At 37.5% G+C, this 60,948-nt stretch overlaps 1 protein-coding gene across 1 annotated transcript; it reads left to right on the top strand.

Annotated features, from left to right (window-relative positions):
- The first annotated feature begins 3,806 nt into the window (after positions 1 to 3,806).
- LOC114350426 (laminin subunit beta-1-like) lies at positions 3,807 to 26,993 on the top strand. The gene is made up of 9 exons (XM_028301237.1): positions 3,807 to 4,298; positions 4,388 to 5,582; positions 6,123 to 7,245; positions 21,761 to 21,927; positions 22,283 to 22,415; positions 24,207 to 24,331; positions 25,403 to 25,494; positions 26,263 to 26,539; positions 26,719 to 26,993. Exons 1-9 carry the CDS (start codon positions 3,849 to 3,851, stop codon positions 26,991 to 26,993), a joined length of 3,837 nt encoding a protein of 1,278 aa, XP_028157038.1. The 5' UTR covers positions 3,807 to 3,848.
- Positions 26,994 to 60,948: the final 33,955 nt, after the last annotated feature.

Genomic DNA, 60,948 nt, shown 5'->3' with positions numbered 1-60,948 from the left:
TGTTCGCGAGGCTATTGTACAGAAATGACGGGGGAAACTGACACGCGGATTGCTCTTTCCGCAAGACAACGCGCCCGTTCACGCCGCACGTGTTGCGAGGCCAAGCCCTGAAAGACACCGGGTTCTCAGAGATTGACCACCCACCATATAGCCAAGACCTATTACCTAGCGATATTTTCCTGTTTTTCGATTTGAAAAAGGACTTACGGGGCCGGAGATATGCAGATGACAACGAAATTAAAGCTGCGGTTGGTCGTCATTTTGAAAAAAAATTTTTTGGGTGGGTAAAAGGCATTGTATGCGAGATTTAAGAAATGTATTTTTTTGAGGGAGATTATATTACAAAATAAAAAATAGAAACCATTTATTTTATTTCATTAAGTACCTTAGGCCGCGAAATTATCAGCCGGCCCTCGTAGGTCTCATAGTCCTCCTCATATCCGTTATGGGAACATTCATGTTGAGTCGGTGTCAACTTGACTCTGATAAGGGGTTATCGGTGAACTGTCGAAATTGTTACATGTTATCTATCGTAGTTAGTTAAAGAGGCCGCTTGTTTTATTTTAACTGGTCAGTTAATGACGTCAGATACGTTAGACAAATGACTACGTGTACTTGAACATGTTGAGTAAAGTTTTAATAAAGTAATAATCAATAAAGAAGTACCTGAGTGATTAACACTTTTATTTATGAAACAATCCGTGGGCTTAAGGTATTGTAGGTATACAATCTACGGATATACTCGTAATAGCTGATCTAGAACAAAACAAACCTTTTTATGTTTGTCTGACATTTCTCACCCTACCATTTAAATATTCCAGAAGCTAACAACCGAAAATGTTACCAAATGGCAACCTGATTTCTTTCTGCAAAATATTTCAACGTAAAAATAAATGATGATCCTATATTTGCTTAGCGACAATAAGTAATAAGTTAATAAGTTAGCTATGTAATCCTACTAATATTATAAATGCGAAAGTTCGGATGTCTGGATGGATGTTTGTTACTCTTTCACGCAAAAACTACTGAACGGATTTTGATGAAACTTTACAGTATTATTGTTTATAACCCAGAATAACATATAGGTTATAATCTATGACGATATGTGACAAACTAAATTTCACGCGGGTGAAGCCGCGGGCAAAAGCTATGAACTATATTTACAACCTCTATCAGTAAAATTGATTTTGAATGAAACCAGAAAGTCCCAATAAAATCTAATAGGTAAACTTCATTACCATACACCCACTACCGATTTGTTTGTGGCTTATGGCAATAAGTAAGCCTTCAGCTTGGAAGCCAGTGAAGTGAATCGGCTGTCGGCTCACCCTAACAAAACCTATTTCACTTCATTAAACAACAGCTCAAAACCTCTTTGTGCCTTTGTTCGAAACAGACTAAACTGTTCTGTAAAATAAAGCCCTCAACCTTTTGTGAGTTTGATTATTGTTAAGCACTGCTATAATAACGCCAACATATTTCAAACCATTCAGATCATGTTTTGGTTTTCATTTTGAGATAGGTAGACTTATAAATGGAACTCTTCGTTCTGGTAATTTATTTTTAGCCTACTGATTGTAGTTTGACAATGATAATAATGCTAATTTTGGTGGTTTTAATTCGTCGTTGTTTTCCTAATGAATCAAAGATAATTCAATTATTAAATATTTATTATTTCTCTACAAATCTTGTTTGACTTTTAAAAATTGTCCTTTGTTCGTGATCCGTTAGATCATAGAAAAAACTTTGTATTTACTCTGGTTAGATCCGCATAGATAGTGTCCCAGAGATGATTGAGGCCCGTATTTTGAATGAAAAGTTGGTTCAAAATTAATAATTTTTGCGACTCTACGATCGATTGAGTTTAGATTCATACTTGAGATACGAAGTTTAGTTTATGCTAATTCGTTGTTGACAACTGGGTGGTCGTGATGAGTGACGAACTGGCTCAATGGCGGAGATCGCGAATGCTTTATCGCCGACGGATGTGCAGGGCGGAAAGCGCGGTATCGCCCGCCGCATGACCGTATCTAACGTTTATACTTAGACCCGTGACGCTTTAATTCCATTTTTTAAATATTTTTATCACATAATTAAACTACAATACCATTTACTTATACATATTACATTTGTACACTTCAAACATAATCCGTAAATTGAATTTAATTAGTAGCGAATTCTAATATACTTATACGAGATCTAATATACGACAGTGAATAGGCACTTACAGGGCAGATATGTACCATCTATGTACTATCCATAGCGGGAAGGCGCTGGATGCAGGCAGCTACCAACCGTGCGATGTGGAAGTCATTGGGGGAGGCCTATATTCAGCAGTGGACGTCCTGTGGCTGAAATGATGATGATGATGATGTACCATCCTAGACTGCATCCCACTTAAACAACAGGTGCGATTGTGGTCAAATACTTACCTGCCTTGTTATGCATAAAAAAACATATAGGTACATACCTACCACACCTACCTTAAAAAACTTGATGTGTTGTGTATAAAAATATTGAGCCAGTTAAGGTTAATTAATTACTACCTTAAGATTGATTAAGCGAAATCATATCGCTCTTATTGTAGGTACCTACGCGAGAAGGTAGTCCTACTTTCTGGAGTAATAAACTTTGTCAACTTTCTTGACCTCATTTTTGTGCTTAGTTTAATGCAAATTCATGTATTGTATTATCCAAATTGTAATATTGTAAACTCCTCTATGTTACCAAAACCATCCATATAAAAACTTTCTCTTTCTCCTGACTGACCCAATAAAGTTTAAATTAATAAGATAACATAATAATAACTTATGAGTTAGGCGTAACTTTCTTACTACGTTAATGCTATACAATAAAACCTTCATTGCGAAAACGTAGACACGACTTGCGCATATTGTTTACATCGTCTCGAAATATGTCAAAGAAACCCACCATATGCGCTCGCCGCGTCGGTCCCAAAAGCTAAGCCGAGACTAGGAAGGGTCCTGTTGCCATATTAATGGCCAAAACAAAAAGCGCATCCCGAAATGCGTTGTTATTTTTGTTGGTAAGCGCCCGTTTCGGAGAACGGTCAGAGGCATGCGGGCGGGAGCGGTCGTCGCCTCGCACAGGGCCGCACTAGCCGCGTAATCGTAAGTCAAATCAAAAATCGTAGTTTTACCTTTGTTATCCCGTTGCCTTAATAGCCCCCAAGAAAGAATCAGTTTGTTTTGTTAATGAAATATTTTGAATAAAATAATAATGTGTATGTGTAGTTTTTTTCCTTACAAATAGATATTATGAGAATATTAAATCACCACTTAAAAATAATTCCAAAGTAAAATATAATTGAAAAGAATACCTTAAATTTATGTATACTGTTATAATATGTGTAACGTTTTATTTCTAAAATTTGCCTTTTTAAATACACCTGGAATTAAAGCACACGACCCTAGAATAATATAATTATGAGAGAATACTTAATCATATACCTAAGTACCTACTTAATATCGGAATAGACTATCTACATTCAAAATGTTGTTCAAAGCTCAATTAAGGAATAATACAACTACAGTACTTAAGTACTATTTAAATTTACTTCGGGTGAGTTTATTTATAAAACAATAAAATCTTATTTGTATTAAAAACAATGTTGAAAGTTGTTTCTCATCAACTTACATGACATCATGTGAATATTATAAGTAGTGGTTGGGCGCTGAGTAATTTAAATCGAGTCTGAGTTCGGACCTGCCTATGTAGGGCACGGGGGCCAGGGACGAGGGGCGGGAGCCAGCGCGAGAGTGCGCGATTGAGACGGCTTCGTGCCCAGTGCAGTGAGAGGCGCGCGAAGAGCCCGTACGTAGCGCGCCATGGCTCTGCGCGCTTTGTTTATCGTGTCGACGCTTATCGCCGCTGGCGACGCCGTGTACAACCGCGAGCGCGACCGCCTCCGCGCCGACCCGCGCTTGCTGGACCGCGCCTGCGAGCTCAGCTCCTGCTACCCCGCCACCGGCAACCTGCTCATAGGCCGCGAGGCCCGCCTCTCCGCCTCGTCCACGTGCGGTGTGCACGGCCGTGAACGCTACTGCATCGTATCCCACTTGGAGGACCGGAAAAAATGCTTTTGGTGCGACTCTACCAACAGCACCATACACAAACCCCACTTGAATCATCGAATTCAAAACATAATTTACAAGTTTCTACCCGGAACGAGAAACAAATCGTGGTGGCAATCGGAAAATGGAAAAGAAAATGTTACCATTCAACTTGATATGGAAGCGGAATTTCATCTTACGCATCTTATAATACAGTTTAAAACCGTGACTCTGGATCCTTGTAAAGACACATTTTTGGGGTAAAAACCTTTCCTTTAATGAAATGAAGTTTAGAACTAGGCTTTCAAATGGTACCAATGTTGGTGGGAAGTGGACGTTTGATAAGTGCTTGTCGCGGAAGGTGCGATTTATTTGATGCCGAGTGTATATTAGTAAAACGACCGTTACCAATAGACTATGATTCACCTTGTGCAAATGTGGGTCCCGAAGATGTTACAGTATCAACAAGTTTGCCTGCTAATCAACGTAGTGTTTTGGTTACGCCGCCAGTGTGCTTAGAAAAGGATAAAGATACAGAAATAAGGATATATTTAGGTAGACAAGATGGCCGAACATCAAATGCAAGAGCATCATCGCTAATTGACTCCATTGTTCTTATTCCGTCTTTTGATGACATACCCTTCTTCGCAAATAGAAGTGATTTGAAAGAGGAGTTTGACCTATCGGTCAAACTATTGATTGTGGAAATTCATATTAGGTACTACAGCCTTAATAGAGACACAGTGCCAGAAATTTGCAAAAAATATCATGCTAGTATTGGATTTTACATCCGCAATGGCACTGAATCATGCCAGTGTGATCCTTCAGGATCAAAAAGTCATCAGTGTAACTCCTACACAGGATACTGTCAATGTGTGAAAAATATCGTCGGACCCAGATGCGACCGCTGTGCGCCAGGCACATATGGTTTTAGTAAATTCGGCTGCAAGCGCTGCGACTGCAACAGCATAGGTTCACTTGATAATTTTTGCGATGCTACAAGTGGTCAATGCAAATGTAGAGCCAATACATACGGATGCGCATGTGACCTATGTCAGCCTGGTTATTATAACTTCCCGAATTGTCAACAATGCGACTGTAATGGTCATGCAATGGAATGTGACGATAGAACTGGTGCATGTAAAGAATGTAGAGACTTCACCGAAGGCCACAGATGTGAGCGATGCATAGATGGATATTACGGTGATCCTCGACTTGGTGTAGATATACCTTGCCGTCCTTGTCCTTGTCCAGGTGTTAAAGGTGATCCTAACAAGAGCAGTCACGCTGATCGATGTGAATTAGACTCCGAAACGAAAGATGTGGTGTGTGATTGTAAAGAAGGATATGCCGGTCTTCTTTGTGATGTGTGCGCTGATAACTACTTTGGAGACCCTATTAAAGGAACCTGTGAAAAATGCGAGTGTAATGATAATACCGATATTACAAAACCTGGTAACTGTGATCCTTATACTGGTAAATGTTTACAATGCTTACATAATACAGCAGGTGACCATTGCGAAGTTTGTCAAGAAGGATATTACGGTAATGCAGTCGAAAAAGCTTGTTATAAGTGTAACTGCTCTGTTCTTGGAACAAACTTTACCAGAGGAAATTGTGATGGTATCACAGGTCAATGTCCATGTTTCAACAATGTTAAAGGTGTAAATTGTGATCAATGCACAGATAATCACTGGCGAATAGCAGTGGGAACAGGGTGTGACCCTTGTGAATGTGATCCTATAGGATCTTTATCACCTCAATGTAATCCCTATATTGGAAAATGTGATTGTAAACCTGGTCATGGAGGAAGACAATGCGATCAGTGTCAGGAAAATCACTGGGGTGACCTGAATTTGGAATGTCATGAATGTGAATGTGACTTACGTGGATCTATATCACAACAATGTATGAGAGAAAATGGATCATGTATATGTAAGCCTGGTATTGGCGGATACAATTGTGACTTATGTGCTCGAGATATTACAAAACCTGGTAACTGTGATCCTTATACTGGTAAATGTTTACAATGCTTACATAATACAGCAGGTGACCATTGTGAAGTTTGTCAAGAAGGATATTACGGTAATGCAGTCGAAAAAGCTTGTTATAAGTGTAACTGCTCTGTTCTTGGAACAAACTTTACCAGAGGAAATTGTGATGGTATCACAGGTCAATGTCCATGTTTCAACAATGTTAAAGGTGTAAATTGTGATCAATGCACAGATAATCACTGGCGAATAGCAGTGGGAACAGGGTGTGACCCTTGTGAATGTGATCCTATAGGATCTTTATCACCTCAATGTAATCCCTATATTGGAAAATGTGATTGTAAACCTGGTCATGGAGGAAGACAATGCGATCAGTGTCAGGAAAATCACTGGGGTGACCTGAATTTGGAATGTCATGAATGTGAATGTGACTTACGTGGATCTATATCACAACAATGTATGAGAGAAAATGGATCATGTATATGTAAGCCTGGTATTGGCGGATACAATTGTGACTTATGTGCTCGAGGTTACCTTGGAGAAGCTCCCGATTGCTACGCCTGTGGAGAATGTTTCGATAACTGGGATCGCCTTATTAATGATTTACGTATCCAAACTGATTATGCTATCGGAAATGCCAGCAAAATAAAAGTCGTAGGTGCTACAGGTGCTTACACTAGAGATTTTGATGAAATGACTAAGAAGTTAGCGGAAGTAGAAAACATGCTTCAAAGCGCTAAAATGGGGCAAACAACAGTTAAAGACCTTTTATCAAATATCAGTAGCTTACAAGATCAACTAACGTCAGTAGAACATAAAGTTAAAGATGCCAATGATAATCTCAATGACATAACATCAAAAATCAATTTAGGTAACGTCACATTAGATGGACTAAGAAACAACATTCAAAACTTGAAAGGTAAGACCATTGAACTTGGCAGCAATGCAACGAAATTGCAAGAGGCCAATCTAGAAGGCGCCCTAAACTTAACTAGAGAAGCAAAACAAAGAGCTGTCAAAGCATCAGATGAAGCAGAAGGAGTACAAACAATAATTGCTAATACCGATAGGCAAATCAAAAATACAGACAGGTTAATTGAATTGCAGTATACAAACTTTAATAATACACAAAATGAAAATGATAAAAAGCTAGATGATATTNAAGACGCCACGCTTACTCAGTACAATTTGATTTTGATTTCATATTATACTATTTATTCCTTTCATATACTTTCATTGCCTATTTCAAGACCTTCACGTTTTATTTTGCGACAAAGGGTCGATCCTAAGAGTACGAAAGAGTTCGTTCGTTCGTTCGTTTCAGTCGAAAGACGTCCACTGCTGGGCAAAGGCCTCCCCCAAGGATTTCCACAAAGACCGGTCCTGCGCCGCTCGCATCCAGGCGCCTCCCGCGACCTTCACAAGATCGTCGGTCCACCTAGTGGGAGGCCTGCCCACGCTACGTCTTCCGGCTTGTGGTCGCCACTCAAAAACGAAAGAGTACGAAAACTCATTCTTTGTATAATGGTTAAGGTTTAAACGCTACGCTGGTTCAATTAAAGTAGACAAATATTATGGATTTGTGATTGTCCTTCAGCACCAAAACAACCTTTCTGCTCCCTTTACCTTCAATAGAAAACGGTTAACAATTTCCTAGCCAATGTTGAACTTTACGTTATCCATAGACGATAATAAACCCTTATTTATCTTCAACTTTCCCTGGTTGTCTGAGCTCGCAGATTTCTCTTTGTATTTACAAACTTCTGAAATTTACAAATAGCTATCTCCCCTGAAACTGTAAACTTTACTCATTAATAGAAGGTACGGGGTTGTGCTTTAAATTTATCTCTGTAGGTAAAGTTTATTTATATGCTCGTAGTGTACCTACCAGCACATTTGACTATTTTTTATTTATTTTTGTTGTAATGTAGTACCTATTATAACCAAATAACCTGTCACAGTGTTATCTTGATGAGCCAGCGACTTGAGTCTTAGGTAATTTAAATGTAACCATTTAGTTCGTATAATAACAAAAACTAAAAAATATAATAGGCAATGTAGGTCTACATTCAAAGTAAAGCCGATTGATAAAACTTTAATAAGTTGGCCTTATGAAGCCTTTACATGTCTCATAATCTTTTAATATCCTATAATGTTTCCATAATGTAAAACGACCAGTTTAATGTTCTGAATAACATATCAAAGTTTGTACATATCCTGCTGAACACGGTGTGTAATAAATTATAGATCCATGGTGTATAGATTGTATCTACTGCGTAACTTTATAAATAGTCACCATATTACCCTCGCACATATCGACGTTTATTAATGTATCTGGGGGCACGGCAGTGCCCCCACCAAGTCGAGCAAAAAAGCGGCACGGCCGTACCATCCTTTTCTCGAAGCAATTCAGGCCATTTTCGACCGCCTGTAACTTCGTTGTGGATAAAACTAGAAGGCTGAATTTTCATTAGCTATGCAGGAATTGTAAAGACACGGTATATTTAAAATTTCATTCAATTTGAACCAGTAGTTTAAGAATTATAACGGGTCAAAGTTACTTAATTTTGTCACTCACTGACTCACTGACTGACTCACTGACTGACTCACCGATCATCAAAACTCTAAGGCACTTCTAGCAGACCTAGAAGCTTCAAATTTGGAATATAAGTAGTGTTTGGTGTATGAATCAAGGAAAAACTAAAATATTTGGGGGCACGGTAGTGCAACCGCCAAGTCGAGTAAAATTTTTCATTTTCTAGATACATAACTGCTGTCTACAAAATACAAAAAGAAATAAGATCCCATCAAAAACAATACTTGTCAAAAAAACCAAGTCTCGCAACTCAGTTGTTCTACGGTAAAAAGTTGTGAGATCCATGTAATACCAAGTCCAGGCCAGGAAATCTTTAACGTTTTACATAAAATATTGACTTGGCCATCGCATGAAAACACGTGTAAATTAAATTATTTCGTGCGATGGCCAAGTCAATATATTTATGTAAAACGTTAAAGATTTCCTGGCCTGGACTTGGTATTACATGGATCTCACAACTTTTTACCGTAGAACAACTGAGTTGCGAGACTTGGTCTTTTTGACAAGTATTGTTTTTGATGGGATGGGGTTATTTTCAGCTGCGACTCGAGTATGACGTCTTTCAGGCCACCAACCCTAAAGATTATTGTTGTTTGGAAATATTCCCTTATGAATATTAATACGATCAAAAGATTGAACGTACGTTTGCGTACGAAGGTGCGATGGTTCTATGTATATATAATATAATTTATACATGCTACAGATTACTTGGTTGAATTTGACTTAAAAATGCTTGTGATACGAGTGGGTGAGCGGCGATGTTCTTCACATCAGCCTTCCTCGGATCTCGAGTCGGCCAGTCCAACACCTTGCATCGTTCGGCTATCGTCGCTTCTACCTCTATTATAATAATTAACTTTTTAAAAAAATAAAACCGACTTCAAATGCGTGAACACAAAAAAAACTAAAAATTAAAAATATTGCGTATAAAAAAGTTCATCTCCAATTTTCCACCCTTGGGGGTGAAATATTTTCTTCAAATTCGCATGAAACCACCCTTTTGATAATACCTATTCAACAAAAAAATAATCGTTCAAATTTATTTATAATCAGCGGAGATATTGCGTATAAAAAAGTTCATCCCCAATTTTCCACCCTTGGGAGTTGTTTTTTCTATTATTAAATTTAAATGGGACCACCCTTGAGGTATTACCTATACGCCGAAAAAAAATTTGTTCAAATCGGTTCATAATTGGCGGAGTTATCGCGTAACAAACATAAAAAAAAAACATACGGGTCGAATTGAGAACCTCCTCCTTTTTTGAAGTCGGTTGATAAAATGTACTCTCTAAAAGGGCCACAGTCGACAAATGCTATTTTTATCATCGGCATGCGACTGCACGCGAAATCTCAGATCACCGATGCTAATGAAGCATGCTTGTAATTAACTCGTTAAAATACAGGATTCCGATACCGAATAATTCGCGAAATCGCGATGCTGTATCGATCGAACGCAGAAAACCTCCAAAACGTAATTCAGCATCGATAAAATAAATTAGTCGCAAAATCGTCGATGCTTAAAGAAGCATGCTGCTATTGCTGAATTCCAATCTTCCTAGCACATGCGATGCCAGTCAGTCACTACGCCACAGTTCTTAGAAGAATAAAACATGGTTTTCCTGTTACCAAATTCAATTTATTTAAGTGTAGAGCAAATTTAAGTGTAGAGGAAGAGTACCACCACACTTCTGTGCCATGTCGTAGGCGTTTTCCCTTCGAGGATGACGGAATTGAACAGCTTCTGAAGAGCCCTCAGTACCGGCGTTCCACCTGCCTTCAAAAGCTCAGCCGTGATTCCATCATCACCCGGTGCCTTGTTGTTCTTCAGCTGTTTGAGAGCCATTCTAATCTCGTACAGACTGACGTCCGGGATATCTTCGGTATAGTGTCGGGTCAGTCTAGCTCTTGGGTCTTCGGCTAGATTTGTGACAGGTGCACGTACACTCGTGTATAATTGTCCGTAGAACTTCTCGACCTCTTCCAATATCTCCGGCCCCGACGAAATGGCTCTGCCATCCTCTGTCTTCAGCTTGGTCAGTTGACTTTGGCCAACAGACAGATCTCTTGCGAACACTTTAGAGCCCTTGTTTCGCTCAATCGCCTCTTTAATACGGTCTGTATTAAATTGGCGTAGGTCGCGAGTCAAAGACTTGGAGATCTGTCTGTTAAGGCGCCGATACTGAGCAGCATCTTCAGAGGACTGCAGAACCAAGTTCCGTCTCTCTTCCATGAGTTGATTGGTGAGATCAGAGATCTTTTTGGTTCCTTTTGAACGACGGGTTTTAAAGAACTTAGACCCAGTCGTTTGGACAATTTCCACGAACCTGTCATTGTATTTGTCCACATTTTCGCAGTCTCCTAGGCATTCGAAACGATTTTGCAACTCGAGCTGAAAGCTTTCGGGGTTTTGGAGTTGGATGGGCGCTGGGCGGAGCGTAGACTTCATCAGTCGACATCTCTCGAGCTTGGGTCTGATATTCAATGTGCCTCTTACCATTCGGTGATCGCTTCCTGTTTTGACCGAATTGATCACAGAGACATCATTGAATATATGCTTCTTCGTCGACAAGATGAAGTCTATCTCATTTTTTGTAGCGCCATTGGGATGCAGCCATGTCCACTTTCGCTGTTTTGGCTTTCTGAAGAAGGAGTTCATCATAAAGAGGCCCTCCCTCTCCATAAAGCCAGCCAGCAGTTGGCCACGTGCGTTCCTCTCTCCGTACCCAAATTGCCCCACTTTCGGCTCATTATCGCTTCGTTTACCTAGCTTCGCGTTGAAGTCCCCCATCACAACGGTAAAATGGGACCGGGAGCCATGTATGGCTCTGGAAATATCCTCATACATACGTCATATCTCCAAAACTGTTTACCACCGCCCTGGAAGATGTCTTCAAGCTTCTGGACTGGAACGGATTTGGCATAAATATCAACGGCGAGTACATCACCCACCTTCGATTCGCGGACGATATCGTAGTCATGGCTGAGACCTTGGAGGATCTAGGCACAATGCTCGATGGCCTCAGTAGAGCCTCTCAACAAGTGGGCCTCAGAATGAACATGGACAAGACAAAAATCATGTCTAATGTCCGTGTTGCACCCACTCCTCTGAAGGTTGGAGACTCTACACTCGAAGTTGTCGACAATTATGTATACCTGGGACAAACAGTCCAGTTAGGTAGGTCCAACTTCGAGAAAGAGGTCAATCGTCGAATCCAACTCGGATGGGCAGCGTTCGGGAAGCTTCGCCATATACTCATGTCCGAAATACCGCAGTGTCTCAAGACGAAAGTCTTCGAGCAGTGTGTGTTGCCAGTGTTGACATATGGATCCGAAACGTGGTCGCTTACTATGGGCCTCATAAGAAGGCTCAAGGTCACCCAAAGGGCGATGGAGCGGGCTATGCTCGGAGTTTCCCTGCGTGATCGAATCAGAAATGAGGAGATCCGTAGGAGAACCAAAGTAACCGACATAGCTCGCAGAATTGCTAAAATCAAGTGGCAGTGGGCGGGGCACATAGCTCGTAGAGACGATGGCCGTTGGGGCAGGAAAGTTCTCGAGTGGCGACCACGGGCTGGAAAACGTAGCGTGGGCAGGCCTCCTACTAGGTGGACCGACGATCTGGTAAAGGTCGCGGGAAGAGCCTGGATGCGGGCAGCGCAGGACCGTTCATTGTGGAAAACCTTGGGGGAGGCCTTTGTCCAGCAGTGGACGTCATTTGGCTGAAACGAGAGCAAATTACTCCCGGTCCCGACTCGCTTGCTTCCTGGACTCTGATTCCCTTTTGTCCCAAATCGGGGACTTCCGCGATTTTCACTAAACAATTCAGAAATATCTTAACGACGCGACGGTTCAAGTGACGTGGAATTTCAGAATTGAGTTATTTTAACAGCCAAATTAATTTACCTTTGTTTAGGTACGGTTTCTTTGGAAAATTTCGTGTTTTCCTAATTATATTAATTAAAGGCACCTTAGTCTGGTTTGCATTGCGACTTCAACATAGTATTTCATACTTAAGCAATTACTGCTAGTATATGTTAAGATTTTTTTTATGCAGAACAAGGTAGATTAGACCGCAATCGCATCTGATTTTAAGTGAGATGCAGTCGAGGATAGTACATGCATACCTGCCCTGTAAGTTCCTATTCACTGTCGCCTTAAAAGGTCAGGATTATAGTGTAGTACGTGCGTAGTGTAAGCCTACTATTTTCAACTTAAAAACTTTTGTACCGCAATTGTATTTTCTGTAAAACTATTTTCGCTAGTTACTTCACTATTTCGCCCCATTTATTCTTAAAATAACTACTTTCTGTCTAATCTAAGTCAAGTTCAGCTCCGGATCTCAACCGGCCGCCCACCAGGCCGTTAGGCCCGTCAGGCCCGGTTTAATTTCCTAAGATACAGCCCAATATCCGGCTCTAGCAAGCTGGCAACCCGCCAAGATGCATTTGGTAAGCTTGAACGTACACTAATCACGGAATGTCAGGATGTACAGCTGGGTAGTTGGAAGGCTTGTCAAATTCGCCTCCAGTTTTGAACACATTTTTGACAGAAAATAGTGCTTTTTGCGGCACTTCTTCTCTGCGCGTCTTTACTTTTCCACTTTTGACAGACAGTGATGATTGAGTTCGTTGCGGCGCTTTTTCTCACTCAGCACTTGTCAAATGATTTTCGAGAAGCGCTGGGAGGATAAAATATCGATGTAAAGGAGAAAGAGCAAAATCATTTAGTCCAAACATTGTTTTTTAATTTAATTTCAACAAGATGCACTGCATTTTAATTGTAATCTTGGAATAATCATCAAAAATAAATAAAATGCAGCCCAAATGTAGGTAAGTTAGGTTTTGAGGCAAAAAAATACATCTTTAATTTTATTTTCCCATTGAAATGAACTTATATAAATCAGTGTTAACGAGTATTGTTAGCTAATTACCACCGTAAACTAGTAGTTTAAACTAACAAGGAAATTCAGTACCTTTGTATAGTTAATTAGGTAACAAACAAGATGTTTAGCATTACACGTCTCGGGAATGTTTGCTTTTGGTAATTGAACGTTGTTGGCTTCGAATTCACTTCACGTAAACACGTGATGCCTTCTCTGAAATACCTACTAAGCATTTCGAGTTGGAATGTCACGAAATTCTACTCGATTGGCGACAGAATGTTACCTAAGTTACTGGATACACATTTGTATAATCGCATGTCAATTGATTTTAAGGACTACATTGGAGCTAACTTAATCATATAACAGTCACACAACAATAACTATAATAATAAAGAAATCGCAGTAAGGAACCATAGACTTGGCACGACTTTGTCTAGATTTCATTACTTTTTAGAGATAAACAAGCAGCTCCATCGAGACTTGGCTAGTTTTTTACAGAATGTTTTTGGTGGTACATTTTCCTTTTCTAGGTACTTATTTAAAAGTCTCTATAGAAATAAATCATAAATAAATTGAATCATAAAAACTTATCCTTGTCAAATAAACCGCCAGTAATTTACCTATACTTGTAACTTAATTTCAGGAGCCAAAATACCTGAAACACATTACATTCATGCTTAATATTCCACGTTTACTGTTACGATGCCACGATGACACTAATTTCACGGCGATTGGCCTAAAATATAGCCATTTCATAGAGATACTGATCACTTCGTTCTGTCCTTTCGTCATGTAAAAAGCCGGAGGGGAATACATTTTGCTTTGTAACAAGTGTGAAATTACGTACATTTTTTCATGTCATGACGTCATTTTACACAATATTTTATAAAATGTTATGTTGTACTACGAGTCTGTAGAAGTTAATTAAAAGCCATAAAAGTTATTTATTTCCTGAAAATAGGCTTTTAAAAAGCGCTTTACACGTCCCAATTTTAACCCTACCTCTGCTTCGGCACAATAATGGCCCAGTGCTGAGAAAAAGCAGCGAAAGAAACTCAGTCACTTTTAACAGTGAAGAGTTTCATGAACGCACAGTAGGTAAGTTATACATTTTTTTTGCAAAAAAAAAATATATTACATTGACTTAATAATGCAAAAAAAGTGTAACTCTGTGTGCTTTCGACTTTACAACATTCAACATTCATACGTTTGTGACCAATCAAAAAACTAGGTTAATATGCAAATGCATAGGTAGAAAAAAATCCTATTGGCGTGTTAGAAATCCACAAGGGGCGTAAGTGTTAAGTCGTTAGTTACCAATACCGCACGATACTGACTTGTTTGCACAATGAAGGCCACAATCACGCGATTCAGTATTTTAACTATTACAAAGGTATTAAAACCATACAGCTGGCGTGAAGTGTGACGTAATTGACAACAAGTGTGTGAATAACGCCCGTATTCACAAACGTTACTATGAGGTCTCACAGTAGGTACGTGTGGACGCACAGGGGCACGTGGGACACACGAACCAATCACAGAGCTCTATTCAACGCTGCGCGTTCGATTTGCTACTTCACTTAAAGCATCGTTTGAGAATAGGGACGTAAATATATTTACCTACAGGTGAAATAAATAAAATTGAGTTCTTTTACAGACTACCCATGGAAAACGGTACTGACATTAATACCCTGGATATACATCGTAATTTTCCTCTGCCAGCTCATGCCCCGAAAAGCTCTCGTAACAAAAAAGCCCGCTGTCCATTTCGCCGCCCATTCGAAAGCTTTAGACAATAAAAGCTTCCTTGTACGTCATTTGTCCGTCATGCTGACGTACAAAGCGTTAACCCGTTGACGGCCTTTGTGCGGCGCGCATTGTGGGCAAATGTCAGAGTGACTGATGGCCGCGGTAGGGTTAACGGAAGGATTATACTCTTTTAGAATGTTCGTCGTAATTTTTACCTACTGTCCGGTACTTTCTAAACAGAATATTATGTTCTAAATTACATTATGGTTTTAATTACCCCCGACGTAAAAAATGTGTTATGTTTTAATGTCACTTTACAAACAACTAAAGGTACAAAGAACTGCAAATGAACTACCGGACCAATACGACCTGCAATATTTCAAGAAGAGAGCGTACTTATAATTTAAACTCTTGAAGTCTTCTTCAAGAGTTTAAATTTTATTATAAGTATCCTCTTGGATGACAATAGTGATTGAGTTTCTTGCGCTGCTTCTTCTCAGCACTGGCCCATTTATTGTCCCGAAGCAGTGGTAGGGTTAATACTGGGACGTGTAAAAGTGCTTTTTAAAAGCCTACTTGCAATAACTTTTTAAAAAAATAAAACCGACTTCAAATGCGTGAACACAAAAAAAAACTAAAAATTCAAAATATTGCGTATAAAAAAGTTCATCCCCAATTTTCCACCCTTGGGGGTGAAATATTTTCTTCAAATTCGCATGAAACCACCTTTTGATAATTAAAACCTATTCAACAAAAAAATAATCGTTCAAATTGATTTATAATCGGCGGAGATATTGCGTATAAAAAAGTTCATCCCCAATTTTCCACCATTGGGGGTTGTTTTTTCTATTATTAAATTTAAATGGGACCACCCTTGAAGTATTACCTATACGCCGAAAAAATATTTTTTCAAAACGGTTCATAATTGGCGGAGTTATCGCGTAACAAACATAGAAAAAAAAAACATACGGGTCGAATTGAGAACCTCCTCCTTTTTTGAAGTCGGTTGAAAAGAAAATGAGTTTTATGAATTTTTATTATACCTTAAAGGCCGACAACGCACCTGTAACTCCCCAGTACTACGGGTGTCTATGTGCGGTTGTAATCACTTACCATCAGGTGATCCGTCTGTTCATTTGTCTTCTGTCCCATAGAAAAAACCTACTTAGGATGCAGGGCATGTCTCAAATTGAAAGAGCTTTAAAAATACCAGAGCCATTGAAAATTCATACAAAATGAGTTGATATTTACAAGTGGTCCCAATCCCTTTGCTCGTCGTCGCAATTTCATCCGATGACAAATAGCGATAATCCCCATAAGTGGATGGAGTCCCTTGTGTACAGACATAATAAAGAGAGGGTTAGAAATGCCACTTCCCTGACTCCATTTAGAAACCACCAGGAATGAGATTAATTTAGGTGGGTACTTCGTTAATAACTACTCAATATGGTATGGACTTATTACTTAACTGGAGGTTTTTATCGATCGTGTGGGGCCAAAAGATATTTTTCAAATCAAAAGGTCTTAAAAATTCAATAACGCCAATGCATTTAAACCAACCAATTTTTAAGTGTCAAGCCTCAAATCATATACAAAGTCCGAAATTGCCAAAAAAATATCCACCTCTACCTATGCTAAATGAAATTATACTTTTCTGGACAGTTCCAACCTCCACAAAGTCATTGACCTCTTCGAGACATCGTGAACTGATAGTCAATAAACAAAAGCAATGCTTCGTGGCGATGGTCCCGGAGTCCCCTGAAAAATAACCCTATATACGCCAAGGGCCCCATGCATAGCATTTTCTACGAGTATCCGATGGTATAGTTACGCCACTGTACAAAAGTAATCGCAAAATTCGCCCGATGGAACTGTAAAGCAGCCCTTCTGATCGTTCCCCCACAATGCAACAAACCCTGTCAAATGTCCCGACCTCCTTTATTGGGATGGATCACAGCACATTATGCTAAGCTTTTGTAAGCTCGTACAAAAAATTGCGAGTAATCTATACTAAACATTATAAATGCGAAAATAACTCTTTCTGTCTGTTTATTCCGTTTTAAAACGCAACCAATTTCAGTTAATTTTGTATTTATAAAAAACTTTTAATAAAATACAATATTATTGCTGTTTAATGAAATTAAATGCGCATACAACAAAGTAGGACTAGTTAGATAATGCTATTAAGAGACAAGTACGTGTAATATGCAAACATCAGGACAAAGGTGACTGAGTTTCTTCCGCCACTTCTTCTCAGCACCAGCCCATACGTTGTCCCGAAGTGGTGGTAGGGCAAGCTATATTTGTGACATGTATTAGTGCCCTGGAAAGGGCCTATGTACTGAATAAAATATTTGAATTTGAATTCCACAACCCGTCTGGCCAACACGGAAAGTAAAGCCAAATTTTCTATTTACCACTGTCGTTTACTAAAATGTCGTGCACCTGCAGTGAACACTAAAATGGTGATGATGATGATGAATTTTATTAATTACACGTTTATTTATAGTCCCATTATAGACGGAACAAGTCCATAACTAAGCAAATTGAGTCAAGGTTTCAGAAACAAGTCGCGAACAGCTGTCGGGAGTTGGTGACAAGTTCCGAACTGCAAGGAACTAATTAGTGAAGTTTATTAGTCGCGCTTACATGCAATTTACAAACTAAACTAGAATATTGTTAAACCCTGGTTTTCCAAAATAAATAAATAAACAAACAGACAGAGAAACAAAACAAACAAACAGACAGACAGATAAGTACTTAGAGCCCAAATAATTTTGACGTTCATGGTCTAAATTGATTAAAGATTTTTCATTTTCATAGCTTTGGCTGGTGCTGAAAAAAGTAGTGATAGAAACGTCTATTATTGACAAACATGAGAGCTTCTTTGCTTGGAACTCGCTATTTTTGCGATATTTCGAATTTTGTATATACCTATCAAAATAAACAAAAACACTCGGCAAAAAAGCTCTCTATAGGCCTCGTTCTTGAATATTTCTCTCGTTTTTCACCTTATTGAAACTTGCTATTTGAATACTGAAATGTCAAAGTCAAAGTCAAAGTCAAAATTTCTTTATTTGTTTAGACTAATAAATAGTTCTTACAAATCGTCATTTTGCTCTTAAGGAGCCTCTACATGTCTCATAATCTTTTTACCCTACCAGCGCTTCGAGACCAACATTTGGCAAGTGCTGAGAAGAAGCGCCGCAACAAACTCAGTCACCACTGTCTGCCGGTTAATATAAATAAATAGAAATAGCAGTAGTAGGTACATTCGATTCAGGAGCAGTTCACTGAATTTACCATGCATTCTTGTATAGTGTATAATGGGTATACAAAATTGCGTGGTATATTAAACAAGGTAGTGACGTGCTAATATCTAGACTTACAGATTACATACTTAAATACTAGTAGAAATGACTCGCATACATAAATTGGAATAACTTGGATTGACTAGTCCCCGAAAGCAGCGCCTGTTCACAGACATGACGAGTGAACCAGCCATCGCTTCACTCGACCATATTAGAGGGAATGTAACGACCCGCCTCACTACGCCACCACCCCAGAGACATTTTAGTGAGAATGACAATACCAAGTTATCTCTTAGAGAAAAAAAAACAATAATAAAGCTAAGTAACAGTCCAGATTGAGAAGCATGACACTATAACATTTTAGAAAATTTTATTAGATTAGTTTATACATTACTTTTCATAGCACGATTTTAATTCTTTTTAGTGCGAGCATGAGAGGACCATAATCCTACTCCCAGGATGACTTATCATTAAGAAAATCTCGAGTTGTATAATAGGCTTTTTTAAGCATGTGATCTTTAACTATACCTTTAAATTTAATGATGACCATTTCATGTCAAACGTCAAACTACATACATTTCAACCTACATAAAGTGCTGAAGCAGGTAAAATCCAGATTTATTTTATGCCCTAGAAGAAAAAAGGAAGTTATTCAAGTGGTCCCCAGTTACTTTGTGGAATTTATGGAGGCACCACGTTTCACACCCCCATAAAACTGGCTTTAAACCCATGGATATTGTTGGGAAAATGACGTTATCGACACAACCGTAATAAATTTTATAAGCACCTTTTTTTAGATCATGAGTTTTAACGATAAGTAGTGAAAACTAAACTTAGTCCAAATCTAACTCTACACCAAAAATCATCAGTTTAAACTTAAAAATTTGACGAACAAGTTACTTTCAAAGTCAAAGCTTTCTTTCTTAGGTAGTTCCAAAAAAGAAACAGAAAATGCTTTCAAAAAATGTTTACTTAAAAAAATGCGACTTCAGCGCAACCCTTTCGAAGCTAACCCAATATAGAAGTCTGTGTAACGTCTGATCAATTTATTTTAATTGCAGTTGGCGCTTGAGGAGACATGTTTTCAGAAACTCGTTTTATTTATAATTGGGGTACGATTTTAATGTTAATTGGCGACGATGATCGTTTGCCATCAAGTTTTGTTGATTACTTTTATAATTATTTGAGTAATATCATGGACATTTGGCAGAGATGACACTAAGATGGAGAAAATTGGTCATTTATCTTAATATTATTTGTGTTTTCCCTGTGAGAGTTGTGAGACTCTTGTCGCAACTCATAAAATATGACGTAAATGTTAAGAGCAACTTTTATTCACATCGTAAAAATCATTCCAAAACGACCAATATAATATCTTTGTTGTCAGAGCTGTCGCCCGGCAAGCGAAAATTACGAGAAACAGGTTCATGTATCAATCATCAATTTTGATTTGATTGATTTGATCAAAGTAAAAATCATGTCCAGTTGTTAGCTTACACTATAAATATATCGATATTATTCTACCGATAGCGGCACAACACTAAGGGCCAAATAATCGGCGCGTTACGTCCGCGTCAGTGTTTGGGCAAACACCTTGTTTGCATAATTTGGACGCCCGCGAACTTGCGAAGTGAGCTGTTTTAAAGGGTAACACATGATGACATTATTTTGGCAATGTTTCAGCTGTAAAAATGACGATCTAATCTTTTTCACAAAAACAATTGAAGTGTCTATTTTATAAGTGTGTAGGAGAGTGATAAAAAGAGGTAATCGTGAAGTTCTAACAGTGATTAGGTCAAAAATGTGCATTTTACAGGAGATTGGACGGAAAAAAGCACGCGGGCTTTCATAATCATCTTTCTTCATCTTAATGGCATCAAAAGAGCTTCAGTGACGAAATATTAACTTCTTATTAATTAGTAAACACATCGACGTTGCGCTCAAGTCGCGTTGCAGTCTCGTCGCCTGTGTGCAACATGTTTTTTTTTAAATAATTTCTGTATACCTCTTTTAAAGCAATAAAGTAAAAAAAACTAGGTTACTCGGTTTCATTACGTAATTAAAACAAAAAGAGGTAATGAAAACACGCAAGTGCTTAAAAAAGCTTATTAGCATAATAATATACGAGTAGGTTTAATGCAGAATGTAATAATATTTTTACGCAATTCTTTCACCTGTTAACAGTACTGAAGAAAAGTTATGTTTGACATTTTAAAATATCCCTTTTTTCAACAGGGTTTCTTTTATGACTTCTTTTGTGGCACGTGAACTCTTTTTACGGAGTTTTTATTTTATTTTTGCTCAATTAAAAGCACAAAGTGCGAAGCACTTTAAAGTGCTTAATTTTTAAACTAGAGCCATAACAAATGTACATTTTCAGCGCTTTTTATGTAACCCTTTTAAATGTCAGCTCTTTGAACGAGGTCGGGGTTATTTTGTTACGTTTTTATTTACTGTTTAGTGTTCGTAGTTAATCCGGTACAACATAACGTGGGTTTAAGCATCTTCAGTTCTTTCAGGGTCTTCAATTAGACTTAAGTAAACCTTAATCGTATCCTGATGATCTTCATGCGTTTTTCACCTTCATTGCATTAGATTTTCAGCATATTCTTACAGGCAACGATTATCTACATAAAATTCAAGTCATCTTTAATGTTTTTAACATTTCTCTACATTATCAGTAATTTAAATATTTGAGCTTTTTCATACGCAGAATTAAAATAATAGAGAAAACTTTATTTCGCAATAAGTTCACACTCTTTTCTCTTTAGGTAATCAAGAAATTATTTAGTATCCAATGCAGAGGCACGGCCCTCTTTAATTTCACAAAGGCAAATGAAGCAGCTTTTCTCTTAAACTGGTGAAAATCATTTATTTTTATGTGCTACTAGTTTTTGCCCGCGGCTTCACCCGCGTGAAATTTAGTTTGTCACAGATCGTCGTAAATGATAGCCTATATGTTAACAATAATACTGTAAAGTTTCATCAAAATCCGTCTAGTAGTTTTTGCGTGAAAGAGTAACAAACAAATTGACATCCTGCCTGACATCCAGGCATCCAAATTTTCGCATTTATAATGTTATTAAAATTAATTAATGAATAGTAGGATATCTAAGTACCGAGCTATATAAATTCTACATCAATTCCATTGTCCCCAGGTATGGCAGCCCGCACCACTCGCGATCGCAGTCCGTCAAGGCGGGCAGGTCCCGTACGGGAGAAAGGCAACTCCTGGGCCTGCCGCAGCAGAGGGCGAGGGTCGCTTCCATGCCCAACACTGGGGTTGAAGAGGAGTACTACAGGCTGAGGCACTTCAGTATTACTGGTGAGAACCCCTTATCTTGTTTAGTAGGTATACCTAAATTCTAACTCACAAAACATTTTGCAAGTCAAAGTGGCAGTGGGTCAGCCATAATATTTATCACAGATGGAATTGATGACTACAAAGTTCTCAAATGGTGACAACCTCTCGAAAAAACCGAAAACCCTAGGAAAGTATCTGGCAGTGGCTGGACGAGACCTTGGAGTAGACTGATGTAAGACTGCCAAAGGCTGAAATGAAGATGCGACACTGTGTCAATTTTTGTGGTTATGATTGGTGTTACTTTGTAAGTCTGATGTATTATAAGATCTGCTTGAATATCAGTCTAGTTTACTAATAAAATATTTTTTCCCCGCAGGCAAAGGCGTGGTGAACCGAGGCGACTCGCTGCGCTCGCGTCGCTCCCGCTCCAACACGTCGGTGGCGTCGAGCGCTTCCAGCACGGAAGCGGCCACCAGAGCCTCCGCACCATGTTCTTTGGCGTCCTCTAGGTGAGTGGAAGCAAACTTTGTTCTTTGCCGTCTTTTGGGTGATTTAAAGAAAGAAAGGCTCTTTCTTTGACTCACCCAAAAGACGCCTTGGCTACTTCAAAGTGAGTCTTGTTCTCTGCAATCTTCTAAGTAAGTGGATAAAAGAAACTTGCTCTTGGTGTCTTCTAAATGAGTCGAGAGAAAGAGCCGTCTTCCTTAGCGTTTTCTAGGTGGGTCAAAAGTCGGACCATCTTCTTTGACGTCTTCTAGGTTCCGTCGCTATCGCTGTCGCGTCGAACGCCTCTAGCACAGAAGCGGCCACCAGAGCCTCCGCACCATGTTCCTTGGCGTCCTCTAGGTGAGTGGAACGGGACTATTCCCATCTCTCGTTCCCACCGCTGCAACTCCTGTGTAGCCAGGATCTACAGCTTGACCGCCACAAAAACCCAACCAATGAAGGTCAAGTTTGTCCCGGGGAAAGTTTAACTGTCATTAGGTGAGTGGAAGCATGCCGTGTTCTTTGGCGTCTTCTAGATGAGACAAAGGATGAGCCTTGTTCCCTGCCTAGGTAATTGGAAGAAAATACTCATTACCATTTGAAGTCACAAAAGGCAGAACATTGACACATACAGGGTGGAATTTTGTAATGCCACCTGAAGGGAAAGTACTCTTAATACTGTTGATAGAAACGTGTCTGTGGGCGTGTGAGTGTGTGTTGATAGAAATGGGTGTCTATGGGCGACGGTAATCACTTACCTATCATCAGTGTGCCTACCATGAGTTTACGTTATGTGAGCTCGCTAGCGAATACGTCAAAAAATTCTATGAAGATTTTATTTCTTGAAAGTAGCCGCTAGGGGCGCTGCACAATATGTCATACATTTAAATGTCATTTTTTTACGCAGTCGCTAGCGAGCACACCTAACGTAAACTCATGGTAGGCACACAGGTGATCCATCTGCTCGTTTGCCTACTGTCACATAAAAAAAAAATTACACAAAGAAATTTTTGAAAAGAAAGAAAACTGCATCTAAAGATTTCCGAAAATTCGCTTCCTAAACCATGAAAAAGTACAGGGTGTAAATCCAAGGTTAAATCTCAATCTTAAATCTTAAATCTCAACGTTTATAATCAAAACATCGCTTAATACCTTAACTGTGTACCTACATGCACCTCACGACCCTGGAACACACCTCCACGCTATATTCTTAAGATTTCCACCTGGCCTACTTCTGGGAAGATTTATAGGTAGCCTACTTTAGCAAATGGCCGGCCTTTGACGGTGTCTTCAAACATAACGCAAAGGTTACACTAAAGGTTAACACGACCCCTTTATGGACAGCCTAATAATAAGGAGGTAATTAATGCTTATTATTATATGGAATACTCACCTGACCTAGATATAGATTATAGACAGATGGGTTTTCATAAGACAATCGTGAGGAACACAATAATAATGTAAAATATTTAAAGTATCTACCTACCTTTCATCCAGTAAGCTATTGATCGAAAATGACAAAACAAAATAATAAGCATTTCCAAAACATACTGCTCCAACGATCTCCCGTTTTTTTAAGGGCATCGGTCATTCTGAACTTTTACCAAGACAGTGACTTATTTATTTTCAAACCATTTATTCCACCATTCGTGAGGTGAATCTGCGACAGTTTATCATGAAGCCGCTTAAGATTCGGACAAATCAACGCGTATAACCTGCGTGCGCGATGGCGATAGCGATCCTTCTGATTTCTACTGATCGCCATTGCCTTTTCAGGTTCTAAAATGTCACCTAAACGTATGTATTCCTTCCAGGGACTCGTCAGCAGGCCTCAGTGCGTACAGGGTCCTGGTGTTAGGCGCGCCAGGAGTGGGCAAGTCCAGCCTGGTGGGGCAGTTCATGACCTCGGAGTACCTCCACGCCTACGACACTAGTATAGGTGAGTTTCAACATTATTATTATTACTGACGGGATTGCTAAAGCCCGGTCTCCGAGCACTTAGAATTTTGTCCAATGACCCCAAGCGACACATCCTTATCGCTCGCGCGTAATTATATTACTGTCGCGCTCGCGCTGTAACACTCACTACGGGCGCCCGTCGCACAGTCGCGACAGCAATATAATTACGCGCGAGCGATAAGGATGGGTCGCTTAGGGTCATTGGACAAAATTCTACGTGCTCGGCGACCAGACTATACCATGTACCTTAATTTGAGTTTCCGATATTTCGGCACTGTTGCAAGCACCATGGTCACGGAGTAACTGAGGAAACATGCGGGTGAGATGTTACGGGCAGACATATCGGTTTACCCTCTTTCAGTCTTTTATTACGATTGCCTCCCGTACCACTGTTCACCAACTCACTATTTTCTCGCAACTGTCCTCGACACACAACACTTACAGTATCCGACCGCGGAACTACACTTTGTTCAATTCTCCGGTGTTTCTTCCTCAGTTACTCCGTGACTATGGCGCTTGCAACAGTGCCGAAATATCGGAAATTATTTTATCTTGAGTAAACTAAATATTACTTTATTAATGGCTGGGTGGTTTACCATTTTGGTAAGATTGATAAAGTATTTAACCATTATCCAAAATTTTACAACATTGTGAACTTTTTGCTTAAAGTTATGTTAGTTACTTTTAGTTATCACGAAGTTCCCAAAGTTTAATTTTGTTTTGTACTTATGCTATTGGCAGAATTCGCAATGAACAAATATGTAATTATATTAATTATATGTTCTAGAAGTTGTTTTTATCAAATAAAATACTCCATCAGTTTTGGAGAAAAGCTTGCACTGCACATAACAACCAGTTTATAAGCTTTATAAATACTGGTAAATAAATACAATTTCGAGAAAATTATCTTAAAATATGGGACTGATATCATTAAAAGTTATAAGTACCATTTTAATTGGCATTATAGATTAAATTGTGCTTTATGGTTAGGAATACGTGCCCTGAAAAGGGCTTCACAGAGAACTTCAACTAAACATATTTTTCCTTCCAGACGACGAGTCGGGTGAGCGGTCAGTTTGCGTCCTGCTGGCTGGCGAAGAGTCGGAGATCACCTTCCTGGACGCGCCACCTGACCATGTAGTCGTGAGTCTTCTAAGCATGACCTCATTTCCATCTCCTTTGGTTAGGTACAAGAATATTCAGATTAGAAATAAGCAAGAAGTTCCAAACGCTGCTAAGAGATGGTGCTGGTTGTGCATAAGATCGCGGTGGAATAATTTCATTGAAAGGACACTTAACAATCTATGCCTTACAAAAATGTCATTTGAAACTTAAAACCTAGTTTTTTTAATAAAATAATAGGTTGTGGCAAAGTAAGAGTAAAAGATCTTATAATATTTTTGTATCTCTACCAATTACATCCATTCATGAGCTTAAATCTGAATCAATCAGGATAAGTGACTCATCAAAGTGCATGATCTATTTGTACATTGGAATGAATGGTTTTATCCACAAGTTGAATATCATGTCAAGTTGTATACTAACCCACAGTGCCATGTAAAAAGCAAAAAATTGTTATTGCACGATGCTATGATTTGATGTCACATTGCAATACGAGTAGGTACGTACATGAATGAATTACTATGTTGCATTATGCTTTGCGGTTATCATTACTTACTATATGCCTTGTTAACAATTTGTACATGATGTTAAAAAGTAACTACCTTCAACCACTATTGAGAATTGTTTTGTCCATACAGTAGAACGAAAGAAAATAATCTTAAAGATCTTTCATTTCATTTAAATTAATAGTCATACGCAACGCAGCCCTGTCTAGTCTAGTCTAGCAGATATTTTTATCATTGCCTTATTTGTGTCTCTCTTGATATGATAAATTGATTCTCCCTCCAGTTGGACGGCTGCGCGCACGGCTACTGCGTGGTATACTCGACAGCAGACCGCAGCAGCTTTGCTGAAGCGGAGAGAAGACTGCAGGCGCTATGGGCGGCAGGTCATACCTCCAGGAGAGCCGTCATCCTGGTGGGGAACAAAGCGGACCTCGCGCGGTCCAGGGTCGTGCCCACTGATGGTAAGTCACTCATAAGAAGTCCGCAGTTTCGCAGAAGCGGAGAAAAGACTGCAGGCGCTGTGGGCAGCAGGCCACACCTCCAGGAGAGCCGTCATCCTGGTGGGGAACAAGGCGGACCTCGCGCGGTCTAGGGTCGTGCCCACTGATGGTAAGTCCTCCACACAGCTTCCAGAGGCCGAGAGGAGGATGCAGGGGGCCACACCCCTTGGAGGGCCGTTATCTTGGTGGCTAGGGTCGTGCCCACTTATGGTGAGTCCACAATAGACAGCAACTTCCAGAGGCCGAGAGGAGACTGCAGAGTGGGCCACACTCGTGGAGTGCCGTCATCCTGGTGGGCAACAAGGCGGACCTCGCGCGGTCCAGGATCGTGCCTACTGATGGTAAGTCCTCCACACAGCTTCCAGAAGCCAAGAGAAGACTGCAGGCGCTATGGGCGGCAGGTCACACCTCCAGGAGGGCTGTTATCCTGGTGGGGAACAAGGCGGACCTCGCGCGGTCCAGGGTCGTGCCCACTGATGGTGTCGATATAATATTTCCTCCTATATTCTTCTGATTAAATTGGCTGTGGGTTCCGAGACAGCTATCCCTGAGGACTCAGCTTCACTGATTTTGTTTTTATTGGAGGCCAAGCTGTAGATTCTGTACACAGGAGTTGCAGTAGTGGGAAGAAGTAAGATATGTAAAAAGACACATATTAGGAGCGTAAGAGAAAGATCCACATTGTTGGTAACATGGCACATACCTCTTCATATGCAAGGCAATATACGGCAAGGCATTTTAGCTATTTTCATAGTATAATGTCATACGGCATATTGTTGTGGGGCTCAGCTGCGGACATTGAAACTGTGTTCGTTCTGCAGAAGAGAGCAGTGCGGGCCATTTATAACCTTGGACCCCGATTTCCCTTGAGAGAATTCTTTAAGGAGATTAATATACTGACAGTAGCTTCACAGTTCATTTATGAAAACCTTTTATATGTTCGCAAAAATATAGAGCAATTTACTAGAAAGAGTGATTTACACAAGTTCAATACAAGAAACAAAAATAAACTTGCCGTTCCAAATTTCAGACTGCACAAGATTGGTAATTCATTTATGGGGAAATGTATTAAACTTTTCAATAAATTACCACAAACTGTTGTAGAATTGCCCATTCATAAATTTAAAGCACATATCAAAAGCACCTTAATGAACAAGGGCTACTATAAAGTTGATGATTATATAAAGGATAAAAATGTTTGGAATGTTTAACTACCTAGCTCGCATTAATACTTATGACTATAATTTGTATATTTTAAAGACTGTAAAACCTTGAAAAGGAGGCTGCCAATAGTGACTGAGTTTCTTGCGCTGCTTCTTCTCAGCACTGGCCCATTTATTGTCCCGAAGCAGTGGTAGGGTTATTATTGGGACGTGTAAAAGCGCTTTTTTAAAGCCTATTTGCAAAAATAAATGAATTTTATGAATGAATTTTATGAATTTTTATAACTAACTTCAAAATTGTTCAAGTGTTCGTGTTGTTAAAATCACAAAACAAAAATTAATAAAGGTTTACTTGATGACTTTGCTATTTCAACTGAAAGGTCGTCCTACTCTTACACAAACATCCCAATTTGCTTTTCATTTTCAGTCACTTTTGCTTGAAATAATTTAACAAAATCCTTTTGAGTGTTCTATTCTTGTTATCTTTTTTATTTTCTTTATTTTTAAGTCGTTTTCACTCGGACAAAAGAACGGGAAATGTTATAATAATGTTGTCTTCCAGCATTCTTTTGGAATAATAACAGGTATCCGACCCTTAACTTTTTCGGCACGTTCTAATTAAAATGAGTAAGACCAAACCCCTAATTATATTCGTTAGAAACAATTTTGGAGCAATTAAAGCTGTAATTTCGACCGGGCACAATGCAGTAACACACAGAATCTCTGAATATTTTTGCTGTTCTTGCTGTGTCTTAAAAATGTACCACTGGGAAGTACATGACTATTTTACTTCTACTTTGATTCACATCGTTTTAAATTACTTTAAATTCAAATTCGCATTTTGGCTATGTCAACGCAGGCTTGAAGCATCTTGACTGTCCAAAAATAAATAGAGAGCAATTTCAATAGGTTAGGCCTTTTGGTTCGGTTAAATTTAACCGATTAGGTTACTATCGATCCTATTAAGCCCATTGATGTCGTGCCCTGAGTGCCCAAGCAACTGCACTCAGGAGGATTTGATGAGTGCTGCTGACAACGCCACGCCACCCTCGTGGCGGAGTTTTGAGCTGACACTGTGTAGGTTTGTTGTCGACACGAAAAGAAGAAGCCCTATTGCGGTTCGCATATAAGTCAGACATCAGTGGCCTCAATTGTTGCCTAGAACCTAGTCTACACAATTGAAGAATGTTGTTTGTTACAAGCAAATCGGAGCATATACCGGTGGCACAACTAGTTGTTCAATGCCATTGGTCCATGCCAAATCGAGTTACTCCTTATGATTGACTAGTGGATCTACCGTTTCCTTCCAAATTATAACGCCATGCCAATTAGCAGTCCACGCCTCGCCGGGGCCTGGCTGGATGTCAGGCGGCCGACCGCGACGGCTCTCGTAACAGATACCCTATCAGAATCATTTAGAGGGACTTATTAATACTAGCCTTTGATCACGGTTTCGCCCGCCTGAAATTTAGTTTGTCTGTTATACTGATTTTTAAACTTAAGTGAGTGGAGAACGGCGAATGTATGAATACGCCGAACGATGTTTGGGCGCCCTTCAGTGGGGTCCGGAGTTGGGTTGACAATAGGTGTATACCNTTGTAAAATCATTATAAAACACATACTCAAATTTGGTGAACTTGTTCAGTGTACCGTATAGATGCCCCCATTAAAAGGAATGTAGCTAGTTTAGAAGGACCCTGTACTTACCTTTCTTTTCTGTGAATGATTTGAAGATGTAATATTACTGAAAACATTTTAATGTGACAGTAACTTTAGATGTTTTTTTTTACCTTGGAGGTGATAATTATGTAGTCTTTTATTAGATAAATAGTTGGAGCTGGGAAAAACTTTTGTCGCAAAAAATAGAGTTTTTTAAAAAACCGTTTCTCAAGTCTAAATAAAAAGTTTAGTATAGCTTTCATATTTTGGTGGGAAAGGTTTATATGTAATACTATAAATTCTATCATGACAAATTCAAGTACAGAAAAGCCGGCGGTCAGTAGCAATTAACTAATGGTATTTCATAGATTCCTTAATTTTGGACTTACAACTAAACACACTTTAAAACTATAGATTTGTGAAGCTTAACCGCGCATTTGTATTTGGTCACCAGTGCCTTTTCAAAGACCCGCTTGAATTATTCAAGATCGGTTCTAGCACTTAACTAATCAGAGACTTGCGACATACTCTGGGTTAAAACCTATAGTTTGCAGATACAAATAAAACTGCCATTCGATGCACTTTAATTAAGGTTCAGTTGGATTACTGGTTAATATCGTGAATGCATTTAGTACGAGCAGAAGGATGTAGTAAGAAGAGTAATTGAAATTCAAATGTCTTAAATGATGAAACAAACTGATGGGGCAGAAAAGTTTTCGAGTGGCGACCATGAGTCGGAAGACGTAGTGTAGGCAGGCCTCCCACTAGGTCGACCGACGATCTGGTGAAGGTAACAAGAAGTGCCTGACTGGTCACTGTGAATTTCCTTAAGGCTTTTGTTCAGCAGTGGACGTCATTCGGCTGAAACGATGACTGATCCAAACTGCAATTGCAGTAGGTACCTAGGTGTCAAATTATTATATCATTTAAATGAGAAATTGGGTATTCACATCAAGATTTGATAGTTCATCTACCATTAATTCCAAGGCTCTCACAGTATTGCAGCCGATACTATCCAGTTAATTAAGAGCTGATTGAATCATGACGTCATCACTTAATTGCCGCCTCTGATTGCGATGCTTTTGAATTTGATCGAGTTAATGATGGTACTTATTTATAATTAGTGATTGACGGTCACGTCAGCGATTGTCTATTGTCTATTTTAAAAAAGATAGTAGTGCCATCTACATTATTTATTTATTTATGTCAATGGAAACCCTTCGAAGTTAGAGCGAAAAGTTTATAAGACCATCATTTGCCTTTTAAGGGCAACTAGGTACTTATTTTTTAAACTTGGGGTAATTAAAAAATGTAATATGAGAATACCTAATACGTATTAATAGTTTTACTAAAATACGTAGAGAGCTTTTGAATAGTCCACTGTTGGACGAAAATCACCTTTCAGAAGTCAAGATAGAAAAGGCTTGATTATTTTCTGTTAGGCCTTTGTCCAGCAGTGGACATCTTTAGGCTGAAACGAACGAACGGACGAACACGTAATTATGATGATAGACTTGTCTTGGCCATGAATGTTGCCTCGATCATAATTTACTAGTTCAAAATTATCATCCATCAAACCACAAGCATTTGGTAGAATACCTCACTTGGATTCCTTGACGAATCTACGACGTTAGTAATTTAGAAAAGCTAAGCGGTGAATACTTACTTAAGTACGAGTAGGTAAAATTATATGAAAACACACTAACTTCTTATAGTGATGATGATTTTCCATTTTTTTCTTGCAAGTTTATAGTTAACAGCAACAAATTTTAAAGTCCACGTGCGGCAATTGTTTGTGGTTGTGGTTGTGGTTTGACACCTACAGTATGAGCATTTATAATCTGAGTTATTATGATATGTTTTCCTATAATATAACCAGTTACACTCCTAACTATTTAGAGGTAAGTGCTTATCAGTCATCTAGTCGCAAGTTTAATTTAGTTTACGTACATTTAATTAAGTGATTTTAACTCAGTTTGGGTCTAGGTGCTGTTTCTAACAACATGAGTACGCACTGTAAACAATTCCTAACTTCTAATTTAAAGTTACCATTTTTAATTTCCACATAAACACCACGCTACGAGTAAGTAGCATCTTAGTGAGACAAAGCTGCCTGCATCGCAAATAAACGCAGTCGTCAACATCCATCGTCTTAATGTGTTTACATCTTGAGTCATGGAGTATCCGCATCAATGAGCGCTGTTTATACAATGTATATTCGCAGCAATCAGAATATTAGTAGCTTCTTACAGTTGCACCACGTTGGGCGCCAAGGTCGGCTGGAGATCGAAAAACAACACTGTTATGGCAATCATGATTCGTCATTATAATGTAAAACTTCCTATGACAGGGCTTGTTTCTGATTCTTTCCTTTCATTTATCTGTGGAATATTTAATTTTATAATCCAGCGTAGTGGCTCGATGGGCTTTAATGTTGTGTGTTTTGTAGATATTTAATACTCGATCTACGGAGTTAAAAACTTGAATTTATGATTTATTTATTTACAGAATTCAGGTTGAAAACTACGTGGAACATTCAAGAGTCGACCGAGAAAAAACAAAAGAACATCAATATTGGTCGTCGAGAAAAGAACGCAGTTTTCTTGGTGACCAGTGTACCTACCATGAGTTTACGTTAGGTGTGCTCGCTAGCGAGTACGTCAAAAATCTCTATGAAGATTTTGTTTCTTGAAAGTAGCCACTAGGGGCGCTGCACAATATGTCATACAATTAATGTCATTTTTTTACGCAGTCGCTAGCGAGCACACCTAAGATAAACTCATGGTAAGCGCACAGTATCGCGCGGTCAAGGAGGCGGCCGTATGCGAGTTTTTACAAAAAAAACCTTTTGATTTTTGAATCATTGTCTTTATAGTTCTTGCAACTCACGAAGGCGAGTGAGCTTTACTTGTGTGTGTGTACGTGTACATGCACATAGTGAGAGTGTAATGTATATCAAAACTTTTGAAAAAAAAAACAGTAGCGGCCCACTACACATGTAAAGCTCACTCGCCTTCTTGAATTGCAACAACTAGTTAATACCCAAAAATCTTTTAAAACCGCAACTCTAATTTCTGCAATTCCCAAAGATATAGCTGGAGAAAATACCCTGTGTCATTAGTTCACAATTGCACTGTTATTTCTGTGCTGTTTTTAAATAAATAACTACAAGAGGTAACGGCTTCTTCAATTTAAAAGCCAAACGTAATGGCGAGCGGCCAACGCGTCAACAAATACATGGCACTCTATTACAAATGATGACAAAGAGCACAGACTGACAGAGGACTAATTAGTGGAAGACAAACTAAAGTGCAGTTAATTGGGTGTGGTGATTTAGTGCACTCTGAGATTGTTTGCTCTGTGAGCCCATTCATATTGCGCTTATTTTTAGCAGAGTAAATACAAATGAGTAGGTCATCTTCATAGAAGCGCACCGAGCGCGGTTTGTTTGTGATGCGTGATTGCGTGCTGACAAAATTTAGCGTGGATTAGCGGGGTGTTGCGCCGAATTTTGTCAGTGTGTGCGTGCGCGCCGCATACGTATTGGCGCGCTCACATACAAACCGCGCTCGCTCGGTGCGTTTCTATGAAGATGACCTACTCATTTGTATTTACTCTGTTTTTAGATTGGTGTAATAAAATAATTAATGCATTTAGACGACTTTGAATGAAGCTGCTGTGTTTTATACAAGGAAGATCGATTTGATTTTAATTATTTTGACCAACTTCAAAGTATCTAGATACTATAATTATACAGGGTGACTGGAACTGAACCCGCCATAGCTAATAGGCGTATAGAGGAGGTCATTTGCTAATTATTGAACCTTACTTTCTATGGCTAAAGTTTTATAGTTTAGGAGATATGTCAATTTTTATACTTTTTTCAGATTTTTCCGAAATTTGACCTAAAAACTGCTTCAATTTTTTTTCTCGCGTGATTTCAACAGTTTTTTTTATTTGATATTAATATCGAATATGTCTTTATTCAAATAAAATAAATTTCTGATCCAGATAATGATTGAATAGCTAGTTACGAGCCGCCAAAGTTCAACAAAAGTACAAACCACGATAAAAAATTCTACTTCAAATTCGATTGAAACAAAAATTAATGGTGATAATGGATTGCTAATAATCTTAAAAATATCTCCAGCTTCTCTTCTTTCCAATGATATATCACACGTTGTAATTGGATATCGAAATTTATCAAAAATTCAAAGTTTATGGAAGAAAATGGAGTAATAATACAAAAATTATCCATACAAAGTTGATTTTGAATTTTTTAAATTTTTTTTTCTTTATAATGTGATTATTATTTTTAAATTCATTAAAAAAAAACACGAAAATAGTTATGAAAAGGAGTATAGCAGAAAATATGAGTTGTTTGAAGAAACTTTGTATGGATAATTTTCGTAAATTACTCCATTTTCTTCCATAAACTTTGAATTTTTAATAAATTTCAATATCTAATTACTACGTGTGATATGTCATTGGAAAGAAGAGAAGGTAGAGATATTTTTAAGATCATTGGCAATCCATTATCACCATTAGTTTTTTCTTAAATCGAAATCGAATTTGAATTTTTTATAGTGGTTTGTACTTTTGTTGAACTTTGGCGGCTCGTAACTAGTTATTGAATCATTATCTAGATCTGAAATTTATTTTATTTGACTAAAGGTTTATTCGATATTAGTATCAAATAAAAAAATCGGTTAAAATCATGCGAGAAAAAAAATTTAAGCAGTTTTTAGGTCAAATTTCGGGAAAATCTGAAACAAGTATAAAAATTGTCATAATCTCCTAAACTATAAAACTTTAGTCATGGAAAGTAAGGTTCAATAATTAGCAAATGACCTCCTCTATACGCGTATTAGCTATGGCGGGTTCAGTTCCAGTCACCCTGTATAAAATTATTACCCTAAAGTTCGTTCGTTTCAGCCAAATGACTTCCACTGCTGGACAAAGGCCTCCCCCAAGGTTTTCCACAATAAGATTAACGTTATTCCCTAAAGTAATTTTAGAATATTATCAGTCTCAAAAACGGTGAGACCTCAATATTGAATAATTAATTTCATCCTTCAAAACCCATTTAGATACAGTTTACTATGAAAGGTTTATGATGAGTGTAAAAGTTTTTGTTTATTTTTTAAAAGATAAGGATTCGTTATTGTTTGTTTAGGAAATAAGTGCTAAGCTAGCTTATGAATTACCTTGATGCTACATTCCATTTGGGACACCTAAAAAAGGCTGAAGAAAGGTCACTGATTGACTGATTCACTCATCAAGAAATCTCAGAAACTGCAAGTGCTAGGAGTCTCAAATTTTGCATGGTGGTTCTTTTTAGGACGTAGGTGCTTACTAAGGACGGATATTACGAAACTCCACCCCTAAGGGGGTAAAACGGGATCCACGCGTACGAAGTCGCGGGCGGCCGCTAGATTCAACTAAACCTAAATGTTAACAGGCACCGAAATAGGATCTGCCTTCAAATGCAAAACTCTATGCAAATAGAGCACAACTTTTGCACCATATCAAAAGTTTCACTTTATCCAAGGCGCTAAAGTTGCAACGTCCGGATATGTAGGGTTACGACAAAATAATGTACCTATCAGAATAATAATACATAAGTATATTATTGTTAATAGCCAAGGTTTTGTCATAAATTTCATCTTAACAATATGCGAATTGTATTTTGGGTCACAGGCACAGTGACACAGGCAGGACATAATCGGTATTTACATTGCATTTTTTAATTGCCACTTACTTTGGTAAGAATCTTTGCTTTGAGAATAAAAGGTAAATAAAAACAAAGCGACTGCGCCAATAGGCCCGGTCAGCATTTATGCTCGTAAGCTGGTCTTCTGTGCACGCTCTTGCTATGACATTGCGCATCGCCCTGAGGAGACACCGACTCGTTCACTTAAATTCAGTCCAAACTGTACATAAAATATTCAAAGTAATCGATGTTATGTATTTTCCATAACTCCTGTCGACAGCCCTGCCCGGGACTTATATTTGCATCTGAAATGCATTTCCTGGGGTATCCGCGTACACAAAATTGGATTTGCGACTTTATGGTCCAGGCGTAAGGTTTGAAGTAACTTGGTTTGGGTTTACTGGGGTAAAAATGTAGTTACGCTAGTGAATGTTATTTACCGTATATTCTATTTGGTCCTTACTCACGGTAATATTGCTGCCGTAACGGTAGGAAATAGTTCCTGTACTGAATGGAACGGAACATGATTTTCAGAAGATTGGAGATATGTTTAAACATGTCGGAAAATGAAATAGTATCGGAATTCCGCGGAAATTGTAGGGAGGTTTGTACAGTAACGAAATTAGCTGAGAGCTCGGCTACTACGTCATAATAACTGTGTCTCTTACGCCCGTATTCACAAGCGATGCTTGCTTAAGTGAAGCAGCAAATCGAACGCACAGCATTGAATAGAGCTCTGTGATTGGTTCGTGTATCACCCTGTGCGTCCACGCGGTCTGTGAGACCTCATAGTAATGTTTGTGAATATGGGCGTTAGGCTGAGTTGCCCCATCTAACTAACCGTGACTATTAACGATAACCGGTGTATTTTGTATGGAGTTTGACGTTTGTCAAAGTTACAGTAAGATGGTGCAACCCAGCCTTAATGTTGTTTTATGGGTTTCTTCCCCATACAAAAATAAATAATATGCTTGTTAATCGTCTAAGGCTGAGTTGCGCCTCCTTATTTTAACCGTGACTTTAAACAATAACCGGTGTTTATCGTATGGAGTTTGACAGATTTTTGACGTTTCTTTAAGTCAAAGTGAGATGGTGCAACCCAGCCTTAATGTTTTCTATAACATGGTACAGTCAGCGTCAAATAGTTCGTGACGCCTAAAGTGGCCAAAAAGTTGAAAATAAAACCTTATTCCCATTGTAACAAAGACGTGTTGCGAACTTTTTGGCTACTTTGGGTGTCACAAACTATTTGACGTAGACTGTACGAGTACAACTTCCTAGGTTTAACTTTTTAAAATTTTAGAAACTTGAAAAAACTACTGCTGCAGGTGGGAATTGAACGTTCGATTCGTTCCGTTTACTGCGGTTTTCAAGGCTTTGATTGAAGTAGATCTTTTCAAACAATTTCAATAGCTACCAATTTTTTTTTATTATTTGTTATCAGGTATGTACTTCATTTTGTTTGGGAATAGATGATCCCTTAAAAAGCACTTAGGCCTCGAAGGATTTATTCATATTGATGGGTAAGAAGGTCATTGAACGACCCACGAAAGGACAATCTATTCAATGGACGGCCGATTTAATTAAGGTTGCGGAGATCAAGTTGACGGGCCTGGTGGTTGGGTAACGCACTACCTAACGGTTCTGGATTCGAGTCTCGCCGGGGGCCGGGGCCAAATTACTATTTTTGTTACAAAATTAAAATACTTACTAGTTTGATGAGTGAGTTTGAGGGGTGGACGAGTTACGTACATAGTTATGAATTTACTCACATAATAATAAAGTAAGTTGTATCCACTTATTTGTTATAATACGTTATATGTAATTTATTTCAAATTATAAAAATAAAACCGCGATCAAAATTTAATAACTCCAATCACTACAAGTGTTTTAACTACAATCTTTTTAATAAATGCCAAACGTTTCATTGAGATTTTCCACAGGGAAATCAATTTAAATATTCCAAAGATTGAAACGCAAAATAATCTCATATTCACAGGGAAGCCAGTTACTGTAAACCTGAGGGTAATTATCGTCGTCAAAGGAACTACTTTGTGGTATAATATGAATTGGAATTGCTTTTAGATTTAAAAGGGAATATTTCTGTGTAATTTCCGAGGATAAGTTTCCACATTTACAACCTTAAGCTGTAAATAAAGATAGTTCTTTTTAACATCTACTCCTTAGATCATAGAAGGGAATATGATCTGAGATCTACTCACGGATTAATTATTGCTTTCATGTTTTAATTTGCTGCATGTATTTACTTAAAAATTCATCAGCATTTACATGAATTGAGATTTTCTCTCACAATGTTTTCATTTTTATTTAATCTTAATTGAGTTAGTACAGAAGACGTTATCTGTTGTGTTTGCGCTAAATTAGAAGCTAAATTATAGTAAAGCTCGCGGCAAATGGCTCGACGCTAATTCGTTTTGAGGCGTATTCGTCAACCGAAACGCGGTTGCGGCGTTGGTAACGCGAAAGTTACGTAGGTACTAAGCTAACGAGAAGATTTGTCCAGTTAGGAGTAAAGCTTAATGTATTAGGTTCTTTCTCAAGGAGACATCCCGTTTGTTGCAGGAACTGTTTTTACCGGATCCCGTTTAGCTCGTACCTTTAATCTATAGATATCTATAAAAGCGAAAGGTCACTGACTGACTAACTCACTCACTCATCACGAATTTTCAGAAACTACAAGTGCCAGGAGTCTCAAATTTTGCATGGGGGTTCCATTTAGAACGTAGATGCTCACTAAGACGGGATTTTGCAAAATTAAACCCCTAAGGGGGGGGGTACAACGAGATCCACGCGTACGAAGTCGCGGGCGGCAGCTATTATTAAATCACACGAAAAGTGTCCCGCAAAAACCATTCGAATTTGGAATTTTAATTTCAAACACACATTTGGGTTTTCACAGGAAAGTCCAGTTTTGCGTGACCCTGCATTACTGGATACCGCAAAATTGGATTGCCGTTGTAAAGGGTCCTTAGAGTAGGACAGCATGTCAAAGTGTACATTTTTGTTGTAATGTCTTTTTTTTATACAAGGCAAGGCAGGTATTTGACCGCAATTGCACCTGGTGTTAAATGAGATGCATGCATGAGGTACATATCTGCCCTGTGAGTGCCTATTCACCTGCTATACCTATTATAGCTGCTTAAGATGCTACGGTGTTTAGCCTGAGCTGTGCCGTTGTCTTTAGGTAGGTATATACTCGTACATACTTACATGAATTGCATTGCCTGCTTGCAATAAGGTAAGGCATTTCATAGTCACGGTAAAGGCCCATTTACCAACATATAGGTATTTAGTAGATAATAATTATGTGTATGTAATATTATGAACAGACTGAGTCAGCAACTGAAACAAAACAAGCTGCGAGTAAATTAAATCAAAGCCTGACCTAGTTACACTAACTAAAGCATAATTAATTAATTTTGCAGTTCAGATAACGTGAACTCCGTTCAAAATTGAATATTATTGAAAGGAACTTACGATATATTTTAACTAGATGATCCTAACTTCGTACCACCTATGTTCATTGGGGACAATATAGGATTTTAATGGTGAAAGAATTTTTCAAATCGGTCCAATAGTTATTCAATACAGACAAACATATTAGTGTTAAAATATTCCGTGGCATCTGTCACGCCGAGCCAAAGGAAATTGACTGTGACCGTTTGTCACGGAAAACATTGGAATTAGTCAAGAAATCTGTCACAGAATCCAACGAGTGTAGACAAGGACGCTCGATGAAAACATTTTTAAACGCCAGTAGTTTAATGCTATTTTATGGTCTTTAAACGAGGATACGTAAGAATGGATATGCAAATGGAGTTTGTTAAATTAGAGCCAGGTACGACTTGTTACCAGGCTTTGATTTTGCCTACCAGTTATCTAACCAACCTTTGAAACAAGCAGTGGCAAATAGTGGCAATATTATACTTCGTTCGTTTCAGCCAAATGACGTCCACTGCTGGACAAAGGCCCTCAAGGATTTTTGCAACGACCGGCGACGTTACGTTACCAAAATTAAATAAAACCTATTCGTGTTGCAAATTAAATGGATGTAGAGTTTGAATGACGTTTTGAATAGTCGACGAATGACGACAAAGTTTTGAATAGTTCTGATAAAATATGCAATGGTAAACTTTTTCAGGTTGAATAGACTGGGATGAATGCCACAAATATTTTCCCCTCTTCTAAACAAATGGCATGAATTTTTGAAGCGGATTGAAGTTCAGTGTTGCCAATACGCTGTGCAATAGGTATACCTACTGAAAATCTAAATTCCAATTTGTTACATATTTATTTCTATTTCTAAATAAAATTCTAAAGTCGTAATAAATTGTAGAGGTAGGATTTGAATGCAAGAAAATAAATAAGGTGAACAGTACATAAATATCATGTTTTCAATATAGCGTTAGCTGAAAGGCTTATCCCGATCCAGTGCAAAGTTGCTACAAATCGTTTTCAATACAAAATAAGGTGCAAAACAATAAACAGACTACTTCAATCCATAGCAGGACCATTCTCACCTCACTTAATCGAGGGTCATGTAAATTTCAACACTAATGCCCACATTTTAGAGTACCCTTTACCACACCCACCCCGAGACTATGGACCACGTCAATTACCAAGAGTTGTGACCACACTAACCGTTATTTATTTCACTTTACTCTTTCAACGGTACGACGATATTGTACATTATTCTCTACCATTTTCAACCTTATAGTATAAGACATAAAACCCAAGCAAACTCAATATAGTGTCATAATATTTAATAGTAAAAGGGTCCGCGGAATTCGATTAGTTTGGGTTTGCGTAGTTTTCTCTATAAATATTCGTGGTCATAATAAAAATATTTTCAGTATGCTCGTAAAGTCGCTCGTATTACACCGGGTTTAGGTTCATAATTTAATTTATTACACACGTGCCCGTTTTTAATTATCTTTAACGCACTAGTGCGGGGATAAAAAAAGTGTTTCTGAAATATCAGGAACGAGGATTTCGTTGATTTAAGTAAAAAAATATTCAACCATTTTGGTCAAAAATTACCTTTGCAGCTACACATAGTGAATTTAAAATACGCCATGGTTAAAGCCTCCGTAATTCCCATGCAGTGATAGGTGTATACCTGAATCTAATCGATTTAAAATCGACTAAATTTCAAAATGCTAGATTAAGCACTTATGCTACAAATAGCCATGTGCAAGTTTCTGTTAACATATTATAAGTACATTAGCATGCCTCCATTTTAATGTAAATGGTCCACATTTAAACGAGTTAGCCTTTGACCAGTTTAACTTATCAGCTAGTTGCATTCTGTGCGAGATTCCGCACGATACAGTTCTGTTGTGTGCAACAGTGTTGTGCAAATTAGGATTCCCTTTGACTTGTTGCTAGTGCTGGGAAAAGGTATTAGTGTATCGATATTCGATGGTCATAAACTTCTATGGCAGATATTATTAGAGTCGGCGACTATGTGGTTCAATCACTATAGTCCGCTCGACGGAAAAAAATAATAATATTTAGAATATCGGTTAACATTTTATGTAATCAAAAGCTACGTGCCTGTGCCGCAACTATAGATTTGTTCGGGTCACATTCCCCTATCCCGGACCCGTCAATGAGATTTTTACAGCAGGACAACCAACAAGATATACACTAGAAGACAATCAATATTTACAGCGTATTTAAACTTAATCTAAGTGCTGCCTTAATTAAAGGTTGTCACGGCATGCTGTAGTGGACTTATACATTTCAACAGTGTCTACACTAAAAGAAAAGAGTTTTACGACAAACTATCGACATTTCCCCATCACTAATTGTTTGCGCGAAAACACACAAAACTATGTTTGCCAGATCATCGCTAGATACGAGTGCTATTGGAACAACACTTTTCAAATGGAAAGCGAGGTGAAACTAGATATTAACTTTTCAGTTGATTGTTTGTTGGAAAATATGAAGCGACGTGTTTGCACGCAGGAAAGTTCACTTTAAACTGTTTTGGACTGTGTTAACTGTTATTCAAATAAAGGTGTTTATTTTTGGTAACTAATATGCAGTCACTGGATTTTAATATAATACACGCTATTTAAAGGTTTGGAATTTACGCAATGGGATGTCATTGATTTTGTCGATAAATTATTTTAGGGCAATTTTTAGTATTAGGATTGGTTATTTTAAGCCTAAAACGTTAGCTGAGAACATTAATCAAAATCAGAATATTTTATTCAATTTTGACCAATATTTTGGCACTTAATTACACCAAACGTTTTTTATTTTTTATGTTGTTTTTATCAATAACTTCTAAAGATAGGTAAACGAACACTTGTGATAGTTTCCTGAAAGTTTATATGAAATGAAAAATAAAAATAAAAAGTCTCACCAGAGACCTATCGATATCGATGATAAAAAAAATGGGCCAAATCTCTGTTTATAGCATTTTCATCGTGAAAAATGTCCATAGATCCCATAAAGTTTGATCACTATTTCCCCGGACACATTGTATAAATAATTGAGACACGTACAAAAAAAAAACTAACCTGATAAAACAATACAAGATAAGCGAATATGTATAATAAACACAGTAGCTATTATAAGACCACATTATATACCTACTCATTTTATCTACGTGTAAACATGTAGTATTGATTTTTCGCCATACCTCACTATGGCTGATGATAACCGAAAATGCGTCGAGACTAGCATAGTAATATTATTCCACTATACGTGTATGCGAATATAACAACGTGGTTATTTTATGTGTACAATATTTACAACTTTCAGCTTATTTATTTTTTCAAGTTTCACTGTTAGTCCCGTAGGATTTGTTCAATTTTATGTTTTACTACTGTCAAAAACTTGTTCGTCTGAATTTTAATACAGAAAACTACTTTTGATAGACAGACAGACACATGAGTGATAAGGGGTTATGTTTATGTTATTTGCATCGCGGGTGTAACGACGACTGAGTTTAGATATTATGCTACGTTCTAAAAAAATCTGGTTTTGTGTTTGCTTTGGTCACATGAATTTTGGTTACAACTTACAAAGTGAATACGTTTTTCCTACAACTATTAGGTTTCCATGGATGGGTTGTGGTTCTAGCTCTGTTACAAGAAACTTTATCATATGGAATAAGAGAATAATCATAATGTGTGTACAAACATTCTTATAAAGAGAAAGGAAGGATCCTTTTACTTTACATTTTCAGTAACTTACCGCCACGGACCAATACAATTATTTTCCTTTTATCTACATAAACGACATATAATTTGCCTTTGTTTTAACAACATTACCAACACAGATTCACATTACAAAGGTCTGAAATAGCGCAGTAATAGCGCTATGTTTTCACAACGCTATGATTTACCGCGTTCACACTATGGTAATAATTTCTCTTTGTCGTAAAGATCGCACATACCGCGCTAAAACCCCCTTTGATCTCTAACGCTAGTTCAGTTGTGCGGTTGGGAATGAATGTATGGCATATTTAGGCGCTGCACACGTATTGTCTTAAAATTAATATCATTCCCCCGATCCCATTTAAATTCAAAATTGGTCCAGTAGTTTAGTTTTTCAATTGAGAAAAAAAAAAACCTGGATTTTTTCGAATTTTGAGTTTCTGTGTGTGTTGTGACATTTCAGTGATTTCAGTGTCAAGTATGGTCAATAAAATTGATCCATCTGGCGGGCGATTGAAAAATCAGTCCTTAATGTCTTATTCTTAGGCTGAGTTGCACTGCACCATCTTACTTTGACAAACGTGAAATATCTGTCAAACACCGTTTCCGTTAAAGTTACGGTTAAANAACTTGACGGTCTCGCCTGTAGCAAATTGAATAAGCTTTATTTGGTTCCTAGTAGTCATGTCACTAGGACACATAGTTTCCGAGGATTAAGCGAAAAACCGAAAAGTGGTACCTTTAAACACCCCTCTCCCCGCCGGCTCAAGAGCTAAGGGCGGGGACTTTTGCTATGTTCACCTCCTAACAAGGCTAAATAAAGTCCCGAGGTCAGAAATTGTGTTCCACGGATTTCTCTCTACACCGTCGTTAAGGCATTCATTGACTGGACTAATAGGCCTGAAAAAAAGTTTGATTTCATAATTCGATTAAGTTGATGTTGCCGTTGAAAGCTTCATCAACATCATCATTTCAGCCATAGGACGTCCACTGCTGAACATAGGTTTCCCCCAATGATTTCCACAATGAACACTTCCACGTTAAAAACCTTCTTTTTATTTAATTACTTATTCGGTGATGTTTTAAAGGATATATTGCACATGGTAGAAGGACTAGGTTAAGTTTTCAAAAATCTTGGAAAATAAATCGTTATATGCAATATTATCATGTTAAATACCTATGGAAATTAATTTCTGTTACTTATTCATAAGTTTTTTTTTCGATTATGATTTACTTTCGCGAAGTTGCGAGCAAAAACTATGTAGTAACAACGGTATATCAACCTTATGCGACTGTCATCGATGTTATTTTGGAACAAAATGTTAGTTGTGTTGTAAAGTCAGCATCAAATAGTTCATGGCACCCAAAATATCGAAAACGTTCACAACACGTCTTTGTTACATTGGAATATGGTTGTTAACTTTTTGGCCACTTTTCGGTGTCCGAACTATTTGACGCTGACTGTACGCACGATAGTAACTCGTTAGTAGACTTGATAACGTATTTATTCGGTTCACGTGGACGGCAAGGCTAAGTCCAAGACGTGACGTCACCGTTTAACATGTGGCCGATATCTGTGAGGCAATGATCCGCTGCGATATTGATAAAGTGACGTGGATTTAACTAATTGGAAGTCAAATCTTTTTTAAAATCAGTCAGACAGTTTTTACCCGACTGCGCCAGAAGGAGGGTTATGTTTTTCATATCTTGATTTTTAGCTGATATGTGGCATGCCAGTGCGGTTAATTTAGAAAATCAAAAATCTGTCAAAATCCATACAAAAAGCACCGGTTATTATAATTGTTACGGTTAAAATAAGGTGGTGCAACTCAGCCTTAGTCAATATACTTGACAATTCACTGTGTTTTGAATTACCTACCAGTAGGTGCTGAGGTTTTAAACGCATTTTAATAGCGAAGCTAAACTCATTTAGTACCTTATGTACAGCTAGTATTTTTCTGTCTTGGGTATAGCTAAAATGTAAAAACAACAGCCAAACCTAACGATTTGACTATTACAAATATACCTACCTAATGATACTTATTAAGCCGCAGTAGATACTTACGTTGTCCCGAAGTGATGGTAGGGCAGCTAGGTTATATTGGGACGTGTATTACTTAAGGCTTATGTAGCCCCTTTTCAGGGCACTTAATGCCCTGAAAAGGGCCTACATATTAATAAATAATTTGAATTTGAATATGCAAAATTCATCATTGTTGTTGACTGTACACTTAACTTCGAAATCCTTCCTCCTAATGTTCATCTGATTAATTTCGTTGCGGGTCCAATGACGGTTCACCCGAGACAAAATTGGTTGGGTTTTTATTGGCGGTCAAGCTTTAGATCAGAGTTACACAGGAATTGCAGCGGTGGGAACGAAAGGTGGGAATAGTCCCTAATACTTATTTTCCCTGTAGGCCTAGAATACGCGCCGCGATAAGCGGTTATCACGCCATTTTATCGATTTGCCCATACATTTTGACGTTGATAAGAATAGGTATATCACGGCGCGCATCCTAGCCCGGCTGGACTCCATTATTAATGACATCCGCATTAATAATAAGTACATAATAATAAAATGCAATTTTCATGCACATAAAAGTTTGTATTGTGTGAGGAGGTAGGAGGAGGAGGCAGGAGGTAGCAAATAGCTCGTCAAAAAATTAAATATCATCCAATTTTTCATTTCTACGAACCCAATGACATTCCCAACATAAACGCCCGTACGTTGAATACCATAATTTGGTAGTGCTAGCAGTCGTGCGTCACTGTTCTGATAACTAAACGATAATAGCTGATAAGTGACACTTTGAAAGATCATACCTAGTACACCTCACGCGATATTTTNTTACGGTTAAAAATAGGTTGGTGTAATTCAGCCTTAAACCTCAACCACGGATTTAAAAATTTAATAAACCACCAAGATTCAGCGCTGCATGCACCTGACATGCTTTGCTACAAACAAAATAGTCGACTAATGAAAAAAAGAATTGCAATGAAAAACACTTGAGGCAATGAAAAGCTTGCAACTGTAAATGAGGTCAAATTACTTTATTTCAATGCACAAGGTAGGCAAAAAGGCGTAGTGTCTGTCAATTACAATGTTCAAAAGAACATTACTATTTGTTAGTTTTCAATAATATTTTTAAGGTAAGATTCCATTGCATCGGTGTAAAAGATTTTTTTGCGAAATCAGACATACGTATTTTGCATAGCATCGACACAGTTTTTTATTTTCACGTACCCCGCCCGACCGTCCCGTCACAGATATTAAAATTCATCATTTCAATTTCTGCCCGGCCGGGAATCCGTTTTTAGAACCACTACATTGAAAAAAAGGTCTTCCTTTCTTCTAATTAACAGGCCCATAATGCCGCACATTTTAAGTTCATAATGAAAGCAATAAAGCAAGAAAAAAGTATTGAGTCGGGGAAATGCTCTTATTCGCTCTTGGTGGACTTGTACCTTATAGACTAAGAGCTAGTGAACGCCAGACTGCCACCAGACGCCAGTTGGTGAATCATGAAGGTTGGGTGATCGTGGCTTTGGCAGCTATCCTAAAAAAACTGTCTGGCAAGGAGTTGGAACTTTCAAAACTATCTGGCTGATGTGGAAACAACTTCTAATCATTGCCCAAATAGTATACATAAAATCAGATATATTATTATAGTATAACGTAAGTAGAATTACAGTCTATTGAATATACAGAAAAAGCCACCGTAAAAGTTAGGCTTACGTTATAGCATAAAAGATGATTTTTTAAATAAAATATTAGGGCAATAATTAGAAGTAGTTTCCTCATCAGCCAGACAGTTTTGACAGTTCCAACTCTGCCAAAGCCACGATGATCATGATTCACCAACATTCTATCCTATATTGGGAGCATACGCTGACAAACTTTCAGCTTTTATAAAATGACGTAGGTCTGGCGTTCACTAGCTCTTAGTCTATCATGTACAGTCCCGAAACCACAACATTATGTTCCTGAAGCTAATAAAATAGGTAGTTTCGACACATTGTAACTACAATATTACGGTTACTAACTGGTCGGTAAGTTTGCTAAAATAGTTGCTACAACAGGATGTTTACACTACAATTGTTACTCATGACAGTCTTTAAGTAATAAGTGATTATTATTTAAATTAAATTAAATAGAACACTACTACTTAGGTGTTAGTCAATCAATTAATGCTTTAACAACGGTGTAGAGAGAAATGCTTGGAACACAATTTTTTACTTCGTATATTTATATGAATCCCTTTTGGGTAAAAGCTCTTCTTTTCTTTACTCTATGGGATGACCACAGAACACAGGAAACCTATTTTATATTAAATTCTGTATACCGCGAATTTTTTTTATTCTACAGAGTAACCAACCAGTGTTGTATCTTTCAAAAATCAACGAGCGACTAAAAACTTCAGCATTTCAATGATAACAGTAGCAAGACAATCATTTGTTTGCTTACTTTTAATTCATATAAATATACAAACTGTACATAAAATCAGATATATTATTATAGTATAACGTAAGTAGAATTACAGTCTATTGAATATACAGAAAAAGCCACCGTAAAAGTTAGGCTTACGTTATAGCATAAAAGATGATTTTTTAAATAAAATATTAGGGCAATAATTAGAAGTAGTTTCCTCATCAGCCAGACAGTTTTGACAGTTCCAACTCTGCCAAAGCCACGATGATCATGATTCACCAACATTCTATCCTATATTGGGAGCATACGCTGACAAACTTTCAGCTTTTATAAAATGACGAAGGTCTGGCGTTCACTAGCTCTTAGTATATTAGGTACAGTCCCGAAACCACAACAATATTATGTTCCTGAAGCTAATAAAGTAGTTTCGGCACATTGTAATTAAAATATTACGGTTACTAACTGGTCGGTACAGTTGCTAAAATAGTTGCTATAACAGGATGTTTACACTGCAATTGTTACTCATGACAGTCTTTATGTAATAAGTGATTATTATTTAAATTAAATTAAATAGAACACTACTACTTAGGTGTTAGTCCAGTCAATTAATGCTTTAACAACGGTGTAGAGAGAAATGCTTGGAACACAATTTTTGACTTCGTATATTTATATGAATCCCTTTTGGGTAAAAGCTCTTCTTTTCTTTACTCTATGGAATGACCACAGAACACAGGAAACCTATTTTATATTAAATTCTGTATACCGCGAATTTTTTTTATTCTACAGAGTAACCAAAACCAACCAGTGTTGTATCTCTCACAATCAACGAGCGACTAAAAACTTCAGCATTTCAATGATAACAGTAGCAAGACAATCATTTATTTGCTTACTTTTACAACTGAGAATAAAACAACGTTGAGTATTTGTTTAACACATAATCAGGCATATAAACAAAAAACACACATCACATTTCCGTTACCAAATATGTACTTATTTAAAATACACCAAAAAATCAAATAATAAGAATTATTTATTAATTACATAAAAAGTAGACCGGTGTTTCAGATTAAGGTTAGGTTAGATAAATATCGTGTCTAGTTCTTACGAAATTTTATACTTAAGTAGTTATTTTTTTTAACTAAAAGTACAATAAAATTGATAATAATTCTTCGAATCACTGGTCTTCCAATGATATGTAAAGCGATAATTGTTTCATTTCTTGATTTATTATTGTTGAAACTGTTTTTATAGATCCTTATCTTTAACTGTTTGATTAATTATAAAGTGATAATAAAATATAAATGCTCTTTTATCTTTGAGTCTTGTTTATAGCAACATGCTGTTTAAATAGTTTTAACTGTTAAAAACTTACCCACAACATCGTCAATTTCAATCTCCATCACTACAGGATTGTGCATTTTAAAAACAAATCACAGAACACTATATTGTTACATTTCACTGGATACACTGCACTGTTTTTGAAAATATTCTCAAATAGTGTTGAGTTTAATTCAAAAAAACATCGATAGTTCACACGACGCGCGCGTACGCGGTAATATTCGCGGCGGTTCAACGTGGTGTGGTTAAAATAGTTATCAACGAGACACGCTAGAATATTGCCTGCTAGGCAACGTGTTATCGCCTACTGTAACACGATAGAGCTGTAAACAAACTGGCAGTTTGCGAGTATCAAACGCCTCCGCTCGGTTTATCGAATTTCAATTATGTGGGGCATCACTATTTTTGATGGCACTGCAAAACTGTTTGACGTATCAATTATTATTACATTTTATTCACTCAAACCACTATATCACAACACATACACAGTTACATTTGACACTGAATTATGATTCTCGTGTTTATTCCCGCGTTTTATGTATTTAATTGTAAATTATCGCGCGCGCATGCGGTATGTAGGCCCCCGCGCACGCGACTGAGGTCGCTTGATAAACGCACGGTGCACTGCTCTGCATTGCCTAGATCATTATTAAACGTTAATTGGAATGTGCATTAGGGCTTTCAAATTAGACGGTTTGGGACGTCACTAGTGCCCTTGGTACTATTACTTATTCTGTGCTAGTGCGTTTGCAAGACCCCACACGACTGCTGCACACAACTTTGGTAGGTAGGTAATTGACATTTTGAGTTGTCATACAATTTTTCGTGAGCGGTCCTGCAAATGGACGATGAAAGTCCTGCTCAAAATGTCTTGTAAAAAAAAACTTTTATTTGTTAAGATTAATTATAATTACAATTGTTCTTACTTAAAAATCGTCTTATTTAAATGAGCCCATAAACTAGCAATTGATCTTTCAGATTACGAATAGATAATGGTAAATACCTAATAAGATTTCAGTAATCTCATAGGCCTGAAAAAAAGTTTGATTTCATAATTCGATTAAGTTGATGTTGCCGTTGAAAGCTTCATCAACATCATCATTTCAGCCATAGGACGTCCACTGCTGAACATAGGTTTCCCCCAATGATTTCCACAATGAACACGTCCACGTTAAAAACCTTCTTTTTATTTAATTACTTATTCGGTGATGTTTTAAAGAATAGATTGCACATGGTAGAAGGACTAGGTTAAGTTTTCAAAAATCTTGGAAAATAAATGTTGATATGCAATATTATCATGTTAGGGATACCTATGGAAATTAATTTCTGTTATTCATAAGTGATTTTTTTTCGATTAATTATGATTTACTTTCGGTACAATGTTATATCAACCTTATGCGACTCTGATCGATGTTATTTTGGAACAAAATGTTAGTTGTGTTGTACAGTCAGCATCAAATAGTTCATGGCACCCAAAATATCGAAAACGTTCGCAACACGTCATTCAGTTATACCTAATTGGAATAAAGTTGCGTTATCAACTTTTTGGCCACTTTGGGTGTTACGAACTATTTGACGCTGACTGTACGCACGATAGTAACTCGTTAGTAGACTTGATAACGTATTTATTCGGTTCACGTGGACGGCAAGGCTAAGTCCAAGACGTGACGTCACCGTTCGACATGTGGCCGATATCTGTGAGGCAATGATCCGCTCTGATAATGATAAAGTGACGTGGATTAACCTATTGGAAGTCAAATCTTTTTTAAAATCAGTCAGACAGTTTTTACCCGACTGCGCCAGAAGGAGGGTTATGTTTTTCATATCTTGATTTGTAGCTGATATGTGGCATGCCAGTGCGGTTAATTTAGAAAATTGGGCTGAGTTGCACCATCTTACTTATAACTTTGACAAACGTCAAAAATCTGTCAAACTCCGTACAAAAAGCAACGGTTATTGTTATTGTTACGGTTAATAAGTAATCTTATTATCTATATATATAAAAGAAAGTCGTGTTAGTTACTCCACTTATAACTCAAGACGGCTGAACCGATTTAGCTGAAAATTGTCAGGGAGGTAGTTTAGAGCCAGGAGAAGGACATAGGATACTTTTTATCCCGTTCGAAATAAAAAAAAAGTCTGCTTATTTATTGCCATTTTAAGGCGGAACAAAGTTTGCCGGGTCAGCTAGTTAATTAATAATTTTAGTCAATATTGATTTAATACTTGACTAAAATTCACTGTGTTGTGAATTACCTACCAGCCAGTAGGTGCCGTGGTTTTAAACACATTTTAATAGAGAAGCTAAACTCATTAAAAAAAAATGATATAAATAACTATATAATAATATAGCTAAAATCTAAAAATTAGTTTTTAGATTATTATCACCATAAAGGCTTAAAAAACCGTGAGTTCATAATGTAACTCATTAATAAATGTCGCGTAAGACCCGTGTCTTTCTATTAAAGTCGAAATTGAACGCGAAAGTTTAAAACCTAAAATCACCAGTCAACCAAAAGTTTTGATTTCAGAAATACATACCTACTCTTATTAAGCCGCAGTAGACATGTATTGTTGTCCCGAAGTGGTGGCAGGGCAAGCTAGGTACATTGGGACGTGTTTATGTGCCCTAAAAAGGTACATACTAATAAATAATTTGAATAAGGAAAATTCATCATTGTTTAATTCGAACTCCTATGTTCTTTTCATTAATTTAGTTGCGGGTTTAAATAAAATGATAGTTTAACTTTCCTCCCTGGGACAAACTTGACCTTCACTGGTTGGGTTTTTATTGGCGGTCAAGCTTTAGATCCGGGCTACACAGGAATTGCAGCGGTGGGAACGAAAGTTGGGAATAGTCCCGAATACCTATTTTCCCTGTAGGCCTAGAATGCGCGCCGCGATAAGCGGTTATCACGCCATTTTATCGATTTGCCCATACATTTTGACGTTGATAAGAGTAGGTACCTATATCACGGCGCGCATCCTAGCCCGGCTGGACTCCATTAATGACATCCGCATTAAAATACAAAATAATAAAATGCAATTTTCACTTTTATGCACACAAAAGTTTGTATTGTGTGAGGATCGAAACCGTTACGAATTTTCGTACGGTAGCAAATAAGCTCGTCAAAAAATTAAATATCATCCAATTTTTCATTTCTGCGAACCCAATGACATTCCCAACATAAACGCCCGTACGTTGAATACCATAATTTGGTAGTGCTAGCAGTCGTGCGTCACTGTTCTGATAACTAAACGATAATAGCTGATAAGTGACACTTTGAAAGATGATACCTAGTACACGTCACGTGTTACTTTNGATATTTTCGCCTTTATTATTTAGCATACAAAGTCCTATTTAGCCAGGCCGATGTTTTAACTAGGAGCCTTTTGGTAAGCCCACCACTGGATGTACTCATGGCCAAATTATTTTGCCTCTAATAAGTATTGCGGCTATGTAGGGCTGTCTGTCAGAAGAATTGGCCGGAAATAGGTTTCACAAGCCCCGGAAATTTGGTTTAAATTGGATTTTTGCCGGACACCTTTGATGAGAGAGAGAATGTAATTTTTAAATGAAAACGGTGAAAATGGGAAATAATTTTGTGCTGTAAAACTGGCATCTGTACACATGCTTGTGATACCAGGGCAATGGAACACAAAAACTGCTCGGGTTTAACTGGACTACTTTTCGGACGGCTACCGGACGCCTTACCAGGACGAATCCGGGGATTCCCGGACAGATAGCAGCCCTACGTTCATGTTATCAGCCATGCATACTATCAAAGTAATCAGGCTATGTGAAATATGGTGGTTGAGTGCGTTTGGTAGTAAAACTGGTAAGAGTAGCAATTTGCCGGTACACCTTTATTGATGTCGCTATTTTATTTTGAACATCATCAAAATAACTTTTCGTACCATGACACAATATTTGACTTTCAGTAACAATATTTGGAGGGAGGTGCCTGGATGCGAGCGGTGCAGGACCGGTCTTTGTGGAAATCCTTGGAGGAGGCCTTTTTCCAGCAGTGGACTTCTTTCGGCTGAAGAAACGAACGAACGAACGAACAATATTTAAGCATTAGAGCCTCAGATCATAGTCTATGATCTGAGGTTAGACCTGATCTCGAAAACTACTAAGTACTACAGTAATCGGATGGCGGATATCGGATCTAGGGCGTAAACTTATAATGTTCTACGACCACTCCGTTTCTTATCGTCACGGGCTCGGAACGGATTCGAATCAAACATTTTCATCAAACGTTTTAGTTGGCAACTTTGGATTTGTTAATGACTGAATGAATTCGTCAGTTATAGGTCATTTGATAGAAAACCACTATCTGTAGCAGAACCGACAAGGTCCAGGTTCAAGTCTGCTTAAAATTATAGTGATCTATTATAAATTGTCTTATTCCATTTCAATTTCAAAATCATGGGATTTGATGATTCTATTACCACATAACCTTGATAACTCCATTGTGTTCTACGTATTTCCTCCTAACTACATTGTTTCCTTAATATTTCTCTATTATTAACCTTGACCGAATTGTCACAATGTTAAACGATGAGCTGCTGTCGTGATACAATAATCCTTATATCCTCTCGATTAGAACTAAAATTCGACAGCGATGACGAAGAAAGTGTATTGAAAATGTAATTAATTTTATCAGAGATCAAATCAGTAGTGATATTAGGTACCAATCTTTCAATCCGTTTTATTTACATATTTATCAAGTTAATTTCAGTAGTTTTCGATTGCTAATTAGGCTGCTTTTAATGATTTTGTATCTGCGTTGCCCAAGAAATTAAAACTGTACAGCGTCTAATAGTAAATTCAGCATGAGCTATCCTCACAATCCAAGCCAAGTAACGAGGTGGGTGGTATATGATTAAGAAGCTTAAGTATATTGCTCTCAGCAAGGTAGGTCACCTATGCGCTGGACGGACCAAGTGAAATCGGCAGTGGGAGACGGCGTATGTGACTGCACCAGACAGTCTGCCAACAGAAATGGCCGGAGATCAGATTGTATCTGCGTCTACAACCGATGTTAACAACGCCTCAACGTGACCACGACCGCTCTGCCTAGAGCTAAACAAATAAGAAGGAGGTAGGACTGCTAAGTGTTCTATGAGGGTTCGCGACCCTCGCTTAGAAAGCTATTTCTACATTCTCCTGCATCTTTCTCCATGTTCTGCATCTTTCTTCATGACTACAAGGAAAGTCTTGATCTGACTGGAAACAGAGCTCATGGTATTTCATTCTTAATTCTTTAAACTTCTTAATTCGTTGTCTTATTCGGTTAATGGAAATGTAAAATTCAATCAAACTCCTTTTAACAAAAATCATGTACTACCTATCTATAACCTTTTCTAGAAAGTACATCAACACCTATGTATTTTAACAAAAAACGGCACAAACTTTCGCCAAAACTAATGGGCGTTAGCGCTACCTATTTTAATGTATAAATGGTTCGTTAATTCTTGTTAGCAGTACTCATAGATTATTATAGTCTATCCAATATAGCTTGATTAGAATGACGGCTGTCAAACGAATGTGACTAGTGCTGGGTATGTTTCGTACGGTTCACATAGATGTATCGATAAGTTTTCGAAAAAATGATATAAATAAATGCACCCAATTTTTCTTCATATCTACATATATTCATAAAAATGACAATTATGATTTAAATTTAAAAACAGTAAAATTTAAAATTCATGTCAAGGGTGTACAACCTAAGTCGTAGTCATTATCATCGGTGTTCTTCAGTGGTTTTTTCCTCTCGCTAGAGGGCGGTGGGCATCTCTTCTAGAGCAACGGTGCTATGAATACCCAAAAAAATTACCGGTGATTGATTTTCGATGTTTGATTATTTAAGAATGAAATCTTTTTTGGTTTTTAATAGTGAACATTTAGAAAAACGTATAACTTGACTTAAATATGTTAAAAAATTAGTTAGAAAAAATTTTTTGTTAAATATGTTAAAAAATTAGTTTTAATTTAATATGACATTTGTCGATATGTCAGAACACTAACATTTTTGTAACTCGAGATAACCTTGTAGAGACGTCGTTAATACTCTAGCTTGATTTTTATAATTTCGAATGACTACTTATTTGAGTAATTTAACGCTGCATTTACACGAAATTAACATTTTCATTGGAAGCACTGTCGTCGAAAATATTGTTTGTAGGTCAGACGTGAATTATTTATTGTCCGCCAATATTTAGCTCTCATTGATCGCTACTACAAAGTTATGTCGTTACTTTTGATGGCAGCTGTCATTCTAATCAAGCTATATTGGATAGACTATAATACCGTCGACAACTTTGTTATTGTTTATTGAAAGCTTTCGATGTCGAACTTCGCCGAGACGGGCATTAGAACGAATTGAACATTGTTCGAAGTCGGGAAACCAATCTACAGTTAAACAAACAACGTATCGAGCATTGATTAATGTTTATTTAAGGAACTTGGAGCCTCAGAGTGGGGGAGGTCTGCTGAAAAAATGGACGAAAATCGAAGTTGACGTAATGAAAATAAGTTTCAAATCCAATCTGAATCCTATTTCGATAAATAAAAAATATGATATAGCTGACCCGGCGAACTTTGTTCCGCCTTAATGGCAATAAATAAGCAGACTTTTTTTATTTCGAACGGGATAAAAAGTATCCTATGTCCTTCTCCTGGCTCTAAACTACCACCCTGACAATTTTCAGCTAAATCGGTTCAGCCGTTCTTGAGTTAGGTATAAGTGGTGTAACTAACACGACTTTCTTTTATAATAGAAAGATAAGTATCTACAGTACGAGTATAAATACATACCTACATAGTAACATTAGTTAGCACTTTTTATGCAAAATCACAATACTAAAAGTATGGAAAAGTAAACGCTTAACATTTTGTTACAGGATAAAATCTGGAGCAACTTAATTTAAAGAGGCGGGGTATTCCTTAATTATGTCTCAGAACTGTTTTAGCAAACGTAAGTAGTAGACACTATGACTGCTTGATAGACCGACGACCTAAAAAGAAAGAAAAAAACAGTAGGCTACACAGTATTGTTCACTGACTCTCTTCGATGGAGCTTAGGCTTTGGCAGCGACTGATGTCATCATAAGATGATGATAATGAATTTAAATGTTATCGTTTGTACTTTACAACTTTTCGTGTCAAAGTAAACCAAACCCATCTAGCTAAACATTTCAAACTGGATCAAATACTTAAAACTCAGCCCTAAAGCAACTTAGCTGAAGCTTTTCTCGAGAGTACTTTGGCTAGCATCAAAGTCATTAGAACTTACTTATCTTTGAAGTGTTTGATAGCTAAATTATTTAGATACCGTAGGAAAACGAAGTTAGCCTTTTTGAAAGTTTAATAAGAAGTTGTAATTTACTTTCGTTATAGCTCGATTCACATTTGTTTATTTCGTACTGGGTGCTTACCACGAGTTCACGTTAGGTGTGCTCGCTAGCGACTGCGTAAAAAAATGACATTTAAATGTATGACATATTGTGCAGCGCCCCTAGCGGCTACTTTCAAGAAATAAAATCTTCATAGAATTTTTTGACGTATTCGCTAGCGAACTCACCTAACGTAAACTCATGGTAGGCACACTCTGGCAAGAGCGACGCCAAATAATTTAAAAACAAAAACTTCTCAAAAATTTTTGAAAATAGGATTCTCTTCTCACAGTAGCTGTCATTAGAATAAAAATCTCTCTCCCGCGTTCGAAAATTGAGACTAGGTATCTTTGAATAATAAAACTTGCCAGGATTTTCAAATCTAATTCGATTTGTCATCGTTTGAACATCGAAAGAAGTTAATCGCCTCGATACAGACAACGATTTCTTTTAACGAGGTACAAAAGGACTGGACCCGATACTTCTTCTTTCTTCAATAATTATAAAGACAAACAGGAGGACAGCGTTGTAATGATCGGGGCATTTCTGTCAACAATTATTTGAATTTTTATATTGAAGAACAAACGACTGATTCATCTGTTTGCTAAAAAGGTTTTCCGTTTATAATTTGAATTTTCTTCAGTTCCTTTGTTTGTTATATTGACACAATCGACATCTGTACCTAGATATAGCCTAGGTACTATGTTATTTGCCCGTGTAATCTTTAAATCTGTAATTAATAAAAATTAATCGCAAAATATGTTGGTAAGCACATAACTCAACAACGCCTGGACCAATTTTACCAATTCCTTTTTTTAAATGATCGTTCAAGTCCAAGGATGGTTTTTACGGCGAGATTTGCAAAATTCAATCCCTAAGGGGGTAAAACGGGGTTCATGCGTATGAAGTCGCGTGCGGCCGCTAGTATGACTTGTCACCGTTATTCTGCTTTTCTGTCAAAAACTCACTTTTCCTAGAAATGTTTTCAATACACACTGCTATATTCCTTTTGGAAGCAGACAAAGGTAATATTATCAAGATGGAAGGTTTAAAAAAAATAAGAAAAACATTAAAATTAACCTGACACGAAGTCGCGTCAACAAGCCTAGTGTTAGATCAAAGGCTCAACGTATTCCAATTTATTACGTCATCGTTAGAATACCAAAGCGAGTACTAAGTAAACATTCAACGAAAATTGAGTTCGGAATTTCTATTATTTTTGTTACTAATGTCGAAATTCCAGGTTGAAAAGATTACGAAATAAAGAAATAGAATGTTGAGAAGTGGATGAATAATTTCTTAATTCTTTATAGGTGACGAATTTGATTTAGAAAACTAGCTTAATTCCATGGCTTTGCCCGCGCGGATATCGGTCTGTCACAAAGCTCTATCAAAAAAGCTGTCAAAAGGCGAATAGAGTTACTTACTTTTGATTTTCAGTAAAAGTCAGGCTGGATTGTACTTTAACAAAAGTCAAAAATCTTTAAAACTCCATACAAAAAACACCGGTAATTGTTATAGATACGGTTAAAATAAAATGGTGCAACTAAGCCTTAGGCTGGATTGCACCATCTTACTTTAACTTTAACAAACGTCAAAAATCTGTCAAACTATGGAGTTTTGTATGGACAAAAACACCGGTAATCGTTATAGTTACGGTTAAAATAAGGTGGTGCAACTGAGCCTTAGATTCAACCATCTTTTACCAATTGTAACATTGACCCTTTACTTATATCTTTGTTTTGCATATCAAGTACCCATTCATGTTTCCTAAAATAAATCGCCCAGCATTATAAGTACAAAATCAAGAAGCCTTCAATTAATTGTTACCCAAATATTAAACGTTGAAAACATGACAATTAAATAAATTAAAGCTATTGTACCTGCCAAATCTGTAATCGAGTTGCAAGACGAGTCGGCCAACGAGTCGGCCAATTAGTTTGAGTCGGGCAATCAGTCTGGCAGAGTATTGTTCACAGTCTGTAATCTTTCAATGTAAATTTACAGCGGATCATACATCGATCGCAGTGCGAGTGTGGCGATTGGCATATGGGATATAGCGTGAAGAGAACATCCAGCCCATGGCGAATATGGATTTCATATGAGCGTACTGTATGTATACAGTAATTACTAAATACCAGTCACCCTATAATTGGTGGTATCTAGGGTTATTCTGACAGATATCACTATGAGACCTACCGTCCTTATTTAACCCTTTCCAAGATATTTCTGATATCTGTCAGACTACCTCCCCTTAACGGTACGACTCTAATTTCCAGTCACCCTGTATAAACAGACGTGGTAGAGTTTTTGTTAATTAAGAAATTTCAGAAGACTAAATAAAACATACTAGACAAAGTTGCAATGCAAATAACTAATCATTCTAAAAAAGTTATATTTGTTAATCGGTCAAGTCACGTCTAATTTATTACATTCATCCATCACTAAGGGACTTTGCACGATCTCATGATCGGGAAATGGAGCCAAGTGATCTTTTAGTGTACAGTTACAGCTGTGAAGTTAGAAGAAAATTGCACTGTAAAATTGGTCAATATTGTAACTATTATACTAGTCAACTTAAGTAAATGACTTTTGCAAGAACTTTCAGTAAGTATCACTACATAATTATGTAAAGTTCTTTGGAAATTTGAATTTAGGGATAGATGTTCGTTAATGTAGAGACCTTTTTACACTAAAAGAACTGTCTGTTTTGTTTGTTCTGTGGCCGCTCCAAATTGACGGATGGGGAGTTTTAATTAAGCCAGATTTCCAACGAAAAGTCCCGGAGGTCATTGATTAGCAAGCACAGGATTTTTTGCCATAGGGATTGTTCAGAGTAAAAAGTGACTAATCAAAGGACATTTTCAGAGGAGCTTTCAAAAATGAATAATGTGGATGAGCAGATAAAAGATGATCAAAATTATCACCAAACTCGTTGATACGATATTAGTTCGACTCGGAAAATAACATACTTATTGCTTTAATATCATTTGAATTTAGTCTCTTGCTTGCTGGTAATTATTTCAATTTGGTTAATCTTACGTGTTTATAAAACGAAAAATCTCATGTATTTATGTAAGTAGGCTATGAGATAGCACTTTTACACGTTTTTTTCCATCATTTATGTTTGTTAAGGTAAACTGTAGTACAAATTTCAAAACACAGGTTTATTTACCTGTCACGTACCTACACACCGGCCCTATATTTTACATCAAAATTAGTTCGCAACCATTTTAATTTAAACAATATCCTACTGAAAATACTCGTATTTCTCTATTTACCAACATCACTAAGCCAACCACGTGGATACCACTGAAAATGTATACAGGGTGTTAGGGTAAATGGGTATATGAGCCGACACTAGCCCATGTTAACAAAATAAATTTTATAAAATCCGATTTGTATGAAAATTAAAATAATTAAAATGAAGATAACGTAAGTGCGCCTATTAACGACCCCCCAAAATTTTTATTCTATTACCGCCCTATTTTTCTTTCTTTCATAAAATACATAATAACAGGTTCCAGAAAACACGTTACCTAAAAAATATCTAGATATGTTTATTGACTATCAAAACGATTAAAGTTTGTGTTCGTAAATAACCAGTAAACGGAGTTATTTGACATTAAATGGGACGCGCCCGCAACGGACGCACTTTTCATACTGACGCGCTCCCAGCTACTACTACTATTAACTACCACTACTACTACTATTAACCAGCTACTACTACTACTACTACTAATAAGGTGCACCTTGTTNCACTTTCCTACACCGGACCCAATTGAAGTTATGCCTTTCGCACGACAAGGAAGACTATAATTTTCTTAGCCGCACGGTAAGCGAGACGTACACAAGGTCGATAGACCTGGTTTCGCACTCAACGTGTTAATGTATAAAATGGTTCGTTAATTCTTGTTAGCAGTACTCATCGACTATTAATACCGTCGGTAACTTTGTTATTGTTTATTGAAAGCTTTCGATGTCGAACTTCGCCGAGACGGGCATTAGAACGAATCGAACATTGTTCGAAGTCGGGAAACCAATCTACAGTTAAACAAACAACGTATCGAGCATTGATTAATGTTTATTTAAGGAACTTAGAGCCTCAGAGTGGGGGAGGTCTGCTGAAAAAATGGACGAAAATCGAAGTTGACGTAATGAAAACAAGTTTCAAATCCAATCTCAATCCTATTTCGATAAATATAAAAAAATATGATCTTGAAATATTATTTACTATGTATCTACCTACATACCTTTAATAACAGCAGTTTGCGCTTTTTTATGCAAAACCTCAATACTAAAACTAGGGAAAAGTAAACGCTTATCATTTTGTTAGAGGATAAAATCTGGAGCAAGGTCAGTTTTTGGCAGAAGAATTAAAAAAATTAATACTCAATTTAAATTTTATTCCTAGTTTCAGAACTGTTTCAGCAAACGTAAGTAGTAGATATATCAGTGCTAGATAGACCGACGACCTCAAAAAGAAAGAAAAAAAACAGTAGGCTACACAGTATTGTTCATTGACGCTCTTCGATGGAGCTTAGGCTTTGGCAGAGACTGATGTCATCATAAGATGATGATAATGAATTTAAGTGTTATCGTTTGTACTTTACAACTTTTCGTGTCAAAGTAAACCAAACCCATCTAGCTAAACATTTCAAACTGGATCAAATACTTAAAACTCAGCCCTAAAGCAACTTAACTGAAGCTTTTCTCGAGAGTACTTTGGCTAGCATCAAAGTCATTAGAACTTACTTATCTTTGAAGTGTTTGATAGCTAAATTATTTAGATACCGTAGGAAAACGAAGTTAGCCTTTTTGAAAGTTTAATAAGAAGTTGTAATTTATTTTCGTTATGTATGGATGGATGTTATAGGTCGATTCGCATTTGTTTATTTCAGACTGGCAAGAGCGACGCCAAATAATTTAAAAACAAAAACCTCTCAAAACATTTTGAAAATAGAATTCTCTTCTCACAATAATAGCTGTCATTAGAATAAAAATCTCTCTCCCGCGTTCGAAAATTCAAACTATCTTTGAATATTAAAACTTGCCAAGATTTTCAACTCGATTTGTCATCGTTTGAACATCGAAAGAATTAATCGTCTCGATACAGACAACGATTTCTTTTAACGAGGTACAAAAGGACTGGACCCGATACTTCTTCTTTCTTCAATTATAAAGACAAACAGGAGGACAGCGTTGTAATGATCGGGGCATTTCTGTCAACAATTATTTGAATTTTTATATCGAAGAACAAACGACTGATTCATCTGTTTGCTAAAAAAGGTTTTCCGTTTAGTAATTTGAATTTTCTTCAGCTCCCTTTGGTCGTTACACAAACGATATCTGTACCGTGATATAGCCTAGATACTAATGTTATTTGCCCGTGTAATCTGTCTGTAATAATAAAAATGAATCGCAAAATGTGTTGGTAAGCGCATAACTCAACAATGCCTGGGCCAATTTTACCAATTCTTTTTTTAAAATTATCGTTGAAGTCCAAAGATGGTTTTTACGGCGATATTTGCAAAATTCAACCTCTAAGGGGGTAAAACGGGGACCATGCATAT

The sequence above is a fragment of the Ostrinia furnacalis genome, unplaced genomic scaffold (genome assembly GCF_004193835.3).
Source record: "Ostrinia furnacalis isolate ACB-3 unplaced genomic scaffold, ASM419383v2 OfSCF0890, whole genome shotgun sequence".
Lineage (NCBI taxonomy): Eukaryota > Metazoa > Arthropoda > Insecta > Lepidoptera > Crambidae > Ostrinia > Ostrinia furnacalis.
This window is presented reverse-complemented; position numbering and strand designations above follow the sequence as displayed.